The sequence below is a fragment of the Camarhynchus parvulus genome, chromosome 1A, assembly GCF_901933205.1.
Source record: "Camarhynchus parvulus chromosome 1A, STF_HiC, whole genome shotgun sequence".
NCBI classification, from domain to species: Eukaryota; Metazoa; Chordata; class Aves; order Passeriformes; family Thraupidae; genus Camarhynchus; species Camarhynchus parvulus.
In genome coordinates, this window is record NC_044586.1 from 66,993,045 (window position 1) to 67,063,629 (window position 70,585).

Below are 70,585 nucleotides of genomic sequence, written 5' to 3' on the forward strand. Positions count from 1 at the left end.
AAGGGACTTTATATGAGGGCATGGAGTGACAGGAGAAGGGAGGATGGCTTTAACCTAACAGAGGACAGCATTAGATTGGATATCAGGAAGAAATTCTTTACTGTGTGTGTAGTGAGCTGTGACACAGGTAGCCCAGAGAAGCTGTGGCTGCCCCATCCCTGGAAATGCTCAAGGCAGGTTGGGCAGGGCTTGGAGCAACCTGGGATAGTGGAAGGTGTCCCTGCCATGGCAGGGTGGTGGAACAAAGTGATCTTTAAGGTCTCTTCCAACCCAAATGATTCTGTGATTCTAAGACGGAGTCCTGTCTCAGCTCAAAGGCTGCACATGGCATCAAGCAGGAGAACATAGAGACGTCTCTGCAGTTAACATGAAGGTTTTTATCAAGAATTTATTGTAATCAAGAGTTTGCAGGTGTTGGGCAAGGGGAAAGGCAAGGAAGTGACTTGCCCAATCCACATTTGGAGTTAGTGGAGGAGCCAAAATTAGGACGAGGCACTCTTAGCTGTCTCCTCAGATGGTAAGAGTTATTGATTAGTGCAAGATTTAAGGGCAATTAATAAAATTATAGGGGACATACACCCAGGTAGCCAATCCCTATACCCTTTTGACCACACTGATGGGTGAATTAGGGTGGTTTACTGTCGTAGACCCTGAAAGATGCCTTTTTCTGTGTTCCTGTGCACAAAGCCAGCCAAGATATAAACCAACATATAAAGTGTTAGCAAATTCTCCTCACAGTTTAGTTAGACAAAACAATCCTTTTCCAGCCTGAGAACCAAGGACACCATTGTAGCTTCAGGCCCAAAAAGTGCAAACAACAGTGAATTGAGGAGAGCAGTCTGGGAGGATGGGACTGCAGAACCTGGAGCTGTAATTGGACAATTAAACTCCAATATAGCAATGGACCAAAACTTATTAAAGTGTGAAAACTTGTGTCCAGTTGTCCATCTTGGATGTAGCCAATGCCAGACTCTTGTACTGCTCAAGGTGTATCCTTTGAAGGCCTTTTTAATAAATACTTACTTTATTCTTTTAACTCTCTCTAGCCCCTGTTCCAGGCAGCCTCTCAAGGCTTCATGGGCTCCTTCTGGTTCTTGTTGCCTTTGGCAGCCAGTCCTTCTCACGAAGCTCTCCCTCTCTTAGCTCCTCTGGTTTCCCATGTATTGGAAATTCCCAATTGTTGGTTATGATTTCTCATTTCAAAGCTCCACGCTGGAGCTGGATGTTGCCAGAATGGAGCATTCCAAGGGCAGAGCCAGGCTGTGCCACCATGGCGAGCTCACAGCAATGCCTGTGACAATCAGTGAGTGCCAGCAGCTCTGCTCAGACAATGTCACTTTTTGGGGAGTGTGAGAAGCTGAGGTTTGGCTGTGCATGGACATTTGAGATGCCACAGCAACAAGGATGCAAACCCAGTTGCATTAAAATGGGTGCAGTTGCTGTCTTTGTGCAAATATTTAATTGTTGTATTTTCTTTAAATTTTGAATTTTCTTTTTTTTCTTTCTTCTCATTAAAGAAGGATGATACAGATGTAATCATCTTGATGAATACTGAACAGCCAAGCAGGTAGATACTATCATTCTATTATGATTTATTCTTTCATATTATATTTCATCTCTTCTTTTATAGTCTAAGCTGCACATATCTGGCAGAGCATCTAGAGTACTTTCCACTTCTAACTTTAAATGACCTGACAAAAACACTCCAAATGGAGGAAGCTCAGTGTCTGGCTTTTATTATTCACGTCACATATTCAGGTTTTCCACTTGCTCACCGTGAAAACAGCTAATGAGGTATTTTTTGAGTGCCACTCTTTGTATCATGCAGGTGACAGATATAATGAAGATGGTCATGAGGGCATCTGAGCTGATAGGAAGTAAATCAGCCCTGGAAATTGTCCTCCCTTTGTTCCTTCAACACAAGTGACATCAGCCTCTGTGGGACATGGGGACATGTGAAACTCTACCCAAAATATTCTCACTTTCAAAGACTTATTTAATAATTCCCTATGTTAAAAATAAGCTGCAAGTCAAACTCAAGACGAGGGAATGTTGATCTCTGGGAACTAGAAATAAAGAAAATAAGGAGTTGGAACCATCCACCTGAGGATAGAGCCTAAAATTATAAGATGGTTTAATGCTTTCTTCAGAGGAATGCATAGGGTTATGGTTATTACCATGCAGGGATCAAAATAGACAGGACTTCAGAAGGGCTGAACTGTGGTAATCAGAGGTATCAATAGAGAAGTGGGTAAGTGTACATCCAGAAGAGATATAAAAGATCCCACATGTTGGTTTTTTATCTGATCTCCTGCCTGCAGTGTCACTGCACCCTTTCAAAGCACAAGATCATCCCACACATGATGGAATTCTGCTGGATGAAGGTGACATCCAGCAAAATTTGCACATTTTGAGCAGTTGGTAAATGCAGTCATATTCTAAGCCAATTACACTCACTGTGTGAGCTCAGCATTTTGGGGTGAGGACCCCTTTTCAGCACTGAATGTCCTTAAGTTACAATGAGCTTTGTCTTGATCTCTGGGAGAAAGCTTGAGGCCATTTGCCCCATATGAATGATTCCTCTGCAACTTCCAAAACCAACCACCAGACAGTTCCCTCAGCTGGGTGGAGGCAGATGATGAAGTAAGGTCTGGCTGCAAAATGTGGACAGTTTCATTCCTTAGGGTCAGAGGAGAACTTCCTCTGTGAACAGCCTGATAAATAGCTGCTGTTTTCTTGGAAGAACAGCTCCAGGGCATGAAATATGAACTGCTTTATGGAAATAACTCCTGTATTTCATTAGCATGCTTTACTGTCTAGGTCACCTTCTTCTTTCCTTTTCCTCCCAACAGTAGAGAGGCATTGACCATCAGAGGCCCTGAATAGAACAGGTGTTTGGACTCAATTGGACATCTTGGACCTTTCCATAGTACAGATTTGCCAGCTGCATTCCATTGCTTTCACCTTTAATTACATTACCCTTCGAGAGTGAAAATGTCTAGAATCCAGCCCCAAACCTGCTGTGCTCCAGCATTTATAACCACAAGAGTCAGAAAGATGGTGAGGGTCTGAATCCAGGACAATTAACAAATTTCTAGCTCATCTGATAGAAGAGTTTAAACCTGTTGGTAGGGAAGTTGTTTTTGCCCAGGTCTCTAAGCACTGGGAGACTGTTATGGACACCAAGGCAACGCAGGGCAATGTTTGGTGCTAATTATAGCAGGCAGAGTTTGTTCGTGCTAGTTGCATGCCAGGTGGGAGGTTTGGTGGGTATCCTCAAACCAAATGTGACATCTGCAGCATTTGGGTGCCCACAGGCAGTGCAGCTAAGCAGCCACTTCACAGTGGAGCTCATTTCACCCCAATGCGGGCATCAGAAATAGGTCACCTGCTGCTTCTCCTCTCCTGTCACTGTGACAGCAGACGGGTGACTAACTCAAAAGTCTGGGTCTACACCAACATCTCATTAACTGACAAAATGTGAAAACCACCTTGTTGATCCAAAATTCTTTCCTCATCTTGTCTCAGCAGTTGAACTCCCTCAGGAGAAAGACACAAAGTGCCCTGAAATCCTCCAGAGGCCTGCCAAGTTACTCAGAGCTTCGCACCTTGAACATCCATCATCTCATGGTCAGGGGACCTTAGAGCAGCAGTCCAGTGTCTAAAGGAGGCTCACAAGAGGGCTGGAGAGGCACTTCTCACAAGGGCATGGAGTGATAGGACAAGGGGAAATGGCCTTAAGCCAAAGGACTAGATTGGATTAGATATTAGGAAGAATTTCTTTACTGTGAAGGTGGTGAGGCACTGGAACAGGTTTCCCAGAGAAACTGTTGACTCCCCATCCCTGAAAGTGTTCAAGGCCCAGTTGGACAGGGCTTGGAGCAACCTGGGATAGTGGAAGGTGGCACTACCCACAATAGGCAGGCAGAAACTGGATGATCTTTAAGGCCCCTTCCAACCCAAACCATTCTGTGACTCTATAATTGTATGATTTGATATTCCAAAAATCCCATCCCAACCCCACCCTTCTCCACTGCACAAATAGTGCTCAGTCAGTGAAAATGGTTTTAGGTTAACTGCACCAAAACAGGCCATGGAGATCTGACCCAATGCAAAGGGTACCCACCAGTGAGCTATTTATTTAATATCTCACCCATAATTTTCTGTCTTCAAGTGTCTGGCTCTGCTGAACATCAGTGCTCCCTCATTAATTCATAATTGTCCCATTTTAGTTTTCCTCATCTACAACTGCTTGAATACTGGAGTATTTGAGAACCACTGAATGTGCATCAGAAAAATGGCCTACAAAAAATCCTACAGCAATCACAGGAAATCATGGTTTCAAAATTCTGTCCCAAATCATCAGGCCTGGCTTCTGTATCAAATCTCAGCCTGGAAGGATTGCACTTAATTCTGTAAGAAGAGGATTTGCGATTCATCACAAAGATGTTGGACAAAGTCCTGAGCCTCATTAGAAACAAAGCAACAAGGCATGAACCCTTATTCTGCACTGCATGAAAGGGTCAGGTTGAATAATTTCTGCTCAAGAAGGAAAAACTCCTATTATTTTCTGTTTCTTTAGCCTGGCTGAAGCAAAATGCATTGAGCTTTCTACACAGCTTTTCATTTTCTCACTCTGAACTTGTTTCCTGAGTACCACACAAATTTTTACACTTGAATACCAACTTTTCTTGGTTAGTAGTTAAATCTAGAAATTTTCCAAGTTACTCAAGCTGAAGAACTTCTCTAAATAGTTCCCACTACTATTTGCATTTAGAACTTGTAATTTTTTGCATTTCTATAAGTAATCCTCAAAATCCATCCAGTTCAGAAGGTTTTTTTCACTCCCAGGGTAAGGCACTACATTAGGGTTTAGGACCTGAAATGAAACTGTTTGCTTTTAATTTCTGTGGCAGAGAATTTAGCCCCAGTTCTTGGAACATCTACATCAGCTTCCTACAAAGTGGTAAATTTAGGGCTGACTCAACAAAATTCATATAGACAAGATTATCTGTGCTTTTACTGAGCTAAAGGAAGGCACTGAGCTCTGCCTTCCTAAACAGAAGCATCTACCCAGCCCATGAAGGTAAAGAAGATGCAGAAAGGTGCCTTCTGACATGCAGCAGAAAGATTTCTAATGGTGATCTTCAACCATGGGAAGTCCACTTGGCAATTTAAGGGCCAAAAGGTGGAATGGCAATATTGGGATGTGCCAAACTGAGCATTGGAACTCGCTGACATTTGTCCCTCTTGATTTTAGATCCCTCTAATAGAGGGGATGTGCCCTATTTAAATAGTCCCTAGACTCCACTGCTGGAAGGAGGTTTGAGGGCTCATCTAGGCCATGCCTAGATGAGCTCCATCACCACTGCTAAGGCTCTTACCTTGTCCCCTTCTCCTTCATCATTCCTCAGACAGCTTCAAGTTATTTGATTCTTTCTTTTAGAAAAGGTTTTCTAGATCTCTTTTTTTTTTTTTTTGTAGGGGGATAGAATATAAGTAAATAAAGGTAGTATAGAAAGTAATCTTACCCCCTAAAGAGTTGCAGCTGGGTTAATTATTAAAGATTAGGAGCAGGCCTGACTTTAACAGGCCACAGCTGTAGCCAATAAGAAGAAGAGTGCTATAAAAGAGTGGATTGGGTGCTTGAGGGGAATTGGAGTCAGTTGGCTGCAGTTGGAGAAGAAGAAAGATTCAGTGCTTGGAGGAGCTTCCTGTGAAAAACATCAAGGAGATATGAAATTCTTGTAATAAGGAGACACCAATATGAAGCCTTTGCAATATAATGACAACATTTTTTTCATTCCCATTGCTGCTCCATGCTTTTCTCAATGTGCAGTGCCCACAAGCAGGGGCAGAACCCTGTCCATGGCTTCGCTGTCATAGCACGAAACAAGGGATTTCTTTGCATGTGCTGCACAGTTCAGGGTTAGATTTTAGATTTTCATGTGTGACATTGCCAGCTGGTCTTCATCATCCACGGAACTGCTGGAAATACCGATTAACCAAAATCTCACCTGGGCACCACCTTTGAGTGCATCCTTCTCTTCTGGCAGTTAATCAGTGTCTCTCAATATGACCTTCTATTTGACACAGTTTTGAACCATTTTAAGGGCACTTTTCTTTTTGGAGATTTTCCAATAAATTTCATACTCATCTCATAATTCATCTAGGTTATATTTTCATAACTTTATAGATAATATAAAAAATATTACTGAAATCAAGCAAATAAATGGTATCTTGGGTAAGAAGCCCACTGCAGGGTGCACTTGTGCACTTTATGGGATTAAATAGAGCTGATTCACTATAACTTCCTGATAAGAGAAAGAAGAGAAGGAACAAATATGGCCATGCAATAGTACACTTCATTTACCAGTTCCTCAATTTTTGTTTTTGCTCAGGCCAAGGGAATGATGATAGCAAATAAGAATAGGAAGGAAGTTATCTGTACTATTCAGCTGTATTTGCATGGGGAAGTAATAAGGAGCCCAGTCTAGGCATTGGTGTGTTAAGAACATTGTGGCAGTACTCACTACATGGAAACTAAATATATCCAAGAGTTTTTAATGTTCCTCACATATTTATCTCAGCATCAAAGAAAGGAACAGTTAATATGAGCCATGATGACCCCTATCCAGGATGTTTGGCAGAAAAGACTGCTCTCAGTCGCTAAACAATCAAATTCTATTTTCAAACTCAATGGATTTTCAGGATGGATTTGTCTCATCCAGCTGGGGCTACCTAAAAGAGCTGTTGTGCTGGTTTAACTGTTGTGTGCAGATGGGAGAGAGATAAGAGTGACTCATCTGGTGGATGTAGATGTTCAGAAGAGGAGGTGAATCACTCTCTAGATGTTCTTATTGACTCTCCACTGACTCAAGGAGGAACTTCAACAACTCTACTGACCATTCAGCTCTCTCTTGAGTTAAACCCTGTATGAACATGGTAAAGATGCTCCATTTAAGGTGTGAGATTTGTGTGCCTTGTGTCAGCTCCATCTCACTTTTATGGGAAATAAAAAGTGATTAAAACCTGTTTGACCTTTATAGGTAATTAGGTTGGATGAAAATTTTCTGATGATAATTTTGAGGGTGTGGTATAACTCATGCTTCCCCAAACCTCTGCCCTGCAGCAGAGCTGGATGCTGCTGTGGAGGTTGGGAAGGGTCCTTGTGGGTGCACAATGTGAGTTCACAACCACCATTACCATAACTTTAAGGATGCATAAGCAATATTCTGATTAACAGTGTTTAGGTAGCTGCTAGAGCCACCTCCACACCCTCCCTGGGAAGGTCCATATGAAACATTATTCCCTTGAATACAGGACTTGTGTAAGAGTGATTAACAGCAGAAAAGTTGAATAAAACACAAAGCTTGCTTATTTCCGTGAGTTACATAGATGTTTGCAACTGCTTTGAACTGGGAAGGGCTGCAGTAAGATCACAGTGTTGCCTTTTCTTCAAGCTAGCTGAGAGACCAGTTTAAGGAAAGGACAGTCCTCCAGACCAAATGAGTTTGGGCAGAGTTTTAAAAGCACTTAGAGGATTTCAAAAAACCTTTGTTAAACCTAGACCTAAGAAGGTTGTAGCTGTGTTTGTGGTTTACTCCATGGCAACTCCATTTCTGTACTTGTGGTCTTGTGATATTGAATAAAAATAATTTTTATAATCTTGTCTGTGGTGGCCTGAGCTACGTGACAGGCTCTTTTCCTCCCAGCTCTCTGCTGAAACAGAGGGACTTACCTGAGCAGCAAAACTCTGCTAATCAAAGGAGGAAATTCAAGGAACAACAGATATCCCAGCACCTTCTTTTCCTTCTACATTTTCCTTAATTCTCAAGATTCCTTTTATCTTTTTTTTTTCCCTCCACCACTTCCCAGAGTTTTCACAGCACCTCCTGTCCTCTATTGCCACTCCTAATTCTGTTGCTAACATCTCATGTTGATCATCTAAATTATAATGCTAGTTATGTTTTTTTCCTCATAAACTCCAGTTTTTATCTGTGCTTGGGTGCCTTTCCCCCTTGCTGGGTCTCTGCTCTCACTGTCCCCTTCTCTACCTCGCTCTACTTTGGGTCTGTTGCTTGCAGAATCTGCTCTGGTTTGTTTTTTTTTTTCATAGAATCATTCAGCAAACTGACCTATTTCCAAAGCTGATCTGGCTAATTCCTCTCACAAACCATAACTGTTTTTTCTGACCTTTAAGAGGTGTAAATGCTGACTTACAGGTCTTTCTCATGCAATCTGTGTTTGTAGCAGTGAGCCACCTGAAGTCACCATTCATTCCAGTACAACTGACTGCTTTCCATATATTCCTGGATAAAAACTCACCTTTTCTGGTAAAACCTTAGTGGCTGTTACTCACCTGTGCTGAGGTTTGCTACCTGAAAACAAATGGCTGCATGAAAGATTGAGCTGGATGGAGAACTGCAGAAAACATCCCTCATCTCTGTGTCCATCATTAAAATAGCTGTGGAATTAAATACTTAGACCAAGCAAAAAATTGAAGCAGATGTTGGCAAGTAAATCCCTTCACCTCAAAAGAGCAGACCCTGTATTTAGTAAGGAAAGGATAAAAAATTTGAGATTTCTTTCCTGGCAACATAATAAATATGTTTCACCAGTCCAAATGACTGCAGGGTTCAGGCAGTTACATATCTCCAGGCATCTTGGAAAAAGGTGAAGAATTGGGTTCTAACACTTTCAGACAGATTTTTCCGGAGTGAAACTCTCTAAGTCCTTCAGAGGGCTTTGGCATGAGCTTTTCCTATTACACTGTTAAATGTGGAAGATGATTTGATACTGAAGCAAAGTCAGTAAATACTGTGGAGCATGAAGCAGCCCCAGGGTGAGCAGAGCATTTTACCCACAGCAGTTGCTTCAGAAATCTTCCTTGTTCTCCATGCCCTGTTGCATTTGGATTTGAGAAATAATCTCCTGGCAAAGCCTCAGAGCTGGCAACCCCTGCAGGAGGATTTGTCACCTGCATCACAAAGCTGCACAAAATCTCTCATGGAAAGAGCAAAGGGAGATTTATCAGGAGAAAGGTGGCAGACTGATGGATGCTGCCACAGCAGCAGTTAAAAATGTATCACATCTATTCCTTAGCTTGCCTGTTAAGATTTAATTCATTGAGGATTTATAAAGGAGAAATAAATGCCCAGCATGTAATAATCATGGTAGAATACCACAGATAGTTTAAATCTGTTCTTTTCTATAGTCTATCCCAATTAATTCTCTAGTTACTAACAGAAAATGGTTTCTGTGGAAATGGCTGAAGAAAAACTACATAAAGTGTGACACGTCCTTGGTAATTTCCAGTTTTCCACTGGCATTTGCAAAAATTTCACTGAAGCATGTCACACCCAGACAATTTAGGGAAGGGAAACCTTTTCCAAACCTGGCAGCCTCATCCTCATATTTTTTGGTTTTGGTTTTTTTAATCAAGCTGTCCATCCTGCAGAAGCTCAGCTGTGATTCAGAGAAACTGCGCACATGCTTCCATCAAAACCAAATGCAGTATGCCTTTATCATCACTAAGAGAAGACCTCTGAAACCCAAAAGGATAAGCCATGGAACCTTTTCTTTGCAGGTAAAGCCCACAGATGTTGCCTGAGATCCATTGTCACACACCAGACGTCTATTCCACAGCCCCTGGTCCCTCTCTAATACCTGCTCAGCCACAGATTTGGGGCTGAGTGCCCCAAACCTATTAAAATCTTCCTACTGACCTCAGCTGTAGTGAAATGTGAAAGAGCTGTGGAGCCAGGAGCTCTGATGTGTCAAACCACTTCCTATACACGATGGCACGCTCTGCCACGCCGAGCATCGACTTTGGTTTCCTGGATAATAGACTAAAACCCGAACAGAAAGCAGCCTTTGTTCTTTCCTGTGGAGCCAGCAAAATGATGATTTGCTGACCAAAGTCCTCTCTGCACACATGGGTGATGCTCCCAGACAGCCTCATGAGCCAGTAATCAGCTCCTTGGCTTGGCTGGCAACAGCTCATCGCTTCTGAGAAACTTCACCATCCTCAGAGGTGTGGAGAAAAGATGGGGACAAGTCCCATGGAGCGCAAGTGGCTTTTGATGTGGCTCTTGTTTGGATTCATCAAGGGGAACAGGACAGGTAAAAGACTCTTTTTGCCTTTTGGGGAGGGAAAAAATGATTTGCGTTTTTTGGTGGCTGTTAGAGCCACCAAAACTTAGGCAGAACATCCTGACTCCTTTCAGCAAAGGAAAGATGTTAAGGAGCTTAAGGAATTTATTATTCTAAGGAAATGAGAGAAATGGGTTCTGTGCCCACAAACTGTCAACTGCAGAAAATCCAGAGCTTTAGAGGATATTTTTTGTCTGACTAATGTATGTATCCTCCAACCCATCACTAGAACAGTGGGCAGATCAAAGCAGCCTGAGGCAGCCCTTTGAATTTCCTTTTTCCATTTTGCTTGTAACTTTAGGAAACAAAAATAGACACTGAAATGCCAGCACCTCTGTAGGTAAAATTGATGGCAATGCTGTTAGTTAAAAGATACCATCCAAATTTGCTATGGATACTATAGAAATGAAATATTTTTTCAGCCATGCCTTTCAATCAGCAGCACCTATAAACTGTGAATGGAGACAGCTAATCCAATTCAGCATAATTTTACACATTTATAAATGGTGACACTGCTTAGATTTGGCTTATTTATCATGACAAGTGGGTGCATTGAGAAATGGTCTGGTGATGCATTAGTGTATTTAAATTTAAACTGCTTTGTTCAAAGGCAGGGGAAAAAAAATCCCTTCCATTCTCAGTGCTCCATAAATGTGATATTTCTTTCTGTGTCTGATGATGATGTCCAGGCCGAGAGGTACGAAGAGACACAGCCTAAGGCAGGCTCTCAGAAATGCTGGTACTGTAACTGCTGATGGATCATCCTTGGCAGGGCTGGGAGTTTTCCTCAGGGCTGGCCATCTCAAGGGAAGAGTGTGTTGCTAGTGACTGAACTGATTAATGCAGGAAGGACCTTCAGGAATGTTGAAGCCCCAGGTGATTTTATTCTCACTATTTTGCCAGTAAGTGCTGCAGCTTCTCCTTTCCCTGCCAGATGAGGAGCCAGAGCCCAGGGAAAGTGTTTGGTGCTGTGTGCAGGAGCAGCACCACGAGCTGCTCGGCCAGAGATGTGTCAGTGGGATCAGTTCTGGGATGAGTCAGGTTCCCCAGATCACACTTTCTGAATTACTCTGCCTGGAACATGTTGTGAAATTTCTTTCTGGCAGTTCTCGTTTATCAGAAACCGTTCTGGTTTTTTGGAAAAAAAATCGAGGGGTTTCAGAGCAGTTACGTTTTATGCTATTTCGTGTAATTTTATTCACCACTGAATGAATTAATGCACAGGATTGCATTCCCCACTGTATTTCTAAGCCCTTCTTTCCTCAGCTTCCTATACTTATTTTCAATGTCTCTCCCAATGTTTAAACATAATATTTATATATATATATGTGTAATTTCTCCCTGCAAATGCTGAGGTAGAAACACCACCTTTCACCAATTTAGGGGTTTTTAATCATGGAGACACTTAAGGAATTGTGGCTGTAAGACCTGTTGATTTAATTCCTTAGGGGAATCAACAAAGATAGCTGGGAATAGACATAAGCAAAGGGAAAGGAGTTGGGTCAAACTGGTCAAAAATCAACCAGGCCTCAGCACATACAGTACTTTTTTATTATTTTGCCTTAGTATTTTCAGCTTGTCCCAGCACTGCAAGTTCAGTTTTGTCAATACATTCAACCCTAGATGGTGTTTGTCAAAATGCACTATCAGGAATAAATATAATTAGAGGGAAAAGGAAATAAAAACCATTTGTTTTACAGAACAGTTTCACTGATAGTTGTCAAAGGGTTTTGAGAGGGAAAAGTTCTGGGGGACTGGGGAAGTTAAGGCATGGGATGATCATTCTTTTAATAAAAATTAAACTATACCTCAGTGCTAAAAAGAAGAGAAATGCTGGTTTTCCTGTGAAGAGCATCACATTTATCTCCTTTATCCTGCACAGCAGCAGTGCCTAGAAGCTGCAGGCATGGGTGAAGCCTGAAGTGAGGGTCAAACACAAGGTAAAAGCTGGTCTGTGCTCCTGCAACCTTTCCATCTTGCTGTTCATCATACAGGGATACACTGAACAGATTTGCAACTTAAACCTGGAAAGGATTAAAACTCACAAAAGAAAGAAATTCATTCATGTGAATTTCATTCACACAAGATGGGTACCAGATCTCAGTCATGTAAATGAGAGGAATTTCTTTCCCATTATACTTGCATATTAGTGCTGGGTCCCATGGATTTGAAAAGCAATGCAGAATACATTAAAGTTGTCAAACACAGACAAGTGATTATTGTAAGGTCAACTAGAGAGCAAATACCTTTATAAACCTTTCAGCTACAGTGGCCTTCAGCAACAAAGGGCTCAATATGCAGCTACAAGTAAAAAAATGTAAAAAAAATGTTTTAAAAGTGTGATCCTACTGAGGAAAAGCACATATTACAGACAGATGGAGATCCTGCAGTACCTGCTTCTTCAGCTGGAGGAATTGTTTTCCCACCTCATCAGAGGTGAGATGTAATGTTCTTTTTCCTGTTATTGCAGAAAAAAAATCCATTCTTTATCTACTTCTGGAAGACTTTGCTCACTGTTGCCTTCAGATTGTTGTTATTTTGGTCTCCCTACTTCTTCAATGTTCAGCTTTGTCTGCCCTCTTCTCCCTGCTGTATTAATGCTATCTTCAAAGCCCAGCTTCTGGATATTTTCTACCCACGGATTCCATTCCCTGACCTTGGTCCTGAATTTTGGAACAACGTGGCTCACTGAGTCTTTGCTCCATCTCCTCTAATGCTTCCCCCAAAACTCACATTTCCAAAGCTCTTCCATGACTTCCCTCACTTGACTCCCTGTTCCTCAGCCCTGCCAGGGAGCAGCACTCAGTCACCTGCTGCTTTTTCTTGATGTTCTTATTTTGCAAAGTGTAAGCCTTCACATAAAGAATATATAACCCTCTCTATGTGGAAAAATACTTCATGCATGACATCAGAAAAATCATTGCCATGCGCAGAAAATTTCCATCTTACTCTTGAGATCTCCAGGGCAAAGTTCCATGACCATGCTAAGTCCCTAAGTCAGGTGAGATGAGTCCTTAGGGCATATTTGAAATCAAAATTTCCCCACTAGACCTTTTTATCTTCACTTTTCCAAGACTGGGACACACACTTGTCAGACCATTCAATTATTTTCAGAGAGGATATTCTCTACTGCCCTTTCAGCCCTACAAAAAGCAAGGCTGAGAAAATTCCAGACGAAGGAAAGAATCTGTATCTCTGCTGTTGTTTAAAAAGACAATTTGTGTTTCTTCTCAGATGAAAATATCAAAGACATGTGGGTTACTGAGATTGTCTATTTAAGTAAAAGTGTCACACACCAAACAAGGCTTTCATGTATGATATTCTCAAAACTTGGCTCTGTGTTCTGCTACAAAACCATGAGCCGTGGTTGCATTCAGAGTCTGAGCTCTGTGGCTTTACCACAGAACCAAGGATGTTATAAACACCCAGAAACAAAAACAAATGTTCCCCATTCTTTACTTAATGCACTTTCTATGCAGCACACTGTGCCCAGGCTAGTTTTTCTTCTTCTTCCTTCTATGCTAATGTTCCCTCTTTCAATTACAGATTTTGAGTTCAAGTCCCCAGCCCAGCCTCTCTGCAAGGGCAGGTGGGAGATCTATCAATACATCAGGTAAACCACTCTGATTATCAATGTGAGCATGGAGGAATGTTCTTCCACCACTGCAGCTGATAAAAAGAAAGAAGCACCTTAAAGCTTTGCTTTGGAGAAGGTAAATCAGGTGTCTCTAGAGTGGTTTGCCCAGCTCCACTTCTCACAGAAGGAACCAAGATTGTCACATTCCTGAGAATAAATTATGCTTAGCATGACAAAGCTGAGTCCACTGTGCAACCTGCTCTAGCCTTGCTGTATATGGATTTTTTTTTGCATTAGATTCCACTGCCTGGGTCAATGCAAACAGCTGGTCAGCAGGATTAAGCCAAGAGGTAAGAGAAGTGCATTTCTCCCAAACCCAGTTTTCTGTGGTCCTAGAGCTCCTGACAGTTCATATTCCACTTTATTTTACACTGTTTTTTGAACAGAGAAACTTTGCTGGTACAGAAAACTCAGCAGGGACTGAACTGCCAGATTCTTAGAACAGGAGATTCTTATTCTCCACTGCTGGGAATATTCAAACCCACCTCCATCCCCCTAAGGCTGCTCTCTCCTCCATTGCTGTTTGTATAAAAACTTGTGTCTGGTCATTTTATCTGCATTGTATTTCTGCCACTTACTGCAGACTCACTATTACTGAAATCATTTTTTAAGATAATCTCTCTATAATCTAATGAACAGTTAATTATAATCTCACAGGCAAGTTACAATAAAATTGGGGTCTGTACCCCAACCCCACATCTGGGATCTATTCCCATCTTACAAATTCACATAAGCAATAAATGACATTAATGGGGGAAAGAATCCTGCAGAGCTGAGGCTTGCTTGTTAAAGGATCCTTTGGAGATAAGTTTTGAAGTAAGAAAAAGTTCATTACCATTTCAGTCCTGTTGATGGTATCAATTCCTTCACTTTGCCTGTATCAGTTTCATCTTCATAAGACTGCACCATTTAGAGAGCCCAGTTTCTCACAGCACATAAATCCCCAGGGCTGATTTAGCTTTTCAGGCACAGCTGGGGAAAAAAATCTTCATTTTCACCTGGTTTGATTTGTTGTTGTCTCTGGGGAGAGGTGTTCTTCATCTCTGAACTGGGCAGGTGTGTGCAGTGCCTGGTTTCTTCCACTGCTTTTGCCCAAAACTTCAGAGCCATCCAGTTTCCTACCAATCCCATCCTACTGCCTCTGTAGTAAGGGGAAAATTGTCCTATTTTTGCACCTTGCTGCTTTAACTTGAGATCAGAATAGTGTCAGTGCTGGTGACACAGAGCCACGTGACAGAGGAAGTTCTGAGTTTAGGTTAGTGTGGCGTGACTCACTGTCTGTGTTTTACCTAGCACTAAAAATACCTGTTACGAATTTACCACACTCACTTCTTGTGGACTAAATGTATTGTTTTAGAGCCTCATCTATCACTGCTCTGCTAGCTCAGACATGGAAGAGAAACAGGAGGGAGGGTTTCATGAAGCCTGATACTGCCAGCACACCCACCAAGAGCAGTTTTGTGGTTGGGTGAGTAACAGAGGTGAATGGGAAATGTGAGGGAAGAAATCTGAAAGGGCTGATGCTGATTTAGATGCTGGGTTTCTTTCCCTCCAGTATTTCCTGTCTGATATCTGACAGTACTTGTGGAAATCCCAGAAGCCCTGAGACATCTCAAATGGCATCAGACACCCCAGCTCACACCTATCTGTTGGCTCAGATGACAAGGCTTGCAGGTCTCAAAAAACTTTTCAAACTTGATTTAGGGAGCGCTTCAGCAGAACCAATAACTACTTTTTTAATTGTTATGTTTCATGTCTATTGTCTCAATACACAATTCCAAGGGTTTGTCTCCATCCACTCCATCATAATAATTGAAACCACCTCCAGAACTTCCACAAATGCTGTAGGCACCAAAAATCCATGAATATGGGGAGAAACAGAAATTCCCATCTGCCTTAGGAGAGCTAAATGTTCTCCTAATTCTGCAAGTGACAGAAAGGCTAAATTCCAGTGAACACAATTACACCAACCTCTCTGTTTGGCCCATTTACTACCTCCAAGTGTCGCAGACATCTTTTTGTGAAATCCTTTCTTAGGATTTTTCCTGCTGAAGCTGAGAAGTTTCAGCAACAAGATGTAAACAATGGTTATCTGCTGCTGTGCAATGCAACAGGTCTGTCTGTGATTGGCCCATCTTGGATGTTTATAATTAATGGCCAATCAAGGGCCAAGCAATCTCGGACAGAGTCCGAGAGAGCTGCTTTTGTTATAATTCTTTTCTATTATTAGCTTAGCCTTCTGAAGAAACCTTTCCTTTTAATTTCTTTTTAGTTAGTTATAATGTAATATATATATCATAAAATAATAAATCAAGCCTTCTGAACATAAAGTCAACATTCTCGTCTCTTCCCTCATCCAAGAACCCTTGTGACCACTGTCACATCCAAGTGCAGAGAAATGGAGTCCCAGGACACTTTTGGGGTGTGGGAAGTGAGAATAATTGGTAGAGGCTGATGAATTTTGTGAATGAAGGAATGAGAGAACAGTGGACATCAGGACAGCAAGAGAAGGAAATAGTGGCACCTTGTCATGGGGACAATAAATTGGAATAAGTGCAGAGGGAAAATGAGGAGGCAAACAAAACATCAAAACATCTCAAGGTAATGTGAGGGCAGTATTTCAAACCAATAATAGCAGGAGGGCAACACTGGAACAGCTGTGGAGGGATGCAGAATCCAGGGAAAGCTGAGCTGTGCAAAACACCACAGGCTGTGAGGCAGGTCATGCCCAGATGTGCTGGCCTTTTAAAAGATTGACATTTTCATATCATGCCAACTCAAGTTGATTGGCTAATTACCAGCAAGGTGAAAAACAACAAAAAAACCCCTAAAAAACAAAGCTAATCTCCCCTAAAAATGTAAAAAGTCAGAAAGCTGGTGAAGAAAAAAAAATCTACCCTGCCATTCCCTACTCCCTGGATTCTTCCAATCCCTTGGCTATTTTACCACTCACACAGCAAGGATGTTGATTTTTTTAGGGGCAAACCATGTAGTTTCCTTGGGCACAAAGATGGAATGAAGTTTTGGGCACAGTTCACTCCAGAGGTCAGTATGGTCCTGACCTCAGCAGCTCTGCATCCTCTCTGCAGTCTTCCCAAACTATTCCAGGAGGTGCCATGACATGAAACCAACGAAAGACATGGAGATGCTGGAACAGGTCCAGAGAAGGGCAGTGGAGCTGGGGAAGGGTCTGGAGCACAGGTCTGATGAGGAGAGGCTAAAGGATCTGGGGGAGCTCAGCCTGGAGAAAAGGAGGCTGGGAGAGGATCTTTTCACTCCCTAAAACTGCCTGGTAGGAGGATGCATGGATTACATGCCAAGTACCTACTTTTTCTAGAAAGAGGAGTAAAAACCACATAAAGAGAAGCACTTCTGAAGATATATAAGATATTTTGAGACAATTAAGAGCAATCATGGCAATATCTGCATTCATTCACAGCTCCTCCCAGTGTGAAGACTGGTGCAACAATAAACCCAAAAGTTGACAAGTTTGATCAAACACGTTGGTGAGAAGTATGGGAGGAAAAGCCAGTGTTTTAAAAGGTTATGATGGTTGCAAAGGAGACGGCTCTTGAAAATGGGAGCAAAATATTTTATGTGACAATGAAGGAGTTAAAAGTCAAAGGGAGGCAGGCACAAGGTCACACCAAGACCTGGGAAATTCCCCTTCCAAAATTCTTTCTGGATCGGAGAAAGGAGTATGGTTGTAAAGGTCAAAGAAGATACTGCAGTTATTTAGATGAGAGAAGACAAAAACTTGAGCAATGTGGATGAAATGAAAAGACTGGATCCCAGAAAGGCTGTGTGTGATCCAGCTGCAATGTGGATGTTCACCTTCTCTCAAGTGCACCATTTCTGCACATTTCTCTGTCTGATGTGTGCAAGTTCAGAAGAACCCAACATCTGATCATCAATTAAAAGAATGTTTGCCCTTTATGATGAGTTGGTTAAATGTTGTGGGTTTTCTTAAGAAGAGACTAATGAGTTGTAGGTTGGAGTGCCTTATGCTGAGATTCAGATCTGCAATCTGCTTCAAAGAGGTTTTTGAAGTCTTGAGGGAAACAAGCTTTTAGCTTTCAGGGAAAGTTAGAGTACATGATCTCAACTTGCTGCTGATCTGATAACTCTTTAATTTTAATCACCCTGACAGTCTGTGGTAAAACATGTGGTTAACTATTTCGGGTGCAGTCACTTCTCTCAAAGCCACAGTCCGATGTCGTTTACAAGGCGAATCCTTTGATAACACAAAGGTACAAGGGGATTAAAACAACCCTTATGCAGATTAGCTGTTAAACTGCTCACATACCTTTCATTGTTGCCTTCTTCAAACTTTGTGACTTACTAAACAGCAAGACAAAGTAAAGTAAAAAGGGCAGAAAATATCAAAGTGAGGAAACGAAAAAAAGGGCATTGCAGGGCTGGGGCTGGGAGTCACAGGTTAAGTTGCTGTTGGTCTTTCAAGGAGAAAGCACTTTGGGAGTCAAGGGCAGACTCCAAATGATGAACAGCTATCAGGGACTCGAGGGCCTTTGGCAGTCATTCCTGCTGGTTGCTAAGGCTGCATTAATTATGGCTGCAGAAAATGTGAGAATATGATGACTAAGAAATTTCAGTCCTGATAGCTGTTGCTGTTGTGCATAAGCATAAAGGACCACGGATCATGCACCCAAAGATCCAGAGTGCCAGGTCTGGTGCAACCAGACTATTTGATTCTTTAATTTCTCAGCCTTTGGACCTTAAATAATCATTAAGTAGTGCCTTTATCAACCTCTGGGTCCCCAGCTCAGCTTAAGCAGGCTTTTCAAGTGCACTGAAATGATCTAACTTAATTCATTCCAACTGATTGAGAAGTATATTTAGATATGATTTGCTGATGACACAACATTTCACGTCCTTGTTTTGGGACAAGTTATATTTAGGTTTGCAAACTTATTTCACAGTAATCTGCTCTTTGGTGTCCTCAGACAGAACTGAAAGTCTATGCCCATTCCCAATGTTTGCTTATAGACAATTGCAACTTTTAATTGCTTACTTTTGCCTATTGTGCCTCACTCCGTAGACTGAGGTCTGCACACTCTGGTGGTGGTAGCTGCTTTCCAAAACAATTTTTAACAGCTTCATTAAGAAAATGTTGGTAATAATCGTTCTTCATTAAGAAAATGTTTCATGTTGTCCATCTGCTGGACATGTCTGGTATTGAGAACAGGGCAGTCCTTGAGCCATAAAGTAAAATGCCAGGCTGTCCTGATTCTCAGGCTTTCTATTTGCAGGTGTATGCCCACTTCTTCCACCGACTGAATTTGCTGATGTTACTGCTGACATGTATCCACCAGAGACCAAACTGTACTATACGTGTGACCCTGGCTATGACAGAGAAGCTAGTGCATACCCAGGAATTCAGTGTAAGATTGAACAGCAGGGTGCTGTTTGGATATACAAACCATTTAAATGCTTGGGTGAGTGAGTGTTGGGGTTTTTTTCTATACATAGAGGTGTTTCTCCTCCATGTGTAACTTGGTATAAAACAAATCTGGGCATTAACAAAAGATCTTTTGTGCTTATTTTTCTAAGTTAGAACTTGAAACAGTTTTATCCTACCTCTAGAAGTTTGGGTGCTCTGGCACTTTGTTCTGATATTTGTCCTGCTGTAACTCAACAAATGTAACTTCACCACAGGTAAGAAAAACTTGTCATCAGTGGCTCCCATGATGGAGTTAGAACTTACACAAAAGCCAGAGTTAGAACCAATGAGCTCTGCACCCCAGAAGCAAGAAGACCTTTCAGAGTCCAAACAAAAAGGTAAATAAGAGATCATTCTATACTTCTCCTGGTGATTTCTATGGAAGTAGTGTAAAAATGGTGAATGGTATTTAATTATTTTGCAGACACAGGGAAAGAAACGATTTCTGTAATATCTTGGCTGAATAAGGTGATACAGTATAAGCAAATGAGTCTTTTACATCCTAACCAAAAATTAGAAAGGCTTGCTATATCCTGCCTGTCTATATTTTCTAAGAACACAAGATTTTCAAGAACAGAAGCGGCATGCAAAATCTGTCTGCTTTAACCATGTGCTGCCTTGTGCTCCCACAGATTTCTGTGGTCCTCCCAAGACTATTCCACATGCCTCCATAAGGCTGCCCCAACAGCATTACGTGGGACAAGTCTTACATTTCAAATGCCAGACAGGTTATGATAAGAGACCCCCCACCTTTGGCAGCAGGACGTGCAAGGAAGTGAATGGCAAAACCTTCTGGACCCCCCTTGATATGAGATGCACCAATGACAGCACCCAGTGGCCACCACAGACCATTGAGCCAGGTAAGATGGTTGTCATTACACCACAGCAATGTCCTGACCTGCTCATGTGGAGTTCAGACCCCCAGCTGTCGTGGGGAGAGTGGGAGCTTCAAAAAATTTACTAAAGAAGCTCTGCCACTGAGGGGAAGAAAGAACTCCCTTGTGTATTTAAACACCTTCACAGAAAGGGGTTGAAATGAAGGCAAATCCTTCCTTAGCCTCAGATTTTGTCAGCAGTTTAAATTTAAGGAATCACTCTGTCCTGCAAGTTCTGTTGATGGCAAATCAGATGTATTTATATAAAAAGGAATTGTTTATTAAGACAAATGAACAGGAGGTAACAGACAAAAGACTTTCATCAGAATTACTTACTACACAGTATAAAATTAAAATAACTACTAGCAAATTATAGCATTATATAAAACTGTATCAAGATACCTATATTAAAGTAAACAAAAGAAATAGTATTGATTAGGAGTCAAATATAACTTACCACTGATCTGATGATAATGTACACAGACATTAGAGTGAAGATTCCTTCACTCAGTCCCTTGGGAAGTAACCATGAAATAGGTGTCCCTACTCGTGGGAGAAGCTCCACACATTTCCAGGAAAATGTACAGATTTCTGCTTTGTGAAAGTTTGCTGTGGCTTTTGTATCTGTAAAATGAATGGCTGTCAGTGAGAAATTCAGCCTATTTTGTCATTCCAGCCCTTGTGACCATACCAGACCACTGCACACACTGTTTAGCATCAGCCCAGCACTTTCTCCCCTATTTCATAGATCTATTTCTCTGTGGTGCCTGGTTCAGAAGTCACAATTTGGTGTCTGGTCTTTTTCATCATGACACCATTGAAAATTTCACTTGGTGCTATCCAGATAAAAGAATTTCTTGCTGTGATAGATACAGCCCTTCAACAAAGCAGTCCTAGAAAATAATACAGCCTATTGGAATTATATCTATTTAAAAATTACAAATATTTTAGAATTTTTAAATTTGGATTGTGAAAAACACGGGACTGGATTAAAAAAGAAGCCCCCTTGGCCTTTAATTTAATGAAACAGTAATTCCAGTTTCCTGCAAAATGCTCCCAAGCCTCAGCAAGGTCGGGTCCTTGCAAATAGAGCACCAAATGTTTATTCCCCTAAAGTGTTGCCTTTGTATTTGTTATGATCTGATGTCTGTAATGAGGCTGGAACCTTCTCAGTTCTTCTTCAGCATTCAGCACAAAAAATTTATCAAGAAACCACTATTACAGGCTGTCTTGTTAAAAATCTTGCCCCATATAGGAGCAAGTTCAGAGCTTCCTTTTCTGGATAAGAGAGAAATTCAATTAATTTCTTGCACCAGGGAAGGTTTAGCTTACATTTCTGGACAAAACCAGGTCCTGGTTGAAACTACGTTTTCAATTATTATCTTGACACCTTGAAAGTCATTCTTCTAGTCTTATATGAAGTAAAGATCTTAGATGGATCCCATTCTAGTTCACTTCATGCCCACCATTAACAGGTATCAGGTTGGTCAGCAGATATGTTGGTATCCAGGCTGGAAAGATCTGTTGATGGCCAAGAAACAAACATGGCAATTTTAAAGTGTTCTGTGCAGAGGGAGAGCTGTCAGACTCCACCCTTGGAACTGCTTTGGTGCTGGAATGAGCTGGCTCTTTGCCTGACTGTCCTCATCACTGCTCTGATGATCTTCATCAGAAGAGCAAATTGATACAAAAATCAAGAATTTCTCTCTCTCCATAGGTGTGAATCTTCTGTCCTCTTTCCCTTCCTCATCAGGGACACTGCCAGTGACAGGTATGCCATTTTATTAAAGACTTCACTACCCAGAGCACTTAGTTGCTCTTTCAGTTTGGTGTTCTATTCCAAAGAGATCCATTCCTGTTAGAAGAGCTACTAAATATGCTGCAAGACAAATCTATACCCATGTATTGTGGGAGAAGTTAGTAAAGACAGTATAAACAGATTGTCTAAGCTTTTATAAAGAAGTTTTCAAATATTTGTAAGGAATGTAAAAGAGAATAGATAAACCAAAAGCCAGTTTTTTTTAATGGAGCCATTTTCAGATTCTTCTCTGAGACTTTCTGTGAATTCAGTGAATCACTTCAACTGGAAAAAAAGCAGAAAAAAATGTAAATATTTAAATGCTGAGGTTTTTTCACATTTTCAAAGGAATAAAAAAGATGGGCAAATAAAACATTTCTTCACAGCTACACCAGTGCATTTAGATCAGTCTGAAGAGATTTTCTTCTCCCCTTTCCCCATCTTCCACTCAGCCATTAGCTGATGAAATAGAGATTATGTCTGACTGTGCACGTGCTCAAGACTTTGCACAAGGGCTCTTGATTTCAGCTGGAGTCTGTCAAAAACTGTAGTGCACATTATGGTGAGAAGGAATAATGGAGTGAGATGAAGGAACGGAAGGAGGAGTTTTGCAAACTACTCCAGAGACCACAACATCAGTTGTCCCTGGTTATATGACTCTGGTCAATGTCTAGTTGATTGGGTCCTGGGAGCAATGGGGAAACATGGAAAAATTCCTGCCTCTGGGCAGAGGGGCAAGATGAGACCCTATCCCTAATCTTGCCTGTTTGTCCCAGATGGAGTAAATGTAATAACAAAGATAACTCCAAGTGCTAACCATATTGATTTTCTGGTTTTACAGCTATCTGGTTTGTTCTGCTTATCATTCCCACTGCCTTTGTGTAACTCACCAAGCAGCCAATAAGGTAAGTGGGACAAAATGAGGAAAATGTGAAATCTAACCAAAAAATCCCTAGAGGTGGAAGAGTTGTCAACTGGATCAGCCTTTCCCTATAGCACTGCTGAGATTTCTGGACATCCTCTTTGATGTTAAATATGAGCCAGGATTTTGGGATTGTCTGATTCAGCTGTTAAATACTGGCACAAGAAGAGGAGGAATCAGAGCTTTTGAAATAAAAAAATCTTAGAACAAGTTGCCCAGAGAGGTTGTGGACTTCTCATCCCTGGAAGTGCCCAAGGCCAGGTTGGACAGAATTTGGAGCAACCTGGGATAGTGGAAGGTGTCCCTGCCCGTGGCAGGAGGATGGAATGAGATGGGCTTGAAGATCCCTTCCAACCCAAATCATTCTGTGATTCTGTAATTCTAAAAAGCAGTCTTTGTCCCAGCCATTGTGGAACTGAGAATGGCAGTTCAAATAATGGGTGGGAGATTTATTCTGTGGGAAAATTAAGGTTAACTATGCAAATACGTTGTTTCAGATAGATTATGCAATCAGTTTTTTCTGTCTGGCCAAACTGTGGGAAGTCTGGGGGAGCATCTGCCACCACAACCACATAATTCTGTTTCTTTCATCCCCCTTATTTCAGAGTTGTGTCACGACAACTTTGTACTTCAGATTTATTTCACTCTGGCCTCCTCCCTGTTTCTGTCACTACACTGAGATGCACCAAGGCTGTTCCTGTTCACAGGCTCCCCTGCCTAGTTAAGCCAAGATGTTCCTATTTAACATTTGGGAATCCTCCCCTTCTCTCTCTTTGCTAATCCTCATCCCTGTTCCTCTTCATGTTCCTTACTAATCACTGCTGCTTCTTGAAAAGTGGGAAAGGAGGACCTTGTGAAAGCACACTAGAAGTGGATTTTTGTCCGTTCATGGCTGGATAAAGCCATAAAAAGTGTAAACAATGCTTTGAAGCAAGCTTTAGTGAAGATAGTCAACCATAGTACAGATTGCCTGGGCCATTGTAGGATTTCTGAAAATGTGCTATGGGACAAAGTGTCAAGAATGATCTACATTGTACTGGCTCTGTGGTGGAACAGAGGTGAAATAGCCAATGACAGATGAAAGAGTAACTGAGACCCTAAATGGTGTCTTCTCCCAAAAATAGTCTGTTGTTTTTCATAGTAAATATAGAAGAAGCCATAGAAAACCTGTGTTTTCCCATCTGTAGTAAAGTGTTTTTCCTGTTGTAGGGAAGACGTCTCAGGGAATAGTGGCATTCAGATGCAAACTTGTGAAAATAATGACTTGCCACAGAAGAAACCAGATTGTACCAGTGACCCCAAGACCAGCAGTGGCAAACGAGGAGGAAGCCTGGACACTCAAATCCAACGTGTGAAGGCAGCAGAAGATGTTACAGCTCAACTCTTATGGGGACAGCATGACTTTCCACCTACAGTGTGGGATTCACATTCTCTGAACCTGAGAGAAGAAGTGAGAGAAGCAGAGGAAAGAATGATCAAAACAATTCTTATCTCATTTGCTGCTCCTGTGTTGTGCCAAAGTAGAATGCAATGTGGAGATTGTTCACCCAGTGATGGTGTTTTGTTTCCTTGGCCTGTCAGGGCCGGGTGTGTGTGCAGACTGTGGGTCAGCAGACAGCCATGAGATGCTGGGCAGTTGAGTTGAGTTGAGTGCTTTGTGCAGATTGAGTTTAGATGTAGTGTAATAATATAGAATAATATAGTATAATAAAGTAATTAATTAGCCTTCTGGTAAGATGGAGTCCTCCTCGTCATTTCTCCCGGAGGTCGGGCAAAAATATCACTGATACTACAGAGGAGGACTGCACCCCATCACTGACTGCTGGGGAAAGAGCCCTGCCTGAAACTGCTTCCCAAACCCACTTCTCCTCCCCCTCCTACCACGCAGCAGATGTGTTTCTAATATAACTGCAGCCCCTCCCAAGCCACCAGGAGCACATATGGACCATTCTCCCAAGCACACTAAGTGGTGCCACTGTCATTTCAGCCCACACACCATCCTCCCCACAAACAGAGCGGCTTTGCTGGACGCCTGGTGTCCCCCTGCCTCTTCCCCACCCAGGTGGGTCAAGCACAGGCACACCTTTCTCCTCAAATTGTTCCCCTTGGAAATTAAACCCCTTCACCCCCTGCACTGCAGCTGAAAATCTGACTGGATTCTGTTATGGTTTGCTATATACATGCACTCCTCATCACTCCCCTCTTCCCAATTATTTTGGATTTGTGCCTTCCATGACAGTTCCTCCATCATTCCTCCAGCTCAGACAAGGATGATGCAGATCATGGCAGCCAAATTATTTGACAGCTCCTTTCGTAGCTGCAGAGACTGAGAGAGCCCAGCACAAAGGCATCTGAGGACAGGCTCAAGCACACATAATACTTGACGTGTTCTTGTATTATTGGGAATTTGCAATGTCTGGATATTCTTCTGCCTCTTTTTAGCCACACTTGGCTGGGTAAGATGGGTTTCACCTGGATGAATGCATGTATCTGTGTCTCAGGCAGGCACTGGGGAAGGAACAAGTCCCTTTGGAGAGCAGTTCTTCTCACCCTATGGCCTATATATAAAAAATAATAATTATATATTATATATAATAATACACACATTATTATTCTGTAATAAATGTATGTGAATATGTATTTATTTATACACACAGAGAGACATATAGTTATTTATGTATATACAGGTCAAATGACTCAGGGTCTTGACCTGTTTCTCTGCATTGATTTTAACAATGCCCAGATTGATCAGATTAACTACAGATGCTTACATGGCATATGACAAAAGCCAAATGGGATGGATCCCTTCCTTATAATTCAGAAGACATGAGGAGGTTTTGGTCTTGTTTTCTGTTTCTAGATAGAGTGTATGTGTCATTGCTTTACTGGTTAGTATTCCTGTTGAGTTATTCTCACTCTATAGCCTTGATGTTTGTATTTCCCATGGCTTTTTTTATTCCTGTTGGGATGGGATTTATTTGTACTACTTATCTTATTGCGTGAACCCTCAGTAAGCTCATAGATAATGTCAAGTATGCTGGGAATGTTGATCTGCTGGAAGGTAGAAAGGGTCTGCTGAAGGATCTGGATAGGCTGGATCGATGCTGGGAGGCCAACAGAATGAGGTCCAACAAGACCAAGTGCTGTGTCCCACATTTCAGCCACAATAACCCCAGGCAGTGTCACAGGCTGAGGCAAAGTGGCTGGAAAGTGTCCCAGTGGGAAAGGACCAGGGGTGGCTGGTGACAGCAGCTGAACATGAGTCAGCTGTGCCCAGGTGATCAAGAACGTTGATGGCATGATGACTTGTAACAGCAATAGTGTGGCCAGCAGGGATTGCCGTCCTGTGCTTGGCACTGGGGAAGCCCCACCTTGAGTCCTGTGTCCAGTTCAGGGAAGACATTGAGGTGCTGGAGTGAGTCCAGAGAAGGACAATGAAGCTAATGGAGGGCCTGGTGGGCAAGTCCTATGAGGAGTGGCTGAGGGAGCTGAGTTTATTTATCCCAGAGAAAAAAAACAGGCTCAGGAGAGACTTTATTGCTCTCTTCAACTCTGGTGAGTGTCTGTCTTTTCTCCCAGGGAACCAACGACAGTCCCAGGACACAGCCTCAAGCTGCACCAGGGGAGGTTCAGGGGAGGACCTCAAGAAGAATTTCTTCCCTGAAAGGGTGGTTAAGCATTGGAATGGGCTGCCCAGGGAGGATGTGGAATCACCATCCACGAAAGTGTTCAAGAAATGACTGAACATGGCACATGGTGCCACAAGGTGGTCAAAGATTGGACTCAATCATATTGGAGGTCTTTTCCAACCTAATTGATTCTGTTATTCTGTGACACGGCCCTCCACTCTGAATGAGAATAAGGGTTTGAAAAGTACATTCAGCAAGAGTAAATAGGAAGCCATTTCCTCTTTCTCCTCTTTTCTCCTTTTCTTCTGAGAAGGTCCTCAGGCTTGGATGGCAGTAAAGGAGACCAACCCTGAAGAGGTCCATGTTGGAAGTGAGGGGAATAGCCATTCACACAGACAGTGGGTATTCAAAGAGAAACTCTCCACTTGACAATGCTGTCTTCTAGATGATATAGAAACATAAAAACACCATTTGGTTTTAAAAGAGAGCTTTTAATTTATGTCAGATAGGAAAATACCTGTAAATTTAATGTGTGCTCTGAAAACAGAGGTATGTTCTAAGACTAGTTCTCAGATTTCTATTTTATGAGTTTACCTGGCATATAATGCTTTCATATAGAAAATTCTGGTACCACCATTGCCACTGAGAAACTTTGATGTGCATTATATAGGAGTGCTCCTCTTGTGCCACATGAGCAGGAAAAGTGTGTGTTACACGCACTGGAGTTACATAACTGGAGTGATATGTGTTACTGCACTTCATGGGGTAAAGATGGGCAGGTTTGGATTCTCTGTCTGCAGCTATATTCCAGGGTACACACTGAGACAACTGGGAGTGTTCAACCTGGAGAAGAAATTACTCCAGGGAGGCCTTGGTGCCGCTTTCAGTGATACTAAAGATCCTCCAGGAGGGCTGGAGAGGGAATTTGGACATAGGCATGAAGTGACAGGACAAGGGCGAATGGCCAGTTTGGACAGGGCTTGGAGCAGCCTGGGATAGTGTCCCTGCTCATGGCAGGGAGTTGGAACTGGATGATGTTTCATGTCACTTCTGGGTTTTTTTCTGGGATAAACAATTCCATAAATCAATGAAGCCCCAGGAAGTGTTTTTCCCCTTTTCCCATAGTAGTACAGCTGCTTAAAACAAGTTTTTTGCAGCTGTTAGAAGAAAAGGATGTGATGTGTTAACCTGGAATATCTGCATGTGTATTTACAAGAGCTGGCTTATACATTCCCAGACTATGTGGTCAATGGCTCATGTTCTGCCTTCCTCACCTGTGCTCACTGATAATCACAATCTGTCTGTTACTCTTAAACTGCTGTTTTCTGAAGACTTCTCATGCTTGAAACTGGAAGACACTTAGCAGCCAAAACTTCTCCTCATTTTTTAATTTTCCTTTTTTCCTCTCAAAAATCAAGATAAAAATACTTGCTTTTAAATCTTTTTACATATCTAAGATCCAGAGTTCACCTAGACACAAAGTGGTTGTGGGTAGCCATAGTAATTAAATTCCACCTGCATATAAACCTCAAGGGAAGGGCAGAGATAAATCACTGTATTTACTCCCTGAAGGATGGAGGCAGTGCAACCTGTTTACTTCCAGCTCAGAATCACTGGCTCAGCCTTCTTGAGCTTGCAGGTTTTTCTATCATATTTCTATCACACAATTTCATTTGCTTGAGGCTTTGAATATTTTGTGAGGGTAGTGGGGAAAAATGTAACTTCATGTGAAAAGAAAAACAAAAGGATGCCAACTTGCACTCCCAAGGTACAGTACTGCCATTGAATGGTGTTGGAATTTTCTGGACTTCTTCAGCAGCTGATGCAAAACCCCTCAAACCCACTGGCACAGCAGAACCATCAGTCCAGCACTTGAGACAGATCAGGGTGATCTTGAGTGTATTTTCTCTCTTAGTTCTCTTTGATATGTGAATCTGCCTTCTTGGAAGATTCTTTGAATTATGAAGCATTTTGAGGCTCTGAGTTTACAATGAATCACAAATTAGCAGTTCCTTAAAAATAGTATCAAGTAAAATCAGACTTCTTTTGCTGAAGCAGTTATTATTTTCAGAGTAAACATGAATGTGACGTGGATTCTCAGAGGCAGCTCGTGTTGTGGCCTTTGAGTATTTCTTAGAATGGATCTGATGTTTACATAGATATAAATAATCATCTGGATAATCTTGCTGAGCCACTCTTGAATGGAGTGCCATCCACCAAGGGAAGGATATATCTGAAAGTGCAAAAAAACTTTATATATTTGGGGTTTGTTGTTGGCTGTTGGAGGTCCAATATTTGCAGAGTCACTGTGTGAAATCTGAACTTGTAAATCCCATTGAAGGAGAACCCAGACAATAACCAAGAGCAACAGTAAAAAAAACCCAACAAAAAAAAAAAATTATGGAAACTCTCCTATTGTGTAATTAGTTTGAACAGGTTTGGTGGTTCTTGTGTACATGGAGTGTAACTTCACACAATCTCATCCACGTACACAAGAGATAAGTTCCACAGAAATCAAAGGAGTTTTAATCTTATACAACTTTTATAATAGGTGTGGCCTTTGTATCCAGAGGCTAAGATGGTTAAGCAAACATCTAATATTTACTTAATGTCTTAATCTGACTTTGGTTGTGAAAATAAACACATGAGAATAAATATTTGGGTTTTGATAAATTTAACTGTCCTCTCTTTTAAAAGCTCCCAGCAAGATAAAGCACTTAGATTACTGAAAGTAGTCTTGTCTTTCCTTTTTCTAGATTAGCATTTCATTTAAGACAGGAAACTCCCAGGGGAACCTCCTGTGAGACTCAGGAATGACCCTCATGCCTTTGGTTATGAGTTGCCAGGAAAAAGCATCTCCCTGCATGGTGAGATGAAGAGCTGGGCATTTTCCCTGGAGAAGCAGCAGGAGATTGGCCTCGTAGTGCCACAAACAGAACATGTTTCATGCAGAACCACACACACTACATTTGCTGCCTACATGACAGAGATCTGGTAGCTCCCATGTGTCCAACCCAGGAGATGGGGATGGCATCTGCTTTGCCCAGGGGATGGCAAAGCACCAGGAAGCAGCTCCCCGGCTGCCTTCCCAATGAGCAGCCAAAGATACTCCTGGGTGGACCAAAGGAGTTTTGCCCAGTAGAGGACAGGTTATGCAAATGTCTTAATTTTCTTGTTTCCTTCTCTTCCAGAACAGCACATGACAAATGGTTCATTTAATGCAATCTGAACCCTTGGTGTTACTGGAGAAGGGCTAAGCCAGCTGCATGATCCAACACTTTGCAGTAAAGTGGTTTGAGGTAGCAGTGTCTCCGCACAGCTCCCAGCAAAATTAATTTTTTTTATGCTGGCTAAAATCCCTGTGACACACTGGAGCCCAGAGCTCTCCCCAAAGATGGACAGACACAGAGCAAACTGCAAAATTACCCTGCCATGTCAGTGCAGCTGCACCTTCCCATGGAACACAGGTGCTTCCCACCCCACCGTGGGCATGGAGCAGCTCTGGGCTCAGCAAAGGGCTCCATTCCCACTGCCCATTCACAGCAGGCTCAGCAGAAAGCAGAGGCAATGCCAGATGAAAGGTGCCTGGCAGCATGCTTGTGGAGCTGGGGCAGCCCTCTGCTCAGCTCCAAGCTGGCTTCCTGGGAGAAGCACAGAATTATTTCTGTTGGAAAAGGCCTCTGGGATCGTGGAGTCCAACCTTTGACCTATCACCACCTGCTCAAGTGGACCATGGCATTGAATACCACATCCAGTCTCCAGGAATTGGGATTCCACCACATCCTCAGGCAGTCCATTCCAATGTTGAATCGCCCTTTATGTGAAGAAATTCCTCCTGATGCACCACCAGAATCTCCCCTGGTGCAGGTTGAGGCCTTGCCCTCTCATTGTCTCGCTGGTTGTCCAGCAGAAAAGGCTGATCCCCACCTGGCTACACCCCCTTTTCAGGGATCTGGAGAGAGAAATGATCTCTCAGAGACCCCATGTCTGGGCTAAAGAACCCCAGCTGCCTCAGCTGCTCCTCACGGGCCTTTCCCTGCAGGGCCCTCAGCAGCTCCATGGCCTTGCTCTGCACTGCCTGCAGAGGTGGCCTCGGCCCATGGATCCAGCCTGTCTGCAGAGCCTTCCTGCCCTCCAGCAGCTGAGTCTCCCACCAAACTTGGGATCATCCATGATCTTCACTGGATCCCCTCATCCAGATCATCAGGAAAGATCTTCAATGGTACTGGGCCCCACACTGGTCCCTGGGGACAGCGCTTGTGGCCGGACACCAGCTGGATGTGGCACTGTTCACCAAGGCTCTCTGGGCCTGCACATGCAGACAGCTCCTGAGCCAGCCAGGAGAGGACCTCTCCAAGGCCTGGGCTGACAACTTTTCCAGGAGAATGCTGTGGGAGACTGTGCCAAAGGCTTTGGTGAAGTCCAGGGGAATGCTTCCACAGCCTCCCCCCTCATCCTCTGGGCCGGTCATCTGGTCATCAAAAGGAGATGAGGTTCACTATTGTGTTTTTATTTTCTTTTCTTTGTTGTCAGGATTGGAACGAAATGTGCAGGAGAGAGTGTTTCTCATGTTTGGTCTTCAGTGTTTATTATTAATTCTTATCTGTGTTACAGCCTTAAAAAGTGTGAGTTCTATGGCATTCAACTAACAAGGTACAAAATGGCCCACTATCTTTCTCAACAAGGTCTTTTAAGGCTGAAGTGTGCAATAAGGAATGACACCTAAAGTATTTTTACTTTTAATGCAATAACTAATCACTCAATGTCCACAATGCAGACTTTTCTAACCAATTACTTAATGCTACACAAACCCATGAAGAAGAAGGTGAAGAACAACAACCAGCCAGTGCCCAAAAACCTCCCTTTTGCTTTATATATATTGCTATATTCAAAAATGTTAAACCCTAAGTTTTTCACCCTTTGCTAATACATACTTCTATTCAAACTATGCACCTATAATTTCAGGGTTATCAATCAATTTTGGAAGCCTTCTCCACAGCCTCAGGTCAAATTCAGTGTTCCCTGGAGGGTCTATGCCTTTCAACACGGAAAGTTTAAAATTCTCAGCATCCAGGCTTCCAAGAGTTTGCTAGGCAGGACCTGCCTTTCCTAAAGCCCCGCTGGCTGACACTTGTGTGGGTGTTATGGCATCCTCTGATTGCATTTTCACACCCAATGTCCTGCAAGGATGCTCTGGGCACTGTGGCTTTACTGGTGGGTGTAGAAATTTCACTGAGAAGCAAATTGTGGTTTATAGAAGACATGACCCTGCAATCCAGCACTGCAGCAAATCACTTTTATTGTAAGCTCTTGCAAACTCCATGATGGGGCACACATTGATCTTTGACAACCATTGAATACATTTCCCCAAATCAGTTTCCCATCAATCTGCAGAGAAGCTTCAGAAGCAGAGCAGAGAATGAAGGTGTGCAAGGAGTGCAGCACAGGAATTCAGCTTTGGCTGCTCCAAGCTCTCCATGGATCTGATGCCAAAGCCTGCCTGTCTGATACAACAGCTGCTGCTCTCAAGGTGCACTTTCAAAAGCAAGCAAACAAAAGCATGTGCCAGGATCACAGAATCACTGAATTGTTGTGTTTTGGAGGGACTTCTCAGGGTCTTCTAGTCCAGACTCCAGGCTGCAGCAGGATCAGCTAGAGCAGGTTGTCCACAATCATATATTGTTGGGCTTTGGGTATCTCCAGAAATGGACACCCCCAAAAAAGGAGGCGGAAAAAACCAGGGCCCCCGGGGCCCCACCCCGGAAAAAAAAAGAAAAAAAAAAAGCCCCCCCCCCCCCGGGGGGGGCGGGAAAAAAAAAAAGGCTTTTTTTTTTTCCCCCCCCCCCCTCCTGACATGGGCAGCAAAGCAAAGCAGCTGGAGGCTCTGCCCACATCTTTGTGCCTTTGAGCAGAGCAGGAGGTGCCCTGAGGGACAGAGCTGGAAACACAGCAGAGAAGGAAGCAGCACAGCCTCTGCACAGGACATTTGTCCCCCTCTACTCTGCTGTGCTCAGACCCCACCTGCAGTGCTGCCTCCAGCTCTGGGCCCACAGCATAAGAAGGATACAAAGCTGTTGGAGTGCAGTCCAGTGGAAGCCATGAAGGTGCTCTGAGGGCTGGAGCATGTCTGCTCTGGAGAGAGGGTGAGAGAGCTGGGGATGTTCAGCCTGGAGAAGACTGCTGAGAGTCCCGTACCTCAAGGATCTCCAAGAGGCCTGGAGAGGGTCTTTGGGCAAGGGTATGGAGTGACAGGACAAGAGGGAATGGTTTCACACTGATGGAGGGCAGGGTTAGATGGGATGTTATAAAGAAGTGAATTACCCTGAGCAGGCTGTGGTATGAGTAAAAATTACCCAGAGCTGTTTTGACTGCCCCATCCCTGGAGGGCTTCAAGGCCAGGCTGGGGACGGCTTGGGACAAACTGGTGCAGGTAGGTGAGAATGAGATGATCTTTAAGGCTTTAAGGTCCCATCAAAACCAACCCATTCTGAGATTCTGTGACATGTGGTAAAGCCAGCTAACCTTTTCCATTGAGGATGTGAGCCTTATTGCCGGGGACAGGCATTGTCAAACAGAGTAACCGGTCCACCGTAGAGCTCAGTCAGCCTCTCCTCCAGCTTCCCCAGGCTGAGGTTCTCCACCTGGTTCTTGTCGTTCTCAGCAATGGCCCCCCAAGCACTTGTGGGCTTTGTGCCCACCAGGCAGCAGGCAGCTGACCAGATGTGGCTGGGTCTGTTCACCCTCCCTTCAGCGATGTCAGTGCTCCCAGGCACAGCACCCGTGATCACATAGGTGATTGTGCAGTCCTTGGTCTGTTGGGGCATTGTTTTAGACTCATAGATGTTCCACTGGCCCTTGTGGAGAATGCTGTCCTGGGGCACTACGTTGGTCAGGCTGAAGGTAGCCATCTTGCTCTCTTGACTCTCCATATGGCCACTGGGATTCAAACAGCCAAGGTCCAAATCCTTCAGTCCTTTGTAGTCATCAAGGACAGCCTGGCTCTCTTCAATTTGTTCTAAGGTGAAATGATGTTGAGCAATGAGGTCCGACTCTCTTCCCATGTCTTCAAGATCTACCTTCTCATCTATGAGCTGGACAGGAAAAAAGAAAGAGGTGTTAGAATGGGGAATGGGAGTAATGGAGAAGATTTCCCTGGAGCAGAAGTCTCTGATGGCCAGGATCCCATTTTTTTCATCTCAGTGCAGGAAAATGTATGAATCTGAGAGAAATCATACACATGACGAACCGACATGAACACAAGAGCTTTAAAAAGCAAGCAGCTCAGAATCTGGCTGCTCTCAGTTTGACTTGTGACCTTGGTGATCCGGTCTGCAGTGTGTCCTGAGAGCATGGATGCATGAGAGGAGGAGCATTTCCCACTCCTAGGATTGAAAGGTGACTTTGGTGATTCACCTCCCCTGCCAAATCTGCTTCCCTTTCCTCCTGTCTCCACAGTCCAGATCTGCCCAGGGTTCTCCCTGGATCCCCTCACGCCACGCTGCGATTCTGTGATTCTGTGATTTTATGTGGGGTTGCTACAGGTGTAGCCCAGTCCCGGAACACCAGATGTTGTCTCCTGTAACCTCATACACAGGGAGAAGTGTCAGGAAATCAGTCCTGGGGCTGAGGTTTCTATGGGAAGACTAAGGTTCATTCAAGGATGAACAGTTCTGCTCAGTAAGCAAGAAGACCTCAATTGAAGTGGAATCTGTTACAGCAGTGCTGGGAATGTGTCTCAGAGCTGATCTGGGCCAGGGAGAATTTTCTGCAGCATCACTGCAAAGAACTTACAAAAGATCAGCCTCTGAGAGGAGCCTGTAATCTGAAAGGAGTCCTGGGGAAACTAAATACTCCAAAAATGCCTTTGGAGAAAGTTAATAAAATCAAAGATATTTGGGGTGGTCTGGGTCCAAGGTCCAGGAGAAGTGGTAATTCAAATGCTCATCTCTCAGTGTCTGGAGGGTGATGTGTGTAAGAGGGACACTCACCTGGGGCTCAACCATCCACCACTCTGGAGGTTTCTCGGTAGATCTAGGCCTGTATTTGTAAGCAGAGTACACTGGAATTCTCCTGTCTCTGTCGTACAGGGTGGCATAGTGATACGAGTTCCTGAAGTGCTGACAGATCCAGGCTGGGTTCTTTGGATTCAGGGCATTATTTGGGGGAACCCGTGCATAGAAGAACTGATTACAACTCCCAAAGGGTGTCTCCACCTTGCTGTGTCCCAGCCAGAGGCAGCTGGCCAACACCTGCAGCAGCAGCAGCCCCAGCATGGTGGCAGGATTTCACTGGAGGGCTCTTGCTCCCCTGGAAGGCAAATGCAGAGGGACACTCAGTTTGGGGAGAGAAGGTCATGGCCTGCAGCCTTTTAGTGAAGGGGAACAGAGCTGGCAGAGGAGGGGATTATGAGAGACCAGGAAAGGAGTCATTTCTGTCCTGAAACATATGGAAAAATCACAACGGCAATAAGAGTAGAACCTAAAACGGGGTTTAGGAGCCCACAGGAGGCAGCAGTGGGAGCACTCAGCCTGTAGGAGGAAGGAGCCAAACCCACCAGGACTGCAATCAGATCTCACAGCAAAGTGACCTTGCAACTGAGGCACAGCCCTGGGACAAGGTCACCTTTTCCCACCTCCCTCCTGCTCTCAGCACCTTCGCACAGCACACACCTGCAGCTGGGCACGGACTCTGCTCAGCCCCCTGCCATGCTGAGCTGGCCTTTAATCTCATGGGGCATTGGGCAGGCAAAGAACAGCAATGCTGCTCTTCCTACAGCTCTCTGGCCCCATCCAGGTTCACACAGACACTCAGCTCTTCCAGTCAGAGCCAATACTGAACCCCAAATCATCCACCTGGGCTCCTGCCTCTCAGCTGACATTGGCCCATGGGTGTCCTGCTGCTCACCTTGCATTTCCACGTTATCCAACCCCAGACTCTGAACATGCAGACACATGCAGAGAGCAAATGAAGGGGCCAAGCAGATGGCAGCAGCAAGCATGAGGGATAACACCTCTATCTTATCAGCACAATGGCTGCTGCAATGCAAGCCCTGAGGGGCAGCTCTTGCCCTGGTTGCTTGGGATTCCTGCTGATGCCCATCTTCAGCTTTGCTGATTGATTTCCCTGTACAGTCAAAGGCGCCATTGCAGGAATTTCTTGGACAGCCACTTGTCCTCTTTTGTCTTTCTCAGTGCTGATGTGATTTTCAGCAGTCAGTAAGGTCACTCCTTTATGAGAAAACTGCTGAAATGCTCCCTGGGATGATGGCAAGCAAGCAAGGGACTTTGCCTCCTTTCAGAGGCAGCACAGGTTTGGGAGAGCAGGGATGCTTCCATCTGCATTGCCAGACACTCATTGGACAGATTTAATATCATCAGCATTTGGAATAAGGCAGCTGGGACAGGCAGTTCAAAGGGTTCCTGGCAGACAAAGCTGCCACAGCCTCTAAAGCACAAAGCCCACCTTGGGCTGGCAAAGGACTGAGCTCAGGACTGCTGAAAGTGTGACAAGTCACCTTGCACATTTGCCCTTGTCTTCTTCTTCTCCCTGCCCCTCATCTCTCCATTTCCACTGGATTCTGGATGCTGAGCTGCACACAGCCCTGCTCTGACCCAAGATATCTGGTCCTTTTTCTTTTGTTCATCCCTGGATCAGGAATGTGGTGACCAGTGTGCTGGAAACTGAGAACTGCAACTACAAGTCGGGACTTTTTACAGTGCTCTGCAGAGCACGCCTGTATCTGCCCCAAATCAAGCAGAGAATGGTCTGAAAAGTCCTTCTGCATGACCCACTGCATGAGATTAAAATATATCCAACTAACTTAATATCTAATTTAACAGATACATAGAAAAACACCTACCGTGAGAAGGTGCGTCACAGGATTCTGCTCGCAGCCCCAAAGTGGCAGAGGAGTCTCAAATGCCTCTGCTGCAGTCTCAGACTCTCTGGGTTTATATGCTCTCCAGGAAGAGGCGGTTGTTAGATTTCCCAAGAAGCTTTTCGAGTAATTTTTCCTGGGAATTTAGACCACAACTCTGTTTGTCCAGAGGTTTTTTGCAAGGTCATGGGTGGAGTTTTAGTACTCAATAATCTCCCCCTTCCTTCCTATTCAAAAGTTTGATGTTAATTTTTAGGTGAGCTGGCTTCAGTTTCTTCCCCAAATCATTCCTTCTGTCTGTACCCTCCTGACAGACAAAAAATACCAAAGTCCTGCAAAATTCAGTGCATGCATAAGCTCTGATTGCTCCTGGGAGCTCAGCAGCTCCAGCCTAGGCTTTGTCCAGAAATATATTTATTTCAGAAAGTCAGGAGAGATTTTTAATATTGGAATCAATGGTGAGGAGGGAGGAAGAGCTTACCTTCAAGCAGAGTCTCAGAACAGGCAGCTGAACTGCTCCTTCTGCCTTCTCCCTGGAGAAAGGAGTGTTTGAATCCTCAGGAGTGCCACTGCAATATATACCCTTTCAAAAATTTGCCCCTTGTTGTAAAAAAGGAATTCTACAGAATAGAGAAGTTTTCTATTTTTATTCAGGGGTAATGTTCAAACCAACCCTGAAATGTGCTCAGTGTTCTTTGTTATAGTTTCCCCAGAATTTCTCCCAAATTTCCTGCCTTGCAGCATGGCATGTCAGAGTCAGCTAACAGGGTCTGGCGACTGCCTTGATCATTTCCTCAATCCCACCAGCTGCACCTGCTGCTGCTCCAGCACCTACACGTGTTTCTGTTCCCAACAGAACAGCTCTGGTGACATTGGATGGACTGGCCTGACTCTGAGCACACTCAGATAGTCACAGTCTGCCCTTCTGCAGCCTCCCAGAACATCACTCCCATGGCCAGGCTACAAATATTCTCTTGCCTGGTTGCCATGGCTGTGTGACAGCTCCATCCCAGCAGCCTGGGAAGGAGAAGGCTCTGGGGATAGCTCAGAGCACCTGCCAGTACTTTAGGAGTCTACAGGAGAGCTGGAGACAGACTGTGCACAAGGCCTTGGAGCTGAGAGGTGTGCTGGGTTCAGAGTTAATGTTTTTGACAGTGGCAGGGACGGGGCTGTGTTTTGGAGTTCTGCTGAACACAGAGTTGATAACACAGAGATGTTTCTGGTGCTGCTGGGCAGAGCTTTCACAGGCCAAGGCCTTTTGGGCTTTTTGTACTGCCAGGCGGGCAAGGAGGCTGGGGGTGCTTGGGAGGCTGGGAGGAGACACAGCCAGGACAGGTGAGCCCAACTGACCAGAGGGATATTCCAGACCCTGTGACAGCATGCTGAGGATATAAAGTGAGGGGAAGGAGGAGGAAGGAGGGGGCATTTGGAGTGGTGGGTTTTGTCCTCCCAGGTAGCTGTTAGGTGGGACAGGGCCCTGCTCTCCTGGACATGGCTGAACACCTTTCTATCAGTGGGAAATGGTGAAGGAATTCCTAGATGTGCTTTGCTTGTGTGCACAGCCTTTGCTTTCCCTGTTAAACTATCTCTATCTCTACCCAGGATTTTTCCAGCTTTTCCCCTTCCAGTTCTCTCCCTGATCCCAGTGGTCGGGGAGAGAGGGAGCGGCTGCGTGGGGCGTGGCTGCTGGCTGGGGTTAAACCACACCATTGGGACAGAATGCACAAAATTCACAGGATGACTTGGTTGGAAGAGAACTTCAAGATGATCGAGTCCAAATCATGTCCCAACATCTAAACTAAACCATGGCACTGCGTGCCACATCCAGTCTTTTTTTTAACTTTTTTTGCAGGGATGGTGACCCCACCACCTCCCTGGGCAGACCATTGCAGAACTTCATCACTCTTTCTGTGAAAAACTTTTACCTAGTATCCAAGCTGTATTTCCCTTAAGGCAGTGTTAGACAGGGTGAAACAGCGTGAAATGGAAGGAGTGTAGGTTTAGACTGGATATTAGGACGGTATTTGTGACTGTGGAGGTGGTGAAGCCCCAGCACAGGCTGCCCACAGAAGCTGAGCCTGCCCCATCCCTGCAAGTGTCCATGACCAGGCTGGCTGGGGCTTGGAGGAACCTGGGATTGTGGAAGTGTCCCTGCCTATGGCAGGGCATGGACGTAGCTGGTCATTAAGGTCTTTTCCAACCCAAAGTATTTTGTCATTCAATGACCATTCAATCATTCCAAACTACATTGGACAAAGTTTCTTCTGTTTCCAAAAGTCCAGGAATAATAGAATGACGAGTTGTTTGTTACAACCAGAAGTCTCCAGAAGAAATGCGTGAGACCAAAGTTTTTTTTAAACAAACTGGTTGAGCCCTGTGGTTCTTTTGTCTTTGTTAACCCGGGACTGATATCTGAAGCAAAGTGGGGTTTAGCCAGAATGAGGAAGAAGGCCAAGAAAAAGCAGATCTCGTGGAGGTGAGGCAAATTCCTTCTTTCTGATGAGACCCCACTGACAGAACTAAGCAGGGCCATCAGTGGTCACATCATTAGAAGGGACCATAAACCATCCAAGACCCCCAAAGTGTCCCCCAACTCCACAGTGTGGCATGACCCAGTAGAAAACAACTCCCAGGGCAAAAGTGGGGAAATCCCACATAATTCTGTGAATTCAGAATTGACAGAACCCACTGAACTCTTCAATGCAAAGGCTCCCACCCCAAAGGATCGTCAAAGTTTGGGACATCAAAGTTGGGAGTCTTGTTCCTGGATCAATGGAGGTATGTCGTAAGAGCTGTTGGCACCCTGGCCCACTTTGTTCATGCCCATTCACAGGAGAATAACTGGTGTCTGGTGCTGACACTTGTGTGGGTGTTCTGGCATCCTCTGATTGCATTTGCACACCCAATGTCCTGCAAGGATGCTCTGGGCACTGTGGCTTTACTGGTGGGTGTAGAAATTTCACTGGGAAGCAAATTGTGGTTTATAGAAGACATGACCCTGCAATCCAGTTTTACAATTGACAAAATCTGGGGCTAAGATTGGATCCATCTCCCTGAGAAGGAGTTTACCAAGCCAGGGAGTCCTTTCTGCAGCTCGTGACTCAACAGGAAAGTTTCCCTATTAACCTTTGCCTGAAGTTCCCATTCTGCCCACAAAACCATTTTCAAGGAAAAGGGACTCCCCCCAAGATCCCTAAATGTTCATGGTCAAAAGGAACAACAAAAATCAGAAGATACGTAAAATTCCACAAGGTTTTATTAGTAAATTACACACTTGGCGTGGAAATTGTTATGTTAGTCCCTAAACTACTCTATAAGCAAGTGGCAGTGGGTATCCTTTTATATATAAATTCTCCTGACCTGAAAACAGGTTTCTCACTTCTTAATGGAACACAGATATCATGTGACATTTGCTCTCTCAGACCTTCCTGGAAATTAATCAGAGATCTTTGGGAGCCTTGGGTTGTCTTGCTCCCTTCTACAATCCATTTGTCCCCCTGTATTCTGTTCTAGTGAGACCTCACCTGCAGGGCTGCCTCCAGCTCTGGGATCTTCACAACAGAAGAAGGTGACAAAGCTGTTGGAGTCCAGAGGAGGCCACAAAGATGCTCCAAGAGCTGGAGCACATCTGTTCTGGAGAGAGGGTGAGAGAGCTTCAGGTGAGGGAGCCTGGAGAAAGGACTCTTGGGAGAATTTGGACACCTTCCAGTGTCTAAATGGTTTTAAATGAGAAAGGGACTTTGGACAAGGGTATGGAGTGACAGGACAAGAGAGAATGGCTTTAAACCGAAAGCAGACAGGGTTAAATTAGATGTTAAGAAGAAATTCTTTACTGTGAGAGTGGTGAGACTCTGGCATAGGTGGTCCAGAGGAGTTGTGACTGCTCCATCCCTGGAAGTGTCCAAAGCCAGGTTGGACAGTGCCACGGGCTGCTCCATCCCTCGAAGTGTTCAAAGCCAGGCTGGACAATGCCACAGGCTGACCGCTTGGAGATGACCACAGCTAGCCCAAGCTCCTGGCCCGTGCCAAGAGTGGCTACTCCCTGTCTGCCCCTTGGCCTGCTCTGGGTAGCAGTAAAGCAGGGCTGCCTCGCCCTCAGAGGCAGCAAAGCTGCTCTGTGTGGCTGCTGCTAGAATCCTGAGTCAAGGGTCCAGAGTGAAGGAAAGAGAGGGATCACTTGTCAAGACACTGTAACAGGAGAGGATCCAGGGACAACTGACAGAGTTCTAACAGCGTAACAGCATCTCAAGTATGGCAGAGGGAACATGGGGAGGATATAAACTTGGACCAATGGTGAGACACCTGGGGAGGGGCACAAGGCAGGGTACACATCATGACATTCAGTGGGACACAACAGGGGAGGAGAGCAGGCCAAGCAGACCAATAGGTATTCAAGGGATCCAGGATGGATGCAGAAGTTTCTGGAAACAAAGGTGGGGTTTCTGCGATGGACAAAGGAGGAGGGCAGGGTCTCCCTGAGTGGCAGGGAAGAAGACTCTGGAATAAGGGGTTGGTCTTTAGGTAGATGGACAGGGGAGTGGGTGGACATTGATCAGGGACAAACCAATATGTATGGGGGACAACTGGAACAAATAAATTTGAACTTCCAACACCACAACTTCATAACAAAGAAACTTACTAGCATGGGACAGGGCTTGGAGCCACCAAGGATAGTGAAAGGTGTCCCTGCCCATGGCTCAGGAGCTGAGACTACAGGGATGGTCTTTGAAATTCCTTCAAACCAAAACCTTTCTGTGATTCTATGACACGTGGCAAAAGCTCCTGAGCCTGTTCCAGCCAGGATGTGAGGCTTATTCTCGGGGACAGTCACTGTCAAACAGAAAAACCTGTCCCCTCCCATAGAGCTCAGTTAATGTGTCCTCCAGCTCTCCCAGTGTGAGGAGCTGAACCTGGTTCCTGTCGTTCTCAGCAATGACCGCCCAAGCCTTTATGTAGTTGTTGTCCACCACACAGCAGGCAGCTGACCAAAGGTGGCTGGGTTTATTAACCCTCCCCTTGGCAATGTAGTTGTTCCCAGGCACAGCACCCACGATGACATAGGTGGTTTTACAGCCCTGGGTCCTCCTGATCATCGTTTGCTGCTCGTAGTTGTTCCAGGCGCCGCCGTTGAGTTTTTCATCCTGGGGCACTATGTTGGTGAGGGTGAAGGTGGCCATCCTGCTGCTGTAGTCATCGTGGTGGCCATTGGGGTTCAAATGGCCCCGGTTCAAACCTGTCAGGTTCTTGTAGTCATGAAGGATAGCCTGGCTCTGGCTGAGTTTCTCTAAGGTGACGTTGTATTGATTTAAGAGTGTCCACTCTTTTTCCATAGTTTTGGGATAAGTTGGGCCAATCAGCTTGACAGGAAATAAAGAGAAAAAGATATTAGTACTGGGGATGAGCATAATTGAGCAGATTTCCCTAGAGCAGAAATCTCTGAGTGTCAAGATCCTGTTTTTTGTCTTCTCCTGATGTGGTACAATACCAGATTAGTTGCTTGAGTTCCTATGAGGAACTCAAAATGCAATCAAACTGCAAATATATTTTTTGTTTCAGAAATTAATTTCACGTTTAGTGCATAATATTTAGCTTTCCTTTAGAACACTGCATATGGGTTTCTTCTGCGGTTCATTTTCACCTAAATCAATCCTGCCCCTCTGTCCTTAGCAATGACATGAATTTCCTCTTTTTGTGCCCATTATTTGATTGGCCTATTTTCCTAAAGTTCTGAAGTTTGACTGAAAGACATCTGTGAGATCTCTGTTGGTTTTGGAGTTCTGTCTGTCTGCTGGGTCCTCCTAGACCAAGCCTGAGCCAAAGGTGCTCAGGGGTCACTGCCCATGGATGGAGATCACACCCTTCTGAATGGACCAACACTGATGCTCCTCACTTTGCACTGCCTGAAATGTCACTCCAGAAATCCCTCCACAGTTAACCTGACGCTCTCATCTCCAGTGCCTTTTCCCTCGAGGCTTTGTCTCTGGGCCATCTCACCCCCCTTCTGAGTTTCTCCTCACTTCTCTAACACCAATTCACAAAGCCTGTTTAAGACATCACTGGGAGCAGATAAGCTCTGCCAAGGATGCAGAACAGCTCAGGGCAAAGTGGGGATCAGATCCCAGCAGGACTGTGGGTCCCTCAAGTTTCGCCTCTCCTGGATGCCTTTTCCCCATCCCTTGGTCACCCAGCACAGCAGGTCACAGGGAGGGGAAGCATTTGACTTTGTCATGTCATGCAAAGTAATGTGATTTGCTGTTCCTATCAGGTGAAGGCAGAGAGCTGGGCACCTTTGGCATGTGATTCATCTCATGCTCCTGCTGATGTCTCAGATGCATCAGAGGAACCATGTGATGAAGATGTTTGAAGTTCAGTGAGGAGAATCCTGTCCAGTGTGTCCATTTGCATGTGTTTAGAGGAGGAAATAGAAAAGTTGGGTTGAATGCTGCAGCTCATCTCTGAGTGGCTGGAGAGTGATGTGCTGTACAGGAGATACTCACCTGAGGCTCAACCAGCCAAGTTTTAGGTCTTTTGCCCGGTCCAGGCTGGTAGATGTAAGCAGAGTAGACAGGAATACGCATCTTCCTGTCGTACAGGGTGGCAAAGTAATACTGGTTCTTGTAGCGCTGGCAGATCCAGGCTGGTTTCTGTGGCTCCAAGGCTTCGTTCGGGGGGATTTCATGGAAAAAAAACTGAGGACATGAAGTTTCAAAGGAGTTCACCACCTCGCTGTGTCCCAGCCAGAGGCAGCTGGCCAACACCTGCAGCAGCAGCAGCCCCAGCATGGTGGCAGGATTTCACTGGAGGGTTCTTGCTCCCCTGGAAGGCAAATGCAGAGGAAGGGACTATGAGAGACTAAGGGGAGGGTAACTTCTGTCCTCCTGGATATGGAAAAATCATCAATGCTATAGGGTTGTGCAGGGAGATGACTGGGGATAAAAGGATAGTGGTAGGCAAGTTACAGGAGAAAATGCAGTTGCTCCTCCCGGGATGAAATACAGTCAGCATACCTGGCCTCCCACACACAAGGAGGACTATATCTAAGGTGGGCCTAAACAGCAGGTGGAGTGGAGATACCATGGCCAGGCTCTGTCAAAACCCTTGCAGAGGAGAGGCCAGGCTCTGTCAAAATCCTTGGTGGCATTTTCTAGCTGATAATCTGCATGACAACTGAAAACCATGGAAGTCAAATGAAGATGTCCTGCTGCTGAATCAGCAACCATGGCAAAACTCCTCTCCTTGGACTGATGCACATCCCCATCCCAAGGTTACTGCAGGTACTTTACTGAGATATCCAGCCCCAAGGCATGAGAGCCTCTCACTGACAAAGATGTATGACTACATGCAAGCATCACCTAAATGTAAAGAAATAGTATAAAAGTGAATTAAAAATGGAGAGAAGTTATGGAAGACTCCACTGTAACTTCTGGGGTCAATTGGGCTGCACCTGCCTTCTCTCCCTTAGAGATGCCTACTGGATAAGAATTCTGCTTTATGCATGCTGAATGATTACCTCAAGCCAGCTTTTGCTGGGGATTAAAGCTTCTTAGTATGTTGTTCTGAATTAATATCTCACTTTGAATATCTCTTTGCAGTCAGATACTTTCACTGGCAAGCCTCAAACCTCAACCTGTCACAGTTTTATTAATAGTGTTATTCTGTAAACAGTTAAAGTGAGTCCTTCAGGGGCACTGGCAGTTTCTGGCAGTGGGTAAAGGTGTGGAGACCCAGGAGGTCTTTCTCTGGTTGGTGTGTGACCCTGAACAAGTCAGTCAAACCCTCCACCCAGACAACTGCTCAGTGAAGGGTCCCTACCACAGGACACCAACAGGCTGAGAAGGGTTTTGGCTTTCCTGTGGCAGTAACAGACTGAACACACACTGAAGGTTTGAGTAAATCTCCCTTTTTCACATGAGAGGATGAAATCTAAAATAGGTTTTAGGTGCCCAGAGGAGGCAATGGTGGGGGCATAGTCTGTCTGAGGGTGGTTCCAAACTCACCCAATGCCTAAACAACTCTCACAGCAAAGTTATCATGGAACTGAGATATGGCACTGGGACAAGGTCACCTTTTCCAACCTATTTCAGCTCAATTAAGAGCTCAGCTTTTGCACTGGCACTGGAGAATAAATCCTTCAACAAAACAGGCCAGGAAGCCCCTACTTCCAAACATGATCTCATAGAATCACAGAACATGCTGAGTTCGAATAGACTCATCAGGATCATTGGGTCCAATTTCTGGCCCTGCCCAGGACAGCCCCAGAAATCCAACCATGTACCTGACAGTATTGCACAAACACATTTTGTACTCAGGCAGGTGTGGTGATGTGACCACTTCCCAGGGGAGCCTGTTTCAGGGCTCAACCACCCTCTGGGTGAGAAACTTCTTCCTGATATCCAGCTTAAATCTTCTCTGACTCAGTTTCAGGCCATTCTCACTCCTCCCTGCTCTCAGCACCTTCCTACAGCACACACCTGCAGCTGGGCACAGACTCAGCTCAGCCCCCTGCCATGCTGAGCTGGGCTTTAATCTCATGGGCCATTGGGCAGGCAAAGAACAGCAATGCTGCTCTTCCTACAGCTCTCTGGCCCCATCCAGGTTCACACAGACACTCAGCTCTTCCAGTCAGAGCCAATACTGAACCCCAAATCATCCACCTGGGCTCCTGCCTCTCAGCTGACATTGGGGTGTTAAGCTACATATACCCTTGGCTCTGATGCAAGACATCTGGTCCTTTTTCTCTTTAGCAACCCTGTGACCAGTAAGCTGGAAACTAAGAACAGGAACAAGAAGTGGTGACTTTTTACAGTACTCTGCAGAACATGCCCATAGCTGCCCCAAATTAAGTAGAGAAGTTCCTGAAAAGTCCTTTTGTATGATCCCGTCCACAAGCTTAAAATATATTTAGCTAACCTTATGTCTAACTCAATATCAGATATATAGAAACCAGCCTACCGTGGGAAAGAGCGTCAGAGGATTCTGCTTGCAGCCCCAAAGTGGCAGAGGAGTCTCAAATGCCTCTGCTGCAGTCTCAGACTGGCTGTTTCTATATGATCTCCAAGTAGGCAGAGCTGTTAGATTTCCCACAGTGTTAAGAGGGGGTTCGTCCGGGAGTTCAGCCACCTGTGTTTGTCCAGAGGCCTCTTGCAAGGTCCTGGGTGGAGTTTTAGTGCTCAATAAACTCACCCCTCCTTCTTATTGAACAGTTTGATGTTAATTTTCCAGGTGACTTGGCTTGAGTTTCTTTCCCAAATCATTCCTTCTATCCTCCTTTACAGAAAGTGTTAAAGAGCTGCAAAATTCAGTGCATGCATAAACTCTCCTTGCTCCTTGGAGAGCAGATGTTGGAGCTCAGCAACTCCAGCCTAGGCTTTGCCTATATATATTTATTCCAAAGCTCAGGAAAGTCCTGAAACGTTGGAGTAAATGGTGAGAAAGGAGCAAGAGCTTACCTTGAAGCAGAGTCTCACTGAAGAGTTCCTTTCTTCTTCTCCCTGGAGAAACACTTGGCTGATCCCTCAGGAGTCCCAGTGCAATATATACCCAGTCATAAATCTGCCCGTTGTCATAAACAGGGAATTTCACTGAAAAGAAAGGTTTTCTGTTATTATTCAGGGTGGTTCCTTACCACCCTGAAGTGGGGTGACAGTTGCTATTTGCAATGTCCTCAGGATTTCTCCCAGGTTCTTGCAGCATCATGTGTCAGGAGAAAATAACTGGGTCTGGTGACTTATCTGTTAATTTCCTCATTCCCCACGAATGGGGACCTACATGTGTTTCTGTTCCTGGCAGAACATCTCTTGTGGCATGAGACTGACTGGCCTGTCTCTGAGTACACCCAGATGTTCAGTCTGCTCTTCTGCAGCCTCTCAGAACACAATTAGTAGGGTCGGGCTGCATATTTTCCCCTGCCTGATTGCAAAGGCTTTTTAAGAACCCTTATTCATGCAAAGCCTTCTGCTGAGAAGGCTCTGGGAGACCTTAGAGCTCCTTCACTACCTGAGAGTGGTTCAATGGAGAGGAGCTTTTGAGAAAGGTTTGAAGTGACAGGACAACAGGGAGCAGCTTTAAACTGACAGAAGGCAGAGCTAGATTAGATGTTAGGATTACATTTTAGTCTCGAAAAGAGCAGGCTGAAGGCACTCTTCAATTGCCTGAAAGGAGGTTGTAATGAGGTTGAAATTGGTCTCTTCCACCATGCCAGTAGTGAGAGGACTAGAGGAAAAGGCATTAAGATGAGACAGGGGAAATTCATATTAGATGTTAGAAAAAACACTTTCAACTGTCATGTTGTCAGAAAATGGAAAAGGTTGCCCAGAGAGGTACTGGAGTCACCATTCCTGGAGGTGTTTCAGAGGCATTTGGATTTGGCACTGGGTGATATGGATTAGTGGTTTAAGGTTTACAGTGGTAGTGCTGACAGGATGGTGCAACAGGGTGACCTTCGAGGTCTATTTCAACCTTGAATTCTGTCATTCAGTAATTCTGTGAAACTGATTCCTTCTTCTTTTTGGCTTCCCAAGTATTTCACAAGCTTGCTGTGGAGGACAGGGCATTTCTGGGCACTGCCAGGGGTAGAGGTCCCCAGGACAGCCCAAGGAGGTGATGGAGGTGGGATTCATGGGGTTGGTCAATCACTCATAGTTCCAGAGCCTGGAAAGCTGAAGCAGTGGGCATGGGATGAGCAGGAATGAGGATGAGTGTGGTCTCAAGCCTCAGCCAGTGTGCAGAGGTGGGTGAGCAAGTCAGAGGCAGCCCCTGAAGTACTGGGATGTCTTTCAGCTTGAAATAGCACTGATGTCCTGGGAACTGTGACATTATTGGTAGTAGAAATTTCAGCAAGAAGGAACTTGTGGTTTATACATGAGATGACCCTGCAAACCAGGACTGCAGCAAATAATTTTTATTGTGAACTACTCAAGAAGTAAATGATCTGTCCTGTGATGATCTTTTGATTATGACATTGAATACTTTGAATACATTGAATACATTGAATACATTGAATGCATTGAACGCATTTCCCCAAATCAGTTCCCTATAATTTTGCAGAAAAGCTTCAGAAGCAGGGCAGAGAATTCAGGTATCCAAACAGTGCATCACAGAAATTTATCTTTGGCTGCTCAAAGCTTCCTTTATATCTAATGCCTCATCCTGCCTGTCTGATACCACAGGTGCTGCTCTCAAGGTGCAGTTTCAAAAGCAAGCAAACAAAAATATGTCTCAGGATCACAGAATCACTGAATTGTTGAGTATGGGAGGGACCACTCAAAATCTTCTAGTCCATACCCTTGGTCAAGGAGGGTCATCTAGAGCAGGTTGTCCAGAATCTTGTCCTTGCACCTGGAGTGCTGTGTCCAGGTCTGGGGCCCACAAAATGAGAAGGACTAAAAATATACTGGAGTGGAGTCCAGTGGAGGCCACGAAGATGTTTCAAGGTCTGGAACATCTCTGTTCTGGAGACAGGCTGAGACAGCTAAGTGTGTTCAGCCTTGACAAGAAAAGGCTGTGGAGAGAAGTTCAATCCCCTTCCACTACCTAGAAGTTCACCAAGAGATCTGGTGAGGGATTTTGGACAAAGGGATGGAGTGACAGGACAAGAGGGAATGGTTTCACACTGACAAAGGGCACGGTTACATGAGATGTTAGGGAAATTCTATACTGAGGGGGTGGTGAGGCCCTGTCACAGGGTGAGCAGAGAAGCTGTGTCTGTCCCGTCCCTGGAATGTTCAAGGCCAGGTTGGATGGGGCTTGGAGCAACCTGGTGTAGTGGAAGGTGTCACTGCACAGGGAAAGGGATGGAACAAGATGATCTTTGAAGTCCCATAACACACAAAGCATTCTGTGATTCTAATGACACGTGGGAAAAGCTCATGAGCCTTTTCCACCCAGGATATGAGGTTTGTTACGGGGGACAGGCACTGTGGAACAGAGAAACCTGTCCCCTCCCATAGAGCTGGGTCAAGTTGGCCTCCAGCTGTGCCCGTGTGAGGTTCTGCACCTGGTTCATGTTGTTTCCAGCAATGACCGCCCAAGTCTTCATGGCAGTGTTGGTCTGGCAGCAGGCAGCTGACCAGATGTGGCTGGGTACATTAACCCTGTTATTGGAGATGTAGGTGTTCCCTGGCACAGCACCCGTGATCACGTAGGTTGTTCTACAGCCCTGGGTATTCTGAGCCATCGTTTGGTTCTCGTAGTCTTTCCACTGGCCCTTGTTGAGTGTGCTGTTCTGGGGCACTATGTTGGTGAGGGTGAAGGTAGCCCACCTGCTGTTGTTGCCGCTTTGGTGGCCACTGGGGCTCAAGTGACCACGGTCCAAACCCTGGAGCTTGTTGTAGTCTTGGTTGATAGCCTGACTCTGGCCAATTTGCTGTAGAGTGATCTTGTATCGATTACTGATGGACTTCTCTGTATCTATATCCCTGGAATAAGTTGGGTTGATCAGCTTGACAGGGTAGGAAGAGGAAAAGGTGTCAGTACTGAGGATGCATGTAATGAAACAGATTTCCATGGAGCAGAAGGCTCTGATGCTCCAAATTCCATTTATTGTCATCTCAGTGTAGGAAAATGTATGAATCTGAGAGAAATCATACACGTGACCAGCCCACATGAACACAAGAGCTTTGAAGAGCAAGCAGCTCAGAATCTGACTGCTCTCAGTTTGACTTGTGACCTTTGTGATCCAGCCTGCAGTCTGTGCTGGGAGCATGGATGTATGAGACAAGGAGCATTTCCCCACCTAGGATTGAAAGGTGATTTGGGTGGGACACCTCCCCTGCCAAATCTGCTTCTCTTTCCTCCTGTCTCCACAGCCCAAATCTGCCCAGAGCTCTCCCTGGATCCCCTCACACCACACTGTGATTCTGTGATTCTGTGATTTTATGTGGGGTTGCTACAGGTGCACCCCAGTCCTGGGACACCAGAGGTTGCCTCCTGTAACCCCATACACAGGGAGAAGTGTCAGGAAATCAGTCCTGGAGCTGAGGTTTCCCTGGGAGGGCTGCAGTTGATTCAAGGATGAACAGTTTTGCTCAATAAGCAAAAAGATCTCATTGTGAATGGAATCTGTTACAGCAGTGCTGGGAATGTGTCTCAGAGCTGATCTGGGCCAGGGAGCATTTTCTGCAGCATCATTGATATGAAAATAAAAAACATCAGCTTTTGAGAGGAGCCTGTAATCCCAAAAGACTCCTCTGAAAACGAAATACTCCAAAAATGCCTCTGGAGAACGTTACCAAAATCAAAGGTTTTTCAGGTATCCTGTGTCCAGGGTGTAGGAAGATAAAGCCAGTGATGGGTTTGGAGCATGCTGGTCTGGTGGCACGTGGCCTGTCCCATGCAGGGGGTTTGGATTGAGATGATATTTAAGGTTCCTTTCAACACAAAACACTCTATGATTCTATGATTCTACAAAAAACCAGAAGTTTTTATCCTTCCCTAATGTGGAGACTGCAGTGGTGCAAGACCAAATTAGTTGCTTGTGTTCATGTGAGTAACAAGTGCAAGTGGTTATTTTTTCATAACTTCAATACCTTGTTGTTCATCTTTAGGGAAGCATATATAGCCTTCCTCTGGAACTGGACATTATGACCTTGCACATTTTCACCAAAATCTCTCCTACTCTGCTCATAGAAAGGTCCAGAATTTGTTGTTCTTCTGTTCCTTAATTGGCCTGGCCTGTCTTACTGAAGTTTGTCTTGAAGGACATTTGTCTCCTCTAGAGCTTGTGAAGTTCTGTCTGTCTGCTGGATCCTTCTGCACCAAGCCTGAGCCAAAGGTGCTCGGGGGTCACTGCCCATGGATGGAGATCACATCCTTGTGACTGGACCAACACTGATGCTCCTCACTTTGCACTGCCTGAAATGTCACTCCAGAAATCCTTCCACAGTTAACCTGACCCTCACATCTCCAGTGCCTTTTCCCTCGAGGCTTTGTCTCTGGGCCATTTCACTCCCTTCTGAGTTTCTCCTCACTTCTCTAACACCAATCACAAAGCCTGTTTGACACATCACTGGGAGCAGATAAGCTCTGCCAGGGATGCAGAACAGCTCAGGGCAAAGTGGGGATCAGATCCCAGCAGGACTGTGGGTCCCTCAAGTTTCGCCTCTCCTGGATGCCTTTTCCCCATCACTTGGTCACCCAGCACAGCAGGGCACAGGGAGGGGAAGCATTTGACTTTGTCATGTCATGCAAAGTAATGTGATTTGCTGTTCCTGTCAGGTGAAGGCAGAGAGCTGGGCACCTTTGGCATGTGATTCATCTCATGCTCCTGCTGATGTTTCAGATGCATCAGAGGAATCATGGTGATGATGTTTGAAGTTCAATTACAAGAATCTTGTCCAGTGTGTCCATGCGTACATGTGTGCATGTGTGTAAGGTAAGTGGGAGGAAATAGAAAAGTTGGGTTGAATGCTGCAGCTCATCTCTGAGTGGCTGGAGGGTGATGTGCTGTACGAGAAACACCTACCTGAGGCTCAGCATACCACGAACTAGACCTGCTTCCAGGTCCAGGCTGGTAGATGTAAGCAGAGTACACTGGAATTCTCCTGTCTCTGTCATACAGGGTGGCATAGTGATATGAGTTCCTGAAGCGCTGGCAGATCCAGGCTGGGTTCTTTGGATTCAGGGCATAATTTGGGGGAATCCGTGCATAGAAGAACTGAGGACAACTTGTAAAGGAGTTCACCACCTCGCTGTGTCCCAGCCAGAGGCAGCTGGCCAACACCTGCAGCAGCAGCAGCCCCAGCATGGTGGCAGGATTTCAGTGAAGGGCTCTTGCTCCCCTGGAAGGCAAATGCAGAGGGACACTCAGCTTGGAGAGCTGATAATGGGCTGTGCAGGTGGGGACAGAGCTGGCAAAGGAGCTGTCTATTCCCACTGCTCATTCATTGACAACTAAACTGGATTCATTTTCCTCCACTTCCAAAACTCCAGGAATACAGTAACAACGTGTTGGTTGTTATAACCAGATATGGTTATGAAGTAATGAATCTCTCAAACAACTCCTGAGGCCTATGAGCTCATGGTTTTGCATTTCACTGTTTTTTAATAAAAATCTCTGTTCCTGTTTACTGGATCTTCTTGGCCTTTCAAGTTAGTGGAGGCACTGCCTACATGTTGCCCTGAGCTGTGTACTTTCTGGATGAGAGATGTTCAGTGAGCTTTGCTGCCCAATGATCCAACTCCCCTGTGGTCTGTTCCATAAGAAAAACCTCAATTTCTTCTACTTGTAAAAAATTCTGTTGGATCCTCCAGTCTTCTTACAGTTGTGAGATCAGAGATTCCTACATGAAGTACTTTTGGTAAGTTTTCCATATCATGGTAAAAAAAAAAAAAGAAAACCAACAGGATTTACAGCACTTTTTTAGTGAAATTGTTTTGAAGTCTGGATCTGGCTTCTCCCAGTGGATGTTCTCCTGATTTCTCTCTCAGTTTTCTTTCTATCAGATGCTAAATGCAGCAGTCCAACCTCATGGTGAAGCAGGGCAAGTTGGGAAGTAGCTGAGCAAATGCAGGGAAATGGAAACAGCTCTTATGACTGCAGTGGTGGAGAGAGGGGGTTTTGAACCAGAGGGCAGTACTGTTTCTATTTTAATGACTGGATGTGGCACTCAGTGCCATGGTCCGATTGACAAGATGGTGATTGATCAAAGTTGTGACTTGATGATCTTGGACATCTTTTCCAACCTAAATGATGCTGTGATCCTACTGAAAAAAATGAGATGTCATGAAAGCCTTCTCCTGAGTTTTCAGTCCCCGTGGAAAAAGGAAGTGAATAGCTGAAGAGATACTAAGTACATGGAGGGCTGCAGGTCTTCAGGGCAAAGTTAATCACAGAAGACAAATGCACATGAGAAAACAAAATGCACGTGAGAAAACAAAATGCAAGAAAGGAATGTTGCTTGGACAGGTGGATTGAGGAGATTTGTGCTCTTCTGGACTCTTCTCCTTCAAGGGCAGCAAAGATCCCATGGCCACAGGCAGGATCTGTGAGTGAGGACAGAGAGGGAGTGTAGACACCTCAAGGCCAGCACTCTTTACATCAGCCAGGATGGTGATACATGCAGGTCTCACCTTACCTGCCAGGTATGTTCATAGAATCATGGAATGGTTTGGACTGGGAGGGACCTTAGGGATCATTCATTTTCAAACCCCGTTTTGACACCTTCCACTAGGTTGCTCAAAATCTAGTCCATCCTGCCCTTGAACACTTCCAGGGATGGGGCATTCACATGTTCACCTTTGCCCGGTGTACAAATGAGAGTGAGCTTCAAGTGATGGGTAAAACACTGACCCAATCAGACCAAAGATTAGAGGTTCACAGAAAAGGCAGCAGCTGCTTATTCTGTTCTTCCCCTGTGTCCCTAAAGCACCTCTGCTGTGCAGCTCTCCCTCAAGGAACATTTTCTATGTAAAAAATAGACCCCTTGTCCAGAGCCATATGAAAAGTATCAATTTTATGGAAAAAAGTGCAAGGAGAAGGTAAGGATATAAAAGCTTGTCTATGTTACTAAATCCCCCCCAAGGACAGCAGATATACATTATCCATTTTAAACAATTTTCCTCGAGCCTTTCTGTGCAACACTCCAAATGCTGGCTCATGGCAATCCTTGAATTTTGGAGATAAATGTAGTCAATCCATTTTTTTTTCCTCACAAGGATCAACAGCTTTTTTTTAATATTGTACAGTTCAGCTGAAAAAGTTGGTGTGGGACTTGGATATCTTTGGTTACATTAACTCCACCAGACCAAGTGCTATGGTCCCTGTGCATGCAGATCAGGTAACACTGAGGTGACAGAAAGGTCACCTCCATGCCACCAATGAAGCACCACCCTGCTACTAACACACAGCTGAGAGCTGTCAGGCTCCCTGTGGTTACACTCTTTCACTTTCTTTCAGCTTTGGAGACCAAAAATCAGTATATTGTTTTCACTTTCAGATCCTCACGTGGCAAAACCTCTGAACTGCATAAGACAGACGTAGTGAGCAACCACCATGGGAGGCTACAAGCCAGGTTTTTAGCTAAATAAGGGAGAAGAATGATAAGAAGCAGACCCTGTGGAGGTGGGATGGTGTTTTTATCATGGCAATTGTACTCCCTTACACAACTGGCTCAGCTGTAGAGCTCCCACCCCTTGCCCTTGGGGAAGGTCACATTCACACCTGAGGGTTTTCATCCCTTCTGATGAGCCATAAAGGCCTCAACTTCCCTGATGTGAGAGGCAGCTGAGAAGAGGTCATAAACCATCACGGACCCCCTGAAGTGTCCCCTGAGGCCTTCCACCAAAGGATTGAAAGCTCCCCCCCCAGGTGAGGTACCTGGGCATTCCCACCCAGCCTGAGCACATTTTAACTCACTGGGCTTTTTGTGTGGGGGATTTTCCCCTCACACCCAATGGATCAAGACTGCGACCATCCCTTCAACCAACAGACATCAAAATAGCAACAATAAAATCTTGTCCCTGGATCCATGGGAGGTGAGGTCTTTCTACTCTTATCCTTTCTTTCTTTTTTTCCTTTATATATTTCCTTAAGTGATATTTTAATGGATATATACAGATATATATGGATATATATTTTTTAAAAATAAAAATGTGGAGATATATATATATATATATATATTATATGGATATATAGTATGGATATTTACAAAGATAATACTAACCAAAATTACAACATACCTCCTTTCCATTGCAACCAAATTGTTCTAAAATAAACCCTTCTGCATATATATATTCTTAAAAACACTGGTCATTTAGTGTTGTTTCATTCTAACCCACCCCAAGAGTTCTATTAACAAGAACCTGGATTACCCTTCCCTTCTGGTCTTTCACACTCTGCAGTTGTTCCTCAGGTAAAAATGGAAGTCCCAGTGTATTAATGCAACTCTGGAGCCTGTATTCTGAATTTGTGGAATTTTCTTTCCACCGTGCAGTGATAACAACACACTTCCTCATAAGCTATAGCAGCAGTCATAACTGCACTTCAATTTCAATCACATTTTGGTCTGTATAGAAATTAATCCGTGCTGTGGTTTCATACAGATACATTCTTAGGAGGATGAAATACCTTTACTTATTAATACAACCTGCTTATAAAGGCTCCTTTGATTTTTTTTTTCCTGGAAAATGTTTGTATATTAGGATTTCACCATGTATGTGGACTCACAAATGCTGTTGAGATTTGGCTGCTTTGAAATTGCTCTCGGATATGCTACCAAGGTGGTCTGAGGCAGGGAGCACACACCTTCAGAAAGGGATTCTCACCTTGTGAAAGGGATTCAGACCTGTTGAGTCTGGCCAAAGGGAGGCTGAAGGGCAGCCCAACAACCGCCTGCAGCTACTCTAAAGGTCAAGAACACCAAAGTTGAGCTCTTTGTGGCACAGCCAGGCATTGTAACAAAGGGCAGCACCCACAGACTGGCCTGGGAGGTTGCACAGCAGGATAAAAATTGCCTCTAGGCACCTACCACAGCACTGGAACAGCTTGTTGGGAAATGACAAATGATGAATTGCAGAGGTGACTCAAGGCTCAGCCAGATGAAAACACAGCTGAATTAGAGTCCTGCGGCTGATGTTGCCAAACAGCATTTCTTTGATCCTGTGGTAGATGTATCTCCCATCTTCTCCCCATCCCACCCCACCCTGGGCTGCCACGCTCAGATATTGCCTGGAAAATTATGTCAACACAGGCCAAATCCTCTGGTCCTGAGAGTTGTACTTTTAAGTCTTTCTATAGCCCAAAGTCATAAAAAACACACCACATACCTGAGAGAGCCAGGAGGAGGACACACTTCCAGAATCCTAGTTCAGACTCTTCTAGGGAAAAGACAGCAACTAGATGAGACCACAGCCACTCATCTCTTTCCCTAAGGAGAGACTGATCTTTTTCAACAGTGTCTGCACGAGTTTGGTTCCTCTTCCAGCCATTCCCACACTCCAATAAATACAAGCTTTGCTGCTACACATTAGTTATGCCAAGGGTAATTAGCAGTTACGTCAACATGGTTTCCAGTTTGACTGCTGGTTGACTCCACGTGGAAATGAGGCTGTTGATTGCAAGAGGAAATATGTCAGACCAGGCTTCAGAGGAAGAGCCTTGTTGCTCATGAGGAAGAGCAGCCCTTGTGCTCAGGGGCTGTGCCTTTGGTCATCTCTGCTGGGCTTGGCATCCCCTGGGGCCCGTGGATGTGGCATGGAGAGGGGGGCAGGTGTGTGCAGTGGGCAATGCTGATCAACCTTCATCTCTGAAGGTGCCACTCAGAGCTCACTGCCTCCAGCCAGAAAAGATGTGATAATGCTGTGTTGTAGGAAGTGGCAGACTCAAATCCTGGCTTAATTAAGAACATGTCCTCATTATAGTGAGTTCACAAGAAACTGATCCTTGAGGACAGACTAACACAAGCAAACAGCTGTAGGAACTCGCTCCTGGCTCACCCCGTCTAAATGACTTGTAGTCCCAGGAGCTCTGGTTTTGGCTAAGCAGGATTCACCCTGTTTAAGGGTTGGTTCAGCACTCCCTGTAGAGTCAATACAAGAGGAATATCCACATTTCCAGGGCACAGCTCACATCTGGAAGATGAAGGGAATTACACTCTAAAAGTGTTTCTTCCTCTCTGATGACCATGAGGATTCACAGAGGGCCAAGCTCTGACTTACGCCCCCAACATTACATGAACTGAGTCCCACTTTATGTTGCCATCTCTAAATCCATGATGTCTGTGTCACATTACTTAGGTAAAGCATAACAAAAAAATACAAAAGTCATCCATTTCCAAAGCCCTTTCCTTCAGGACAGACCTTCAGAGCAAATAGCCTCTCCTCATTCATTTTCTTTATGTGTCAATCCAGCAGGAATTTCAGGGGAGTTTTGTAACCTGTGTGGGAGGATGTTTTCTTGAGAGCACAACAAGCAAATAATCAGCATAGCAAGGAACAGGAGGGAAGGATGCACTTCATGCAATTCAGCCTGAGTGTTCTCAGACCAAGATGTTTCACATGATTGTGGAAGATGACAGAGGGTAAGGAACAGAGATTATTTTTCTTACTTCCTGGCAGGGTTAGCTGTGTGTTTTAAGCCTTACTCAAGGCCAAAAGAGCAGATAGCACTGTAAGATCACCTGGTTTGAAAATGAGCTCATGCTAAACTGACCACAAACTAGATGCAAATTTGAGTTCTTGAGAAGTGAATTCAAAAGTTTTTTGTGCAGGTGACTTGCTCTGAGTCAGACCTCCTGCTGGAGTAAGAACCAGCTCATGGATGCAATGAAGCAAGTCAAGAGTCACCTTAGGCCTTCTCTGGACTCCCCTTGTGATCCAGTCTTAGTCTGCAACACTCCTCTTCCATCTCAAACAGGTGACCTCTGAGGGGACCTGTGATGCTTCCTTTGTGACTTGGTTTTCTGCTGCAGATACCATTTCATGGGACGTGACCATTGCCAATGGGATGTGTGAGAAAATCCTAAGTCTGGATGCTATGGATGCCCAATTTTATGCTTCTTTTCACTCAGAAAGATCCAGAGAACGAGATTATGGTAAAAATATACCTCCGTCCATAACAAGCATCTGTGGAAATCTTAGATGGGTATTTCCAGCTCTAGGTCAACAAGATGTGATGACTCACAAAATGTGGTAAGCAAACTCAGAATTTCCTTTGTTTTGTGGGATTCTGCACTGATGTGGTTCTGGAAGTGTTGTACATGGGCAGCATCTCATTTCCCAAGTAGGAGAGAGAGGAATGGGAACATGGAGGGTTGATGGGTTTGCAGGGGTAACTTGGAACAGGATGAGAAAATCAGCCATAAGAATAGGCAAATGCATCAGTGATGAGCCAAGATTTTCCTCAAACCAAACCAGACGGGAACCTATCAGGGAAAAGGAGAAACCTGCACATAGCCAGCTCAGACCTCACCTCAGCCAGCTCTTGGACAATGAAGGCACTTCTCTAGAACACAACCTTCCCACCAGGGGCTGACTGCCAGGACTCAGCTCTCAGTGAGGGATATTTTCTAGGGCAGGGAAGGCAGCTGATGAGGTTAGGGAAGTGCTGGGCAGCAGTACCCACAGCCCAGCTATGGGTCTAAGGAGAGGTTGTTTCATTCTTGAGAAACAAAAGCAAAAGCATCTGCTGTCACAAGTGAGAAAACCAGCCCAGCAAAACTGGTTTACAGGAGATGAATTTGAAATCCAGACTGGCTGACAGGAGGCAGATCCCATAAGAATGAAATTTTGGAGGGCTTTTGAAGTGTTTGTGCTGGTTTAACCTCTGGGGTTAGACCACACCTGGTTGCCCTCATTGGAGCTCTTGGTTCCCTTGGTAGAAAAAGTCAGATTCACCAGTTCTGTTACAGGCTGTTGTGCCTGGACAATGCAAGAGCAAATGTTGCCATCATAATTTGGGTGTGGGGAACCCTAAACCAGAAACCCATCAACCTGAAGGTGGAAGTACTGAATGCAAAGAGATGGATTTGATCCAGTTGTCCTGTGGGAAACCTTGGAGACAACATGAAGCTCAGGATGGAGCCAATATTGAGCAGTTTGATCCAGCATTGATGGTAGATCTGCCAAAAGTATCTCAATGATCTTAGAGATCTTTTCCAGCCTAAATGATTCTGTGATCCTAAAAAATACCTTTTTGGTTACAGAGGTTGGTGCAGAGGTTTCACCTCTGAGAATGGTGGGGAGAAAGAGTCAGTGTGAGTCAAGTCCAGCCTCAAATGTCAAAAGGCAAATCTTTATGTAACCACTGGTTTTGTGAAAAGAAAAAAAAAGTGCAGAGTTATTCAAAATAATACCAAAATGCAGGTCAATGTGGGCAAAGCTGGAGCAATAAGAAGATTGAAAATACCAGGTTTAGCACTCAGTTTCTATGTACTGGTTCTTTTTTTTCAGTCAGCTGCAGATCAAAATCGCAGAAATCAGCACAAAATGCAATGGTTGATACTTCTATGGTTTTTATAAGAACTGTTTCTTATAAATACGGAGCTGCTATTGTCAGCCCCAACAGAGTATCCTGGGAGTCTGTACTACAGGAAACACAGTTCTGAGAACATGACCTTTTCTTCTCATACCACTCTCACACTTGTTCCTGAGTATTATAATCATAGAATCACAGAAGGGTTTGGATTGAAAGGGAACTTCAAGATCATCTCATTCCAATCCCCTGCCATGGGCAGGGACACCTTTGACAAGATGAGGTTTCTCCAAGCCCCATTCAACCTGGTCTTGGACACTTCCAGGGATCCAGAGGCAGCCACAGCTTCTCTGGGTAACTTGTGCCAGGGCCCCACCACCCTCACAGGGAAAAAATTCCTCCCAATATCCCACTTAATCCTGCCCTCTGGCAGTGGGAAGCCATTCCCCTTTGTCTTATGCTTCCAGGCCCTTGTCCAACATCCCTTTCCAGCTCCCTTGGATCCCCTTTAGGCAGTGGAAGGGGCTCCAAGATCTTGCTGGAGCCGTCTCTTCTCCAGACTGAACACTTCCAACTCTCTCAGACTGTTTCCAGAGCAGAGACAGTCTGTCTTCTGTCTTCCAGCCCTCCATCCATTCCCTGGGGATGCATTATTTGGAAGGCACGATGAGGTTATGGCACAAACTTGCCATTAAAGTCCATGCAATTATTTAATATCAACCTTTCAAAGCATTATTTTTCTGCAGGATTAGATCAGGGAACACCCCTCTTTATTGGAACCTAGGGCAACTGCTCAGCAGATTATTCCATTACAGAGCTCTGCTCTCCTAGAGATCACAGGTGCCCTGCAGCTACTTGGGCATTATCTGTTAGTGCTTTTACCATGAAGTCTTCTGCTAATTTGAGTTTCTTTCTCTGTGCGTTATATTGTGTATTGAACTTTGGTTTTTACTCTTGGAAATCACTCAAACATTCAGAAAACAGAGGAACAGACTTAAAGGTATTATTTACTCTCAAACGATTCTTTCATTCTTTAAATTATTTTCATTTAGTATCCATTCAGGCAGCTCATCTTTAAAAGGCTGCATGTTTTTTATCCTCAGCCATCCAAACAAAGTAACCTGCAGAAACAACACGTCCCAAAGATAAGCAAATAATATTTACTAAGGGCAGGTAAAAACTTTTTTGGTTTGTCTGCCAGAGACTGACTTTGCTGTAAAAGACAAATTTCAGTGTGTTACAAACACTGCAATTAAAATTTTTCAATTTCAATTTTGCAATTAGTTGTAATAAAGTTAGATGAATTTACTGATAAGCTTTGAGAAAAAAATAATATGCCAGTATGGAGAATTTCTTTGTCTACTTTCTGCCTGGTGATGTTCAAGGGCAAAACACACAAGGTATAAAAACTCCAGACATTTTCTTCCAGACTATGTTCTTTGAAGAAACCTTATCATGAAAGTCCTGTCTTCCCAACCCCAAAGCTGACAGGCTTTCAGGAACTGACACCAGCAATAAAACACAAGGCAATCAAGTTTTACTTTCAAAAAGCCCCAACTATTTTTAGTACATATATTTCACTCCATCCTACCCAGAGCACTGCAAAGATGTCGCACGGAGAAGGAACAGAGCCAGGCCGCCACGTCATGTTCTGCACCGTGCTGAGATGGAGAAGAGGCTGGGGAAGAGGCTTTCCTGGAACCAGGGATGTTTTCTGGCCATTTTATCTTTAAGGAGAAGCAGAAGAGTGTCAACAACCCTGGCAGAGGAAGGAGGTTGCCTGTGCTAGACCGTGCTCAGCGATTGCGCGCAGGAAGTGGCGCAACTCTTCCCCACACGCGGCAGCTGCTGAGACCACAGTGCCCGTGGTTTTGAGTGGGGGTTGACACTGTTAGGAAAATTAATCTACAAACACCAGAGTTTTATGTCCAAAAAGGAGACAGAGGAGTCCTTTATGGTTTTATTCCAATAAAGGGAGAGGCTATGGGGCATTCCCCTGGGATCTGTCAAATTTTTGGAGGATGCAGCCTCCTTTCTATCCCAATTTCCCAGCCACATTTCTCTTCTCTCTTTCTCCATTGGCTGAGGTACTTGAGAGGTACAGACTCCCCGATATGCCTGATACTGAAGATTTCCCAAAAATTTCTCTCCAATGTATAACCCTCCCCTTTAATTTTTAATTATTATGTAACTTAGGGGTTTTTCCTCCCCACTGTTTCTTTCATCTCTCAATGTCTAATTTCATTTATTACCAAACCTAAAGTTTATTTGTAAAAGCAAATATCTTTTTTCATTCATCAGTCAGTGGAATCCTTCCCATTGTTTCTTTTGTCTTCCAGAGCTAGTTTTATCTACCAGCAGACCTACAGCTTTTTTGTAAAGACAAATCCACTATTCCTCTCAACATGAGCCCCATGAGGCAGCTGTATGGGATCCTTGCCTTGAAGCAGAAAATCTCTTTATCTTTGCTGTGAGCCACTCCAGCCAGCAAGTTTCACTGGCAAAGCATGATGGCGTGTGCTCAACTTGTGAACACAAGCGAAATTCTTTATGAGAAATGTCAGGCTTGGTCTTCCTTTGGCTTGTCTATGCTGTTATGAACAACACCCTGCCAGCTGCAGGGTGGGAGCCAGGGTTTCCTGAGCTGTGACCTCAGATTTCACAGGTGCTTGCCAAAGGACCATTGCAAACTCCTGAATCCTCTGCCTCAGCCTCCCTACCTTGATATAATCAACAGGAAGCACTTGGGAGCTTGTGAGTGTCCCAAATGGCACAGCAAATTATCCTAGAAAGGGCACTTAGTTCAATCCAGAATACACCAATCCTGGCAGCTGCCCGTCCCTTCAACACAAAAAATTCTTTGTTGTAGACTCCACCACATGCCTGGGCAGCACATCCTTACCTGCGTTACCTAACTGCATTGGCTGCCCTTACTGCTGGATTATTATTTTATTCCTATTGTAAATCCTAAACATGTTAGTTGCTGACATTGCTGAAAGGTTGATTTAACATTCTGTCCATCAGCCCATCAAGGAGGAGGAGGTCAGCATTATTATAAAATTATTTAGGTTGGAAAAGCCTTCTAAGATGACCAAGTCCAAATGCTAACCCAGCACTGCCAAGGCCACCACTAAACCTCATTCCCAAATGCCACATTTACACATCTTTCAAGTCCTTCCAGGGATGGTGACTGCACCACTGCCCTGGACAGCCTGTACAACACTTGACAACCCTTTCAGTGAATAAATTTTTTGCTAATATCCAATCTAAACCTCCCCAGGCACAATTTGAGGCCATTTCCTGTGCTACAATTGGTGATTCAGGACAGCTTTCAATAATTGAAAAGATTTTTTACACTAGTCAGGCCAAAGGGGAAATAACCTGCAAATTCACCCTCTATTTCAAGTCCTAAAATCTGCTTTTTCCCTTAGTCGATAGTTCTATGACTAACCATCATTTTTCTTCTTTAAAGGTGTTTTGGAAGAGTTTTGAAATTCAGATTTGCAAATGCTTGTAGCTGAACACACATATGCCTGTCCTTTTGACTCGTTCCTAACATAAAATAAATTATAAGAACTCAAGGTCAGAGTTCTCTAAAGTGAAGGAAAGAAGCATCACTACAGGCCAGATAAATCTCAAGCTCTTCACTGACCTCAGCTTCAGGGTGGCATAAAGTAGAAACCAGGTCAGCTTCAAAGAGATGAGCCTCCTTATGTTGAGCTTACTGGGACTAAATGAGAAAGGCCAAACACAGCTCACACCTGATCTGGGGCAATGGAAAATCCCTTTCTAGGTGCTCTGACCATCATCATATGACCAGGAGGAATTCTGAATGTGCTGCTCAGTGCACAGGGTGGTTATTGATGGGGACATCTACAAAGCAGAGAGTACCCAGGAGCAGGAGATGCCTTCACCTTGCCTGTGTCAGGGACTCCTCTAAAATGCTTAAAAACAGCTGCTAGAAATTGACTTGAGGAGTTTGAGCAGGGTAAGAAAATGCTTTCACATGAAGAAAGGGGGGAAGATGTGCTTGTCTTTAGAAATAAAGGGGCTGGAAGGAAAAGATGGACCCCAGAACCTATAAACCTGGGAGGATGAGCTTCATTTAATTCCAGAACAACTGCTGAGGCCACCTTTCTGCAAGCACCTGTAAAGTAGCATGAGAGAGAGTTTGTAAAGACCAGATTTTCTCAGACCAGTCTGATTTCCTCTTGTGAGCTGGTAGCAGACCTTGTGGGTAAAGGAGAGACAGATGATTTCATATTGCTTCTTTTGATAAAGACTTTGGATCATGTGTCCTGTGGCAGTGTTTGAGAGACCAGAGGCTGACACAATGTGTTGGGATATCTGTGGGTCTCGGAATCTCTGCTGGTCAGAGTGACCCTGAGATATGTTAGAAAGTCTCCTTTTCCCAGCCTGGCAGTCGAAGAAGGAGTCAGAGCTCTTCTGTTCTCGTTCTCAAGGTTGATTATTATTTCTTATCTATAAAATTCCTTGGCCTGCCAAGGTCTGCCCAGCAGGTCAGACAGAGGCACACTGACCGCCTCAGAGGCGGTGTTATCTTTTATACTAAAAACTATGTGTACATTATTTACCATAACTTCCCATTACCTATCACCTATGTTAGACAGTGAGTTTCTACCTTAAACCAATCCAAAAGTGCCAGCATCACCCGGAAGATGGAGGCCAAGAAGAAGAAGGAGAACGGACAAGGCACGCCCAAATTCCTCCATCTTGGGACCCCGAGCCCCCGTTCTAAAAACCTCAAAAATCTATTTTTCACCCCGTGACAAACTAACTATTATTCTACTTAAACTTTCTTGACTTGTAATTCTTCATATAAAGGTTGGTAATTGTTTTTTCCAAGGGCTAAATCAAAGGCACAGGGGCCTTGGGCTCTGTGCCAAGGTCTTGATCTCTGTGCTCAAGCCCTCGAGGGCAGCCAGAGGACTTTTCCTGGGTTCTGACATCAGGGAAGTGATGGGACGTGCTCCCAGAGTACTGTGGCCTTTAATGGTCCACACCAGAGTGGAAGAACATGGGTTTCCACACAGCCTCCTGCTCAATGCCTTCACTGGTAGCTCAGCTGATGGAGGAAACCATTTCCTTGTTAAATTCACATTCTCTTCCAAGCAGGAAAGGAGTTTAAGGACATGGGGGAGCGGGATTAATATTTAACAGGATCAAAACAAGTTAGAGACATATTCTAGATAGAAAAACACCACCTTGAAATTCATGATGATGATGATAACAGCATCGCAGCCATCCATTTTCTGCAGACACTCCTAGAAATTGTCCCCAAAGCACCAAGTGCCATTTCACAGCAGGAGCCCTCACAAACGAGGAGGAGGAGGAGGAGAAGGGGTTTGCAATTCAATCCCCTAAATGTCTCACACCCCACTGATTCCCAAAGCATCAGTGAACTCCTGTTGGTGGTCAATAGCAACTCAACTCCCCAGAGCAAATACTGGTCAAGGATGGGAAGTGGAGGGAAGTTTTCTTTCCTGTGCTTTCTTTGCTGCAAGGAGCTTTGGCCATGAAAGGGAAACTTGGTGACTGGGAGCATGTGGGGTCACCAGCACAGATGCTTACCAGGCAAAAGTGAAAAGCAGAAGTTGAGAAGGTCAGATTTCTTGCACTTGAGTTCAAAAGAACCAGAATTTTCCTTTTTAAAAAGACATCTGGGTGCAGCCAGGGGCCAGGAGCAGGATGGTGCCTCGGTCAAGTTCTCTAGTGGCTCACTGGGCATTATTCCCAGTCACTTCCTACAAGACAGAGCCATACTTGGCGTGGGGTGAGATCAGGAGGGGGCTTTGCCAGGCTGCTCCAAATCCCTGATCACTCTTGGGAGCAATCTCAGTGTGACCCTGCTCCTTTGGGGGGATGCCACCAAATGGAGAGAGCAGCAATTTTATGTGGGCACTGTGGGGTGGATAAAGCCCTGTGGGACCAGATAAAAAGCCATAATTCCTGGAGATGGGAGATGAACTGGCAGGCAAGCATTAGCCCTGCAGCCCCTTGGCATGCCCAGTGCTGTTTTCAGTCATTCCCTGCTGTCAGGTTTCTCCTGCAGCAGTGCCAGTGATGGGCAAATCATGCAACAACGACAACAACTCCCCAGCCAGGCCCACTGGCCAGCCCCAAAGAGACATCTCCCCTCCAAACAGCTTTCTGGCCAGAAATTCACTTCCTTTCATGAGACCTGGCAGAGAAGAAGGGCTGGCTGAATGCCTGCCCTCAAGTTTTACCCCAGTGTGTTGAGCACTGCATCCTCTGGACTCCAGAGTAGTGTCCAGAGGTGCCAGGGGATGACTGGGGGTCCTGGGGCCAGGACAGGATCTGGGGCTGGTTGGCCATGATCACCCATGTCTATATCCTGAGTCTATAGGTTTTTGTCTGGCTACACGGTGTGTGTGTAAATCTAAACAACCATAACTGCAGCTAGCCACACAAATCAGCACTTGTGCATGGAAGAGCTTCAACTGCAGCTCTTCACCTGGAAAATGACCCATTGGACAGATTTTCCTTGCTCTTTCCCCCATGTGAAAATGATGTTGGAGCAGACTTGCTGTCTCTACTTTGTACTGTGTCCATCAGCACAGTCCTGGCTGAATTTTCACATTTTCTTACAGAATCACTGAATCTTTAATGATGGAAGGGAGGTCTTGAGATCAACCCTCCTGCCTGCCTAGAACAGGTTACACAGCACATCCAGGTGAGGTTGGAATGTCTCTAAAAGGGAGACTCCACACCCTCCCTGGGCAGCCTTTTCCAGTGCAACCCTCACTGTAAAGGAGTTATTCCTCATGTTGAGTTGGAACTGCTTGTGTTTTAGTTCATGGCCATTGCTCCTTGTCCTGTGACTGGGCACCACTGAGAAGAGTCTAGCACCATCCCCTTGACACCCACCTTTATATTTTTAGGTATTGGTGACATCTTAGGCTTGCAAGGTCCTCCTGATCCACTCTGGGTAACAGGAGGCAAGGAAAGGAGGAGAACCCAGATGTCCTGACAAAGAGCAGAAGGTAAAAAAAAAAAAAACAAACCAAAAAACATTCCTGAATCCAGCTCTTACAGCTGCCTGTGAAATTTCACATGTTCAGTGGAGCTGAACATGTGAAGGCAGCTACTTAATTCTGCTGCTAATTGCAGCCCAAGAAACCTTGGTAAAAAAAGAGGAAAACAGCCAACAAAACAAGTTACTGCATCAGATGAGTGGCAAACCCAGTGAGTCGATGTCAGGAGTGAACCTGTACCCTTTAAACTCACAGAATTGTTCAGTACCTGGGGTAATGTCATAAAGGAGCAGCTCCAGAGGCACCATAAAAATGGAGAAGATGTCCCAGAGTACAGGCTGTGGGTGCAGAGGATGTGTTATCACCCAAATGATGAGCTCTGTCCCTAGGCTGAACTCAACCCAAGGGATAAGTTGTCCCTACCAACTCTGCTGGCCTGTCCATGGTCCATAGCTTTGGAAGGAGCAGGTGACCAGCAACACAGGCAGTGTACAAGCTGGTCTCTCTGGCTTTTAGGGTCAATTACAGGTTGATTTAACCTTTACTGGGAGATCCAGCTACAGGGGAACACATCAGTGTGCTGTGCTGTAAAGTATCCATAGTCATGGCATTCCATGGCATTGATTTCCACTGTGTGGGACTTTGAGATTTGGAACCTTAAGCACTGATTTGCTCTTTCTTTGATTTAGGCTTCAAGTGTTTGGTTTGGCTGGTGACTGGGGCCACTTAAGCAGGCTGAAGCAGCCCTTGCCATGTGCCCATCTGTCCAGGAGTTTGGCAGCTCACAGGGCACCACAGAACCAGTTTTCAACCAGCTCCTTCTCAAACAGCAAATCTGAAAGAAAGAAATAATAATTAAAAAAAAAAAAAAAGAAAAGAAAGAAAGAAGAAAAAGGGGCAGCTGCACTTGTTTTTGCTGCAGGAAGTTCTCTGATGGGGAGAAAACTTCCTTTTACAAACAAGGCATTCATTAACACTTCTTGTTCTGGTTCTTTTGCCTTCAGGTCATTGCAAAATCGCAGCCTTTTTGCACCCATCACCCAGCCTGCTGTTGCTCCAGTGGACAGTGATCCCCCCAGGAGTTCCAGTGGCCTCCACTCCTCTGGAACAAAACACAAAAACCACAACACTATTTTTACCTTGCAGTCTTTTTATTTTTTGCCTCTGTCCTCCCCTGTGAGCCATTTTGCGTATGTGTCTCTCCCTCCTCACCCAAATCACTCCTGCTGGCAATAATTTTTAGCTGTTGAGCTCAAGATCTAATACCAGCTAATATTTTATCTCCTGTTTCCAAACCAGCACTTTATAGCAGACAAATAAACCTATTTCCTCATTGCAATGATTCTTTATGTACCATAAACCATCTCTGCAAGAGAGATGGCGTTGAGAAAAATAGCAAATTAACCTGTATTGTATGAGGTTGGCAGAGAGACACAGCCCTGTGCTGGCCAAAGCAGCAAGTCCTGGCATTTCCAGGCTCCATGACCTGCACTGGGAGAGCCACAATGATTGAGGCTTGTACTGACAGGGCAGAACTCTGTCAGCAAGAGTTGTTATTGAACTAAACTCCTGGCAGCTGCTGGTGAATAGGTCGACTTTGAATCAAAAATCTCTCAGGAGCAGTAATAAATGGAAGAAATTTACAGGATGCATTTGTTTTCCAAATATGCCAGGAAATTATCCTGATCTGCAGCTGACAAATGCTTGGGAGAAGTTCTCCCCAGAGATGTGGATGGGCTGAAGGTGGGTTGTGGCCAAGGCAGCCCCATGTGGGAGCTCAGAGTGTAAGTGGGTCCAAGTCCAGCATGCAAGGAGAGGAGGGGAATCCTCCAAATCTCCAGGGGTGAAGGGGGAAATGACTATTTTGACTGCTCATCTTCATAAATGAGAAAATCTCCAGGTCCCAGAGCAGCTGGTTTGGAGACCAGCCTTGTCTGTGGGTTGTGTGGCTTCCATGAGTGCATGCTGCACATTCCCCGGGGTCCACAGACCAACAGAACCACCAACACAATGTGGTCACCCCCCCATGATCATCCTTACATGGTCATCCCTCCAGGGTCATCCCTCCATGGTCACCCCTTCATGGTCATCCCTCCAGGGTCATCCTTACCTCATCATCTCTCATGGTCATCCCTTCATGGTCACCCCTTCATGGTCAACCCTCCAGGGTCATTCTTACCTGTCATCCCTCTGTGGTCATCCCTCATAGTCATCTCTCATGGTCATCTGTCATGGTATCTCTTCATAGTCACCCCACCATGATGAGATCCCTTCATGGTCAACGTCCCATGGTCATCCCTCCATGGCCATCTCCCCATGGTCAACCCTCTAAGGGCCTTCTGGGGCCCTGTCCCCTTCTTGCCACCTCATGCCTCCTCCACCTTTGCCCCCAGACCCCATTAACCCATTCCAGGAGGGTGACAGCTCCCAGCCGGGTGGTGGCAGAGGGATGCCCTGCCCAATGAGCTGTCCCCACTGTCCCCAGGAGCAGTGCCGCCTCCTCGGCAGAGCAAACGGTGCTCAAAGTCCCCAGCCAGCCCTGCTGGCCACAACCCTGCATTATGGGGTGCCCCTGAACCCCATTTCAGCTCCCGGTGTCAGCTCTCCAGCAGTGGCAGGCACTGCAGAGAGGGGACACGGGACCCAAGTGTGTCCCTGGAGAGCGCAGCATCCCTTCAGCTGTCACCCACCGCCCCTCGCTGGCGCCCTGCCCAGCCCAAGGGGACGAAGATGTCCCCTTTCTCCAGCTCAGAGCTGCTCTGGGTGTCTCTGCACACTGTCCCCTGGCTGCTACAGCAGCTGCAGCGATGCCAGCTCAGCCCCGTGCTCATGGTTCTGCTTCCCTCTAGTGACAGCACGGCCGCACATCAGCAGGACCACTGCTCTTCCCTGGAGCCCGTGGAGACCGGACCCTTGGGATTGGAGCAAACCCCAAGGATGGGGGGTGGGAGCATCTCCATCCCCACTGAGGCGTGTAGATCTTGACATGAAAGATTCCGTGTTCATGTGAATAATCTTAATTTCTCTGTCCACGTTCTCTGGCTGCAGCTGTCCATGGACATTCCCTTCCCCAGCACAGGGCTGGGATGCTCAAGACCCTTGGGATGGATACTGGGAAAGGCTGATTTGGAAAGCAGCTGCACGGGGAGGGGACACTTGGTGGGAGACAGGAACCCTTCCCACACACACACAAGCCCAGCTCCAAAGCCCTTCTAGCATTCATGCCTGTTGTGGTGTTGTAAGGGTCTCTAGGATGAGGTGAGAGATGACAATTTGACTTCAAGTTCTCAGAAGGCTCATTGATATATAATTATAATATAATATAATATAATATAATATAATATAATATAATATAATATAATATAATATAATATAATATCTATCAATATTATATATGATTATATATAATTATATATGAATATTGTATTATATATGATTATTATATTATATATGATTATGATTATGATGATATGATATGATATGATATGATATGATATGATATGATATGATATTATATGATATTATATTATATTTATTATATTATATACTAAAACTATACTAAAGAAAGAGAAAGGATACATTAGAAGGCTAAAGCAAGAATGCATAATAAAAATGTGACTGACAAGAGTCTCGACACAGCTGGACTGGGATTGGTCATTAAATTAAAACAATTCACATGGAACCAATCAAAGATGCACCTGTCATATTCTAAAGCAGCAAAACATAGGGAGAAGTAATCAGATAATATTCTTTTCTTTTCTGAGGCTTCTCAGGAGAAAAATCTTGGCGAAGGGATTTTTCAGAAAATAGCATGGTGACACGTGCCCACCATCCTTTTCCTAAAACAGCCTCATGGAACAGCAATGAGGGGATGGGTGAGGATGGAACAGGGACAGAGCTGGACTCCAGTCTAGTGTCTGGGGCACTCAGCTTGGAAAAAAAAGTAGCTCCAAATTCCTTCTTTTCTGATAAAACACCCAAAACTCATTTACAAATCATGGTTCCTTGCTCTACACAGGGTCTCTCCTATGGTGGCCAAAAGCAGCCATGTCCCAAGAGAAAAATCTGTGCCTTCTGCAAGATGCAATCTCTGTGATGTCTCACCACAGATTTTTTTATTTCCAAAATTTCTGTACACTAAGCATTTTCTTCAAGAAACCTGTTTCTCTCCACAATTTTTCTAGGCTCTCCTCATCACTGTTTAACAGTTAGACTGCTCCTTGAGGTGCTTTGAATGTACTTTCTATTAAATTTTAGCCACCCTCAAAGGTTGTTCCATCACCCAAACCATGATCCCAATGTCTATTGTCTGTCATACTACAAATGCCTCATTCACTGCCCCAACAATGTGTTTTGGAGCTTAGGGGGCTTTGCTTCCTGGTCCCTGGGACCCACCACCCATCCCACGGCAGTGCCTAACATCCCCTCCTCTGCCTTGCTCAACATTTTTAGCCCACTTACCCAAGCCTGAGACTCTTTGTGCTCCCATCGCCTGGGCTGGACTGGCACCCAGCTCTGGAGGAGCATCTCCAGGCCCTCCATGTCCCCATGGCAGCCCTGCAGCCCCTCTGCTGGGTGGACACATTGAGGGATCATCGCTCCAGGTGCCTCTGGCAGCCAGGCCCCACCACCATGGCTTGTTCACTGATTTATCCACTCCCTGATTGACTCCTTGCCTTCTGGTCAGCCAGTTCTGCATGTTTATTCACCAGGGGAAAAGTTCCCTTTCCCTCATAATTGTTTCTGCTTCTGTGCTTTCTGCTTCATCACTGCCTTGTTTCGGGAAAAGGGGCTTTTTGGGGAGGTGATTCATTGCTCTGTGGATTTTTCTGCACACTCAGTTCATCAGCTGCCCCATCCTCTCCCCCTTGCTGCTGCTTCCCCCAGCTCACCCATTCCCCAGAGCGAATTGATTCACCATTGAGGTTTATTTTTGGCTTCCAGCTGTTGGGCTCCTTGCAGCTGCCTCAAGCTGGTATGTTCCTCTCTGCTCCCCCAGAGTCTCTCCTCCTCCTCCTCACTTTCCTCCTGCTGCTACTCCTGGCTATATTCCTCCATCTAATTCCCCTGCTGCCTTCTCCATGCAATGTTTAACGGTCTCAGTGTGCCCCACCAATGACAAGCAGAAGCTGGAGGGCAGCAGGACATGTGGCATGAGCAGGGCTTCAGGGTAAGGTGCCACCAGCCTCTGGGCACCAGGTTGAAGGGCTGCCACCCATTCCCTGATCCAGGCTGAGCAAGATCAAGCCCATCCCTTCATTCCTCCCTGTTCAGAAGGAATAAAATTCCACAGCTGTGATTTACCTGA

The 70,585-nt window shown here is 44.9% G+C and overlaps 4 protein-coding genes across 4 annotated transcripts; 1 reads left to right on the top strand and 3 right to left on the bottom strand.

The window, feature by feature from the left end:
* The first annotated feature begins 10,049 nt into the window (after positions 1–10,049).
* On the top strand, positions 10,050–22,811 carry LOC115910539 (interleukin-2 receptor subunit alpha-like). The gene is made up of 6 exons (XM_030960775.1): positions 10,050–10,125; positions 19,063–19,248; positions 19,469–19,591; positions 19,886–20,113; positions 21,846–21,896; positions 22,756–22,811. The coding sequence occupies exons 1-6, from the start codon at positions 10,050–10,052 to the stop codon at positions 22,809–22,811; spliced, it is 720 nt and encodes a 239-aa protein (XP_030816635.1).
* Positions 22,812–33,022: 10,211 nt separating this feature from the next.
* LOC115909753 (endonuclease domain-containing 1 protein-like) lies at positions 33,023–34,750 on the bottom strand. Its single transcript, XM_030959298.1, has 2 exons — positions 34,466–34,750; positions 33,023–33,556 (listed from the first exon to the last, which is right to left on the bottom strand). The coding sequence occupies exons 1-2, from the start codon at positions 34,748–34,750 to the stop codon at positions 33,023–33,025; spliced, it is 819 nt and encodes a 272-aa protein (XP_030815158.1).
* A 6,415-nt stretch (positions 34,751–41,165) lies between these two features.
* On the bottom strand, positions 41,166–43,146 carry LOC115910494 (endonuclease domain-containing 1 protein-like). Its single transcript, XM_030960686.1, has 2 exons — positions 42,852–43,146; positions 41,166–41,711 (listed from the first exon to the last, which is right to left on the bottom strand). The coding sequence occupies exons 1-2, from the start codon at positions 43,134–43,136 to the stop codon at positions 41,166–41,168; spliced, it is 831 nt and encodes a 276-aa protein (XP_030816546.1). The 5' UTR covers positions 43,137–43,146.
* Positions 43,147–48,253: 5,107 nt separating this feature from the next.
* On the bottom strand, positions 48,254–51,097 carry LOC115910596 (endonuclease domain-containing 1 protein-like). Its single transcript, XM_030960848.1, has 2 exons — positions 50,816–51,097; positions 48,254–48,793 (listed from the first exon to the last, which is right to left on the bottom strand). The coding sequence occupies exons 1-2, from the start codon at positions 51,095–51,097 to the stop codon at positions 48,254–48,256; spliced, it is 822 nt and encodes a 273-aa protein (XP_030816708.1).
* Positions 51,098–70,585: the final 19,488 nt, after the last annotated feature.

Bases quoted from the DNA above. Each gene is read 5' to 3' on its own strand.
- LOC115910539 (XM_030960775.1), top strand. From the start codon at position 10,050: ATGGGGACAAGTCCCATGGAGCGCAAGTGGCTTTTGATGTGGCTCTTG. The intron at 19,249-19,468 runs GTGAGTGAGTGT...ACTTCACCACAG, and splicing joins CAAACCATTTAAATGCTTGG to GTAAGAAAAACTTGTCATCA. The intron at 19,592-19,885 runs GTAAATAAGAGA...GTGCTCCCACAG, and splicing joins TTCAGAGTCCAAACAAAAAG to ATTTCTGTGGTCCTCCCAAG.
- LOC115909753 (XM_030959298.1), bottom strand. From the start codon at position 34,750: ATGCTGGGGCTGCTGCTGCTGCAGGTGTTGGCCAGCTGCCTCTGGCTG. The intron at 33,557-34,465 runs GTGAGTGTCCCT...CTCATAGATGAG, and splicing joins GGTGGATGGTTGAGCCCCAG to AAGGTAGATCTTGAAGACAT.
- LOC115910494 (XM_030960686.1), bottom strand. From the start codon at position 43,136: ATGCTGGGGCTGCTGCTGCTGCAGGTGTTGGCCAGCTGCCTCTGGCTG. The intron at 41,712-42,851 runs GTGAGTATCTCC...TTTCCTGTCAAG, and splicing joins CTTGGCTGGTTGAGCCTCAG to CTGATTGGCCCAACTTATCC.
- LOC115910596 (XM_030960848.1), bottom strand. From the start codon at position 51,097: ATGCTGGGGCTGCTGCTGCTGCAGGTGTTGGCCAGCTGCCTCTGGCTG. The intron at 48,794-50,815 runs GTAGGTGTTTCT...TACCCTGTCAAG, and splicing joins CGTGGTATGCTGAGCCTCAG to CTGATCAACCCAACTTATTC.